Source organism: Furipterus horrens, unplaced genomic scaffold (genome assembly GCF_987537825.1).
Source record: "Furipterus horrens unplaced genomic scaffold, mFurHor1.1.pri manual_scaffold_3, whole genome shotgun sequence".
Lineage (NCBI taxonomy): Eukaryota > Metazoa > Chordata > Mammalia > Chiroptera > Furipteridae > Furipterus > Furipterus horrens.
Genome location: NW_028327173.1, coordinates 95,436,664 through 95,508,752, shown reverse-complemented (window position 1 = coordinate 95,508,752; position 72,089 = coordinate 95,436,664). Strand labels below are relative to the sequence as shown.

The 72,089-nt window shown below is 39.6% G+C and overlaps 1 protein-coding gene and 1 pseudogene across 4 annotated transcripts; one reads left to right on the top strand and one right to left on the bottom strand.

The window, feature by feature from the left end:
* Positions 1–37,364: 37,364 nt before the first annotated feature.
* Positions 37,365–45,698, bottom strand: SERPINB9 (serpin family B member 9). Of its 4 annotated transcripts, none has more exons than XM_090269907.1 (7): positions 45,581–45,698; positions 43,860–44,063; positions 42,727–42,861; positions 42,258–42,375; positions 40,794–40,936; positions 39,325–39,480; positions 37,365–38,192 (listed from the first exon to the last, which is right to left on the bottom strand). In XM_090269907.1, the coding sequence occupies exons 2-7, from the start codon at positions 44,025–44,027 to the stop codon at positions 37,788–37,790; spliced, it is 1,125 nt and encodes a 374-aa protein (XP_090126033.1). In that variant the 5' UTR covers positions 44,028–44,063; positions 45,581–45,698; the 3' UTR covers positions 37,365–37,787. The 4 variants fall into 4 exon arrangements, with proteins under 4 accessions (XP_090126033.1, XP_090126030.1, XP_090126031.1 ...); XM_090269904.1 differs by having other exon boundaries at positions 43,860–44,037; positions 45,581–45,645; XM_090269905.1 differs by lacking the exons at positions 40,794–40,936; positions 42,258–42,375 and having other exon boundaries at positions 43,860–44,037; positions 45,581–45,645.
* A 3,168-nt stretch (positions 45,699–48,866) lies between these two features.
* Positions 48,867–71,641, top strand: LOC150015545 (nucleolin pseudogene; annotated as a pseudogene).
* Positions 71,642–72,089: the final 448 nt, after the last annotated feature.

Sequence of the window (72,089 nt, the reverse complement as noted above, 5' to 3'; positions counted from 1 at the left end):
AGATGTAAGGGAATTACAGGATAGCATTAGAAAAATAATTTTAGGATCATAGGAATAAGAGAGGGAGAAGAAAAGGAGCACGGACTTGAAAAACTGATAGGAGAAATAGTGACAGAAAATTTTACAAACCCGATGAGAGAAAAAGTTATGCAAGTCCAAGAAGCACTGAGAGTTCCAATAAAGAGGAACGCCCAAAAATCCACTCCAAGGCACATCATAGTTAAAATGGCAACATTCCAAGACAAAGAGAGAATCCTAAAAGCAGCAAGAGAAAAACAGCAAATAACTTACAAGGGAGCTCCAATAAGGCTATCAACTGATTTCTCAACAGAAACGTTACAAGCCAGAAGGGAATGGTCAAAAATATTTTAAGCAATGAAAAACAAAGGCCTACAACCAAGAATACTCTACCCAGCAAGGCTCTCATTCAAAATAGAAGGTGAAATAAGGAGTTTCTCAGACAAAGGAAGACTAAAAGAATACATCTCCACAAAACCAGCATTGCAAGAGATGCTAAAGGGAATATTCTAAGAAAAAGGAAGAGAAAAAACAAAAAAAGAGTAGAGGAACAGAGATACAAAAGGGAAATGAATAAATACATGTCAATAATAACCTTAAATGTAAATGGATTAAATGCTCCCATTAAAAGACATAGGGTAACAGAATGGATAAGAAAACAGGACCCACATATTTGCTGTCTACAAGAAACACACCTCAAAACAAAAGATTTACATACACTGAAAGTAAAGGGATATAAAAAAATCTTCCAAGCAAATGGACCTGAAAAAAAAGCTGTGGTAGCAGTCTTCATAGCAGACAAAACAGATTTCAAAGCCAGGGCAATAAAAAGAGACAAAGAAGGACATTTCATAATACTTAAAGGAACGATACATCAAGAAGATATAACACTGATAAACATATATTCACCCAACATAGGAGCACCCAAATACATAAAGCAAATACTAGAAGACCACAAGAAGGATATTAACAACAACACACTCATAGTAGGGGACTTCAACACTCCATTATCAACAATAGACAGATCATCCAAGCAAAGTAACACCAAGGATATACAGGCATTGAACAACACACTAAACCACATGGACTTAACTGATATCTATAGAACTTTTCACCCCAAACAAGCAAAATATACATTCTTTTCGAAGGCACATGGGACATTTTCAAAGATAGACCACATAATAGGACACAAAACAAGCCTCAACAAATTCAAGAGAATTGAAATCCTATCAAGCATCTTTTCAGACGACAATGCCTTAAAACTAAAAATCAACCTCAGGGAAAAAAATCAAAGACACCCAAACTCATGGAGAATGAATAACATGCTCTTAAATAACGAATGGGTTAACAATGACATCAAAGAGGAAATCAAGAAATTTCTAGAAACTAATGACAATGAACACACAACAGCCCAAAACCTATGGGACACAGCAAAAGCAGTCCTAAGAGGGAAGTTCATAGCAATACAGGCATATCTGAAAAGGCTAGAAGAATCTCAAATAAAAAACCTAACCATAAAGCTACAAGAACTAGAAGAGCAACAACAAACAAAGCCTAGGGCAAAAAGAAGACAGGAAATCATCAAGATCAAAGCAGAATTAAACGACATAGAAACGAAACGAACAATCCAAAAAATCAACAAAACTAGGAGCTGATTCTTTGAAAAAATAAACAAAATTGACAAGCCTCTAGCCAGGCTCATTAAGAAAAAAAGAGAGAAGACCCAAATAAACAAAATCAGAAATGAAAGAGGAGAAATCACGACTGATACCTCAGAAATACAAACAATTATAAGAAATTACTACAAACAACTCTATGGCAAGAAATTTGACAACCTAGTAGAAATGGACAGATTTCTAGAAACATATAACCTTCCAGAACTGAATCAAGAAGAAGTAGAAAGTCTCAACAGACCAATAACAAAGAAGGAAATTGAAACAGTAATCCAAAATCTCCCTGCACACAAAAGCCCTGGACCGGATGGTTTCACAGGTGAATTTTACAAAACATTTAGGGAAGAACTAACTCCTACCCTCCTCAAACTATTCCAGAAAATCCAAGAAGAGGGAAAAATCCCAAACTCTTTCTATGAAGCCAGTATTACCCTAATCCCAAAACCACGTCAGGACACAGCAAAGAAAGAAAACTACAGGCCAATATCACTGATGAACATAGATGCTAAAATCCTCAATAAAATTTTGGCAAACAGGATCCAACAATACATCAAAAAGATCATACACCATGATCAAGTGGGATTCATCCCAGGGATGCAAGGATGGTTTAATATTCGCAAATCAATAAATATAATACATCACCTAAACAAAATGAAAGATAAAAATCACATGATCATATCGATAGATGCAGAAAAAGCATTTGATAAAGTACAACACCCATTTATGTTGAAAACACTCAGCAAAATGGGAATAGAGGGAGCATACCTTAACATCATTAAGGCTATATATGAGAAGCCTGAAGCCAACATCATACTCAATGGACAAAAGCTGAAAGCATTCCCCCTGAAATCAGGAACTAGACAAGGCTGTCCACTCTCCCCACTTCTATTCAACATAGTGTTGGAAGTCCTAGCCACAGCAATCAGACAAGACAAAGAAATAAAAGGTATCCAAATTGGGAAAGAAGAAATAAAACTGTCACTATTTGCAGATGACATGATAGTATACCTAGAAAACCCTATAAACTCCACTAAAAGACTACTCGATATAATAAGTGAATTTGGCAAAATAGCAGGGTACAAAATAAATATACAGAAATCTAAGGCATTTCTGTACACCAACAATAAAATCTCAGAGACAGAAGCAAAAAAGAAAATACCATTTACTACAGCAACAAGAAAAATAAAGTACCTAGGAGTAAACTTAACCAAAGAGATAAAAGACCTGTACACTGAAAATTATGCAACATTGAAGAAAGAAATTAAGGAAGATACAAATAAATGGAGGCAAATACCATGTTCTTAGATGGGAAGAATCAACATCATCAAAATGGCCATACTACCCAAAGCAATTTACAAATTCAATGGAATCCCTATTAAAATACCAATGACATATTTCACTGACCTAGAACAAATCCTCCAAAAATTCATATGGAACCAAAAAAGACCCTGAATAGCAAAAGCAATCTTGAGACAGAAGAACACAGCAGGAGGAATCACGATACCAGACATCAAACAATACTACAAAGCCACTGTGATCAAAACAGTCTGGTACTGGCATAAGAACAGACATATAGATCAGTGGAACAGAATTGAAAGCCCAGAAATAAACCCAGGCCTCTATGGTCAACTAATCTTTGATAAAGGCGAAAGGAACATAAAATGGAGTGAGAAGAGCCTCTTTAACAAATGGTGCTTGGAGAACTGGACAGCGACGTGCAAAAAAATCAAACTAGACCACCAACTTACACCACACACGAGAATAAACTCAAGATGGATTAAAGACTTAAATGTAAGCCGTGATACCATAAAAGTCCTAGAGGAAAACATAGGCAGGAAAACTTCAGATATCACACGTAACAATATCTTCACGGATACATCTCCCAAGGCAAGAGAAATAAAGGAAAAAATAAACAAATGGGACTACATCAAACTAAAAAGTTTCTGCTCATCAAAAGAAAACATCAGCAAGATGAAAAGGAAACCAACCATATGGGAAAACATATTTGCCAATGATATCACAGACAGGGGACTGATCTCCAAAATATATAAAGAGCTTATACGACTCAACAGCAAGAAAACAAACAATCCAATTAAAAAATGGGCAAAGGACCTGAACAAACACTTCTCCGGACGACATACAGAAGGTCCATAGGCACATGAAAAAATGCTGAACATCATTGGCAAGTAAAAACCACAATGAGATACCACCTTACGGCTGTCAGAATGGCCATCATCAACAAATCAACAAACAACAAATGCTGGTGAGGATGTGGAGAAACAGGAACCCTACTGCACTGTTGGTGGGAATGCAGACTGGTGCAGCCACTGTGGAAAACAGTATGGAATTACCTCAAAAAACTAAAAATGGAACTGCCATTTGAACCAGTGATTCCACTGCTAGGGTTATACCCGAAAAATCCTGAAACCCTAATTCAAGAGATCTTATGCACCCCTATGTTCATAGCAGCCCTGTTTACAATAGCTAAGTGCTGGAAACAGCCAGGTGCCCGTCTGTGGATGAGTGGATCAAAAAACTGTGGAACATCTACACAATGGAATACTATGTCGCAGAAAGAAAGAAGGAACTCCTGTCATTTGCGACAACATGGATGGAATTAGAGAGAATTATGCTTAGTAAAATAAGCCAGGCAAAGAAAGGAAAATACCATATGATATCACCCAATACAGGAAACTAAAGAGCAACACAAACAAACGAACTAAATAGGCAAACACTAGAATAGTAATCAGTAGGGGGGAGGGGGGAGGGAGAGAAGGGAGATAAGTAAGGGAAGGGTCAGGTCAAGGAACGTATATGAATGACTCATGGACATGGACAACGGGGAGGGATTTAATTGTGGGAGAAGAGAAGGGCTGGGAGGGGGGAGCAATGGGGGAAAAATGGGACAACTGTAATTGAATAACAAAAAATAAAATAAAATAAAATAAAAAAGAAACACCAATGTGCAAGAGAAACATCAATCAGTTGCCTCTCACACACTCCCAACCAGGGACCTGTTCCACAACCCAAGCATGTGCCCTGACTGGGAATCAAACCTACCACCCTTCAGTTCACAGGTCGACACTCAATTTGCTGAGCCATACCACCCAGGGCAAAAAAACAATTTTAATGACTATCTCTGAATTAAAGAAGGTTTCAATGCCAACACCCTATATTTCCCTTTTCTCCAACTTCCCCATTGTACTCTTTATTTGCTATAGAGACTTAATGTTCCTTTGTTGCCCTCCTTCTCCTTCTCATCTCTTCACTGCAGTTTCATACTTACTTAGGGGGCACTCAGAATAAAGAAAATAAACCAAGATAAATTAGGAAAAACATTCTGGCCCCTCTCTTTGGAGAAAAACTTGTCTCAGGAAGAGGGAAACCAAAGATTGTATACATTCCTTGGACTTGCACAGAATTAAGGAATCTACTGAAAGTTTTCCCTGATCTGTTTCAGGTCTCTGATATATCTACAAAAGAGTTTGATTTCACTGTTAGGATATATTTCTGGCTATTCTAACCTATTTCAATTAATATATCTACTGTTTTTTCAGAGCAAAGCAACAGAACGGATAAATGAGGTTAGCTGGAAACTCCTGTAAAGGAATCTGTTTTTATTGTAAAAAGCCAGGTCATCTTAAGAAGGGTTGTAGAAAATTGAAATGGAATTTGGTTAAAAAAAAAAAAAAGCAGAAGCAAGCATAGGTCTGCTTCAAGACTATGAGAGGGCATTTGTCCTTTTTACTAATGTGAGAAATGCTCACAATAAAACACCAGGACACAGGACTTGAGCAGCAAAGTGAGGTGTTTATTCATGAGTCTGCAGAGTCAGGCACACTGCCAGCCAGGAACATGCGTGCATGAAGTTGACAAAGTAAACTGGTTTTATATTAATGCGATTAGCTCCCCCTCCCCTCTCCTTCTCACTCATTTCTCCATTACTGGTTAATCAAGGTTCACAATCTAATGCAATTAACTACTTAACTCAGGGTAATCTAGTTATACGTCTATCTCCAACTTATTTGCAAAGTTATTTAGCTACATATTCCCATTTCTCTGTGTTTGGTGACAACAATCTTCCTCCGTTTGATCCCAGAGATATGTGTGAGAAGCTGCGGAATGTCATTTCATTGCCCCTTTTCCATGATTCATCTGTTAATTATCTTGTACTGGTTTGAGAGTCACTGGCTTGCTTCTTTACCCCTAACACTAATAGTTTAGGAGAAATTAAAATTACAATAAAAGAAGAAATTAGTAAGGTCCTTATAGATACTGGAGCTACTTTATCTATTCTTCACCCTACTCAGCTAGGTTGCTCTATCCCTCAGAATCATGCTATTATAGAACCCCAGCCTATGCTGCTCTGGAACAGCTGTGGGGTCTGATTGCCCATTGCCAAAAAAACATTGACTCCAAGTTAAAAAGTTTAGTGGAAAGGAAAATGAAATTTATTTAAGAGTTTTATAAATTCAGAATAACAGTGGGTTTCTACCATTATGTCCCATTCCCAAAAAACACTTAGTACTGCCTCCCCCTGCCAAATCAGGCCAGTTTCAGAATACACCTGTCAGAGGTATAGTCTTTCAGAGAAACACAAGTCCACAGCTCTGTACTCCCAGTCACAGTTCAGCATTTCAGGCATCTCCCACTAATCTGTGTTTGGTTAGGCAGGTCCTCACAATTCCAGCCTCATCAGCTGTGCCGCTATGTCCCCCAGGCAGGTTTCCCAGTGGGTCTCCCCTTTATTACTCCAGACCTCATGGCAGACTCTCTCTACAAACCACGTGGCTTACTCCTTACACTCCAGATGTCCTACCTGATTCCCATCTACACCCTTTTAGACCCTGTGGTTCCTCTTCTTTTGTAGCTGCCTGCCCTTATTTTATATGCGGACTCAGAGCACCATACATCATTGTTATGAAAAGTATTTTAACATATCATTCACCCTTTTACCTGGGGGCAGCATAGCTTCCCTTCAGAAAAGGCTAGTATCTTAAGCCTATCATCTGACCTTTTGTGCTATGCTACAGTACAGCTATTATCTAGTTACCAACTTTCCATAGATAAGCAAAGTACCTGAGAAGCTGTACTATATTATATAAGACATGATGGGAGGAGTGACTCTTAGTCAGCTAGCTGGAGGGAAAGACCTAACAAGGAGCAACACAACAACAGCCAAAACCAAGTACAACCAGACATCCCAAACAAACAGCATAAAGGCATCCCAAGAGCATCAAGTTCATGAGATCAAGGAAACTATACCATTAAATCCCACAGGTCTCCTACCACAGAAAGTCACAACATGAAGACAAGAAGTCAAAGCCAATTGATCTAAGAAGCAGAAACAAAAAGAAGAATCACAAAAATGGGGAGGCAAAGAAACAATCTCCAGTCAAAAGGAAAGGAGAAATCCCCAGAAAGTGATAAATGAAATAGAGGTAAGCAAATTATCAGACAAGAAATTCAAAATAATGATTATATGGGAGATCAATGAACTCAAGGAGCTCAAATAAAACTACAAAGAACTCCAGGGGAACTATGAAGAAATCTAAGGAAGCTACAAGAAACTTACTGAAAAGTACACCAGCATTTAAAAAGACATAGAAACTATCAATAAGAGCCAGGAGGAAATGAAGAATACAATTGCTGAATTGAAGAACATGGTAGAAGGAACCAAAAGCAGGCTAGATGAAGCAGAGGATCAAATCAGTGAGATAGGGAAAACATAGAAAAAAAATCCCAGACAGTGCAACAAAGTAAAAAAAGACTAAAAAAGAATGAACAGGTTTTAAGAGAGCTACAGGACAATATGAAACATAGTAATATCGGTATCATAGGAATTCCAGAAGGAGAAGAAGAGGAGCAAGGGATAGAAAACCTGTGTGAAAAAGTAATGACAGAAATCTTCCCTAACTAGATGAGAGAAAGTCACACAAATCAGGAAGCACAGAAGGTCCCAATGAACATGAACCCAAACAAGCCCACTCCAAGACACATCATAATTAAAATGGCAAAACTCAAAGACAAAGAGAAAATGCTAAAAGCAGCAAGAGAGAAACACCTAATAACATACAACAGAGGTGTGATAAAGCTATCAGCTAATTTTTCAACAGAAATACAAGCCAAAACGGAAGGGCAAAAAATATTCCAAGCAATGAAAAGCAAAAACCTACAACCAAGACTACTCTACCAAAAAGGCTGTCATTCAAAATGGAAGGTGAAATAAGGAGTTTCCCAGACAAAAGAAGGATGGAAGAATACATGTCTACCAAATGAGCATAGCAAGAGATGCTAAAGGATCTGCTTTAAGCAGATGAAGAAACAGCAAGAGACAGAGAGGAACACAGGTACAAAGAGGAAAAAGTCACAATGAATAGGTACCTATTAAAAATAGCCTTGAATATAAATAGATTAAATGCTCCAATCAAAAGATATAGGATACCTGAATGGATAAGAAAACATGACCTGCGTATATACTTATTACAAGAGACCCACCTCAGAACAGAAGAATTATACAGACTGAAAATGAAGGGAAGAAAAAAGAATTTTTTCAGCAAATGGATATGGAAACAAAATCTGGGGTAGCAATATTTATATCAGACAAAATATATTTCACAACAAAAGCCATAAAAAGAGACAAAGAAGGACATTTCACAATACTTAAGGAACCAACCTATCATAAAGATATAACCCAACAACTAAAAAGGAATACAACTACCTCAAAACTTGAAACAACCAGGAGTTCCAGAAAATCGAGCTGCATGAAAGTCCAACAGAGATATAAAAAAGAAATACTCATCCAGACATGTAGGAGGGGCAGAGCTGGGGTGGAGAGGATACAGTGTGGACGCAGCAGTGGTGGCAACAGTGGCTGTAGTCAGCTGGAGGAAAGTATAGTCACATATTATAAAAGTCAGGAGGTACACCTGAGGAGCGCTCCCAGCACCAGACCAGACTGGGCATCTCACAGTTCCAGTGCAGCTTAAGGTTCCAGCACCAGGGGAAATAAAGCCTCATTGCTTCTGACTGTGAAAACCAGTGGGGGTTGGGGTGGAGGAAGAAACTGCTCATTTCTGTTTGTTTAGAGGACCCCACAGTCCTAGATCATTTGAAGAGCCACACACTCTAAGAACCACAGCCAGGGCAATGACTAGAGAGGCGCCGGTGCCATGTGGGAAGTAGGAGAAGTGCCTAGAAAAGGGGCCAGTGATGGGCAAGTGGTATTGTTCCCTCTAAGACCCCTCCCCCACATACAGCTCCACAATATGGTGAAATGGGTTGCTCTGTATTGATGAAGACCTAAGACTCCGCCCCTTACAATATAACAGGTGCAACAGCTCTACCTAAGATGCAGGAGTAAACACAGGAGTAAACAGAGGAGTCTTTCAAGTTGAGGAGACACAGGAGTATGGTCCAAAAGATGAACATATTAAGGCTCCAGTGGCAGAACCAAGTGATGAGGAGATAGCCAACCTAACAGATGTAGAGTTCAAAAACTGGTGATAAAGATGCTCAGAAAATTGACAGATATGCTTGAGTATGGTAAATGCAGAAGGAACGAAGTGAAGGCTGTGTTAAGTGAAACAAAGGAAAATTCACATGAAACCAATGGTTAAGGGAAGGAAACCTCGGTTCAATCAATGATTTGGAACATAAGGAAGAAAAAAACAATCGACCAGTACAGAATGAAGAAACAATAATTGAAAAAAACTGAGGAGAGGCTTAGGAACTTCTGGGACAGCTTTAAGTGTGTCAACATATGAATCATAGGGGTGCCAGAGGAGAAAAGGAAGAGCAAAATATTGAAAGCTTATGTGAACAAATAATAAAGGAAAACTACCTGAATTTGGTGAAGGAAATAGACATGCAAGTCCAGGAAGCACAGAGAGTCCCAAGCAAGCTAGACCCAAAGAGGACCACACCAAGACACATCAAAATTAAAATTCCAAAGGTTAAAGATAAAGAGAGAATCTTAAAAACAGCAAAAGAAAATAAGTTACTTACAAAGGGGTTTCTATAAGGCTATCAGCTGATTTCTCAAAAGAAAATGCAGGCAAGAAGGGACTGGAAAGAAGTATTCAATGTGAGGAAAAGCAAGGACCTACAATCAAGATTACTGTATCCAACAAATCTGTCATTTAGAATGGAAGGGCAGATAAAGTGCTTCCCAGAAAAGGTAAAGCTAAAGGACTTCATCATCACCAAGCTCTTATTATATGAAATGTTAAAGGGAATTATTTAATAAAAAGAGGATCAAAACTATGAATATTAAAATAACAACAAACTCAGAACTATCAACAACAGAACCTAAAAAAATAATAACAAATCAACAAAGCGAACAAGAATAGGAACAGAATCACAGGTAAGGGAATCATTTGGAGAGTATCAGCTGGAAAGGGGAAGGGGAAGAAAAGAGGAAAGATGCAGAAATCAAGCATAATTGGTAGGTACAAAATAGATGTGGGAGCATTAGTAATAATATTGGAAAAGATGAAGCCAAAGAACTTATATGCAGGATCCATGGACATGAACTAAGCGGAGTGGAATTGCTGCAGGGAATAGTGGTACTGGGTGGATGCGAGCAAAGGAAAAGAAATTGGGACCATTGTAACAGCATAATCGATATATTTTTTAAATTCTGCCTGTAGATTTAAGGCAGCAAAAGTGTGTGTTAAAAATAGCCAAAACCTTGTAAATATTGAACAAGACAATATGGCAGGTGAGTAATAAAGAATGAAAGACTTCTTTCTGCATGAAAACCAAAAAGATGAGAGCAGCCTTTAGGAGCCGCCCTAAACAAGGGATTCTGTACACAGACTCCGGGCCCATCATAATCGAGTAGCCAAGCTTTGCTTTCCAGGTATAACAGTGCAAAATGTCATGTTGGGAGCACGAAATGTGGCAGTCGATGGCCTAGGAAAAAACCTCTTGCCTAATTTAAGAAAACTCAATATGAATCTATTCTTCCAGCCAGAGCTCTATGCTGCAAAAGTTGCACATGGTATTCACTATGTTTACTAGATCAGCACCACAAAATAAAGATTACTTAGAGAAAAAAAACCCATGTAAACATATATGCACCCAACATAGTAGCACTCAAATATATAAGGAAAATCTTGGAGGACTTCAAGAAGGGTATTGACAGCAACACACTCATAGTAGGGAATTATAATACCCCACTGTCAACAGATCTTCCAAGGAAAGAAACAACAAGGAAATTGTGGAATTGAAAAACACTCTAGATCAAATGGACTTAATTGACATATACAGAACCTTTTACCCCAAAGAAGCAAAATATACATTTTTTTTTCAAATGCACATGGAACTTTTTCAAAGATAGACCACATGGTACAACACTAAATAAGCCCCAACAAATTCAAGAAAATTGAAATTATATCAATAATCCGCTCAAATCACAACAGCTTGAAACTAGAAATGAACCTCAAGAAAATAATGAAAATCATTCGAATTCATGGAGACTGAATAGCATACTTTTAAAAATGAATGGATTAACAGTGAGATCAAGGAAGAAATCAAAACATTTCTGGAAACAAATGAAAGTGAACACACAACTGTCCAAAACCTATGGGACACAGCTAAGGCAGTCCTGAGAGGGAATTTCATAACAGTACTGGCCTACCTAAAAAAGGATAGAAGAATTTCAAATAAACAACCTAACCCTACATCTACAAGAACTAGAGAAAGAACAAAAAACAAAGCTCAGAGTGAGTAGAAGGAAGGAAATAATGAAGACCAGATCAGAATGAAATGACAAGGACTTAAAGAACAATTCAAAGGTCAATAAATGCAGTAGCTGGTTCTTTGAAAAGATAAACAAAATCACAAGCCTTTAACCAGACTCATCAAGAAAAAGAGAGAGGACCCAAATAAATAAAAATAGAAATGAAATAGGAAAGATCACAACTGATACCACAGCAATACAAAGGATTGTAAAAAAATTGCTACAAACAATTGTAAGACAAGAAACTTGAAAACCTTCATGAAATGTACAATTTTCTGGACTTCCGGCCAAGATGGAGGCCGAGGCTGACATGCTCCTCCATCTCCCTTCACAACTAAGAAGAAATACAACTACTGCAAAACCAGAAATAACCAGAAGTTCCAGAAAATAAAGCTACATGGAAGTCCAACATATGAAGTTATAAACAAGTGGTGCTCGTCCAGACGAGTAGGAAGGGCGAAGCTGGGGTGGAGGGGTAAAGCTGTGCTGGTGGTGGCAGCAACGGTGACGGCGGTGGGACGGCGGTAAGCACAGACATCCGTATTTGAGGGGAGGCAAGAAGTGCCTGGGAGCACCCCTACCTGCAGACCAAACCCGTCAGCTTGCAATTCCAATGCTAGGGAAGGCAGACCCCCATTGCCTTGGACTGTGAGGCCAAGAGGGCATAGGGACAGAGGAGGAAGCTCCAAGTCTCTCAGCGAAGAGTGAATGGCAGGAATCCATCTTGGACCCCCGCCCACACACAAAGTGCCACAGTGTGGTGAGAAGGGTTGCCCAGTAGCGACCAGTGCACAGGGCTCTACCCCCAATAGCATAGGAGGTGTGACAGCCCCGCCCAAGAAGAAACAGTAAACAAACCTGTCAGCATGGCAGAGATCATGATAGAGATTCCCATCACCCAGCTGACCAGACAGCAAATACATGATTTATTGGACCAGCAGATAGATAATCTTTCTGAGGCTCAGTTCATAGCTACAGTTATAAGACAGCTTACACAACTAAGAGTGGATCTTAATCAAGATGGGGAGGAATGAAGGCTAGTCCTGCTGAAATGAACAAAAACACATAAGAAACTAGTGGTGAGGGAAGGAAAACCAGGGATCAAATCAACAAATCGGAATATAGGGAAGGAACAAACAGTCAACCAGTGCAGAAACAGGAAACAAAAAGTGAGAAATATGATGAGAGGCTCAGAAGCATATGACACAGCTATAAGCAAGCCAACATCCAAATTATAGTGTTGCCAGAAGGTGAAGAAGAAGAACTAAAAATTGAAAAATTATGTGAAAAAATAACGAAGCAGAACTTCCCGAACTTGGGGAAGGAAACACACTTACAGGTCCAGGAAGAACAGAGAGTACCAAATAAACTGGACCCAGGGAGAACCACTCTAAGACACATTATAATCAAAATGTCAAAAATTAAGGATAAAGAGAGAATCTTAAAAGCAGCAAGGGAGAAGAAGAGAATCATGTACAAAGGGGTCCCAAGTAGACTATCAGCTGATTTCTCAAAGGAGACTCTGCAGGCAAGAAGGGACTGGCAAGAAATATTCAAAGGAATGAAAATCAAAAACCTATAGCCACGATTACTCTATCCAGTGAAGCTCTCATCAGAATAGAAGGGCAAAGAAAGTGCTTCCAGGACAAAGTAAAACTGAAGGAGTTCATCAGATCCAAACCACTGTTATATGAAATGTTAAAGGGACTTGTTTAGGAGAAGGAGAATCAAAACTATGAATATTAAAATGAAAACTGTATCACAACAACCAACAACAGAAACTAGGAAATCAAAACAAAGGCAAACTAAGTAGGCAATGAGAGTGGAAAAAGAACTATAGGTATGGGGAACATATAGGGGGGAGGTCAGTGGGGAGAGGGAAGGGGGGAAAGGGAGGGAGATGGTACAGGAATTAAGAAGCATAGTAGGAGGGAGTGGAGTAGATAGGAAGATGTTGAGAAGAACTATATGCACAACCCATGGGCATGGACTAAGAAGGGGGGACAACAGGAGGGGGTGTCGCTGGGTGGAGGGGAACAGAGGGAAAATAAATTAGGACAACTGTAACAGCATAATCAATAAAACATATATTTTTTAAAGTGAACAAATTTCTGGAAACATATAACCTTCCAAAACTGAATCAAGAAGAAGCAGAACACCTGGATAAATCGATAACAACTTGTGGAATTAAAGCAATAACAAAAATACTTCCAGCACACAAAAGCCCTGCACTGGATGATTTCACAGGCAAATTTTCTAAACATTTAGGGAATAACTAATTTCTAGCCTTCTCAAACTATTCCAAAAAATGCATGAGGAGAGAAGAATCCCAAATTTATTCTATGAGGCAAGTATTATTCTAATTCCAAAACCAGGTCAAGATACAACAAAAAAAGAAAACTACAGGTCAATATCGCTGATGGACATAAATGCTAAAGTCCTCAACAATATACTGGCAAACCAGATCCAGCAATACATTAAAAAGATTATACACCATGATCAAGTGGGATTCATTCCAAAGATGCAAGGATAGTATAATATTTGCAAATTAATAAATATAATACATCACATAAACAAAATGAAAGAAAAAAATTACATGATAACATCAATAGATGTTGAAAAAGCTTTTGATAAACCACAGCATCCATTTATGATAAAAAGGCTCAGCAAAGTGGGAATAGAGGGAGCATAACTCAACATAATAAAGACCATATATCAGAAACCTGCAGCCAACATCATACTCAATAGAAAAAAAAACGAAAGCTATCCCCCTAAGATCAGGGACAAGGCAAGGATGTCCAGTCTCTCCACCTCTATTCAACATAGTTTTGGAAGTTCTAGCCATAGCAATCAGACAAGAAAAAGAAATAAGAGACATCCAAATTGAAAAAGAGGAAGTAAAACTGTCATTATTTGCAGACGACATGATAATATACATAGAAAACTCTGTAGACTCCACCAAGAAACTACTCAACCTAATAAGTGAATTTGCCGAAATAGCAGAGTACAAAGTCAATATTCAGAAATCAAAGGCATTTCTATACACCAACAATGAAATGTCAGAGATAGAAAATAGAAAAAAAATCCCATTTACTATAGCAACAAGAAAAATAAAGTAATTAGGAATCGTCGTCGGCAGCCGTCCGTCTCGAGAGACGATGGTGTAGCCTCTTAAGAGTCTATCTGCACCGCCGAGAATGGCTGTGCAGTCCGACTCGGGAGTGACACGGTATCTGTCTCCTCCCGTGTTGAATCAACATCTTGCGATGACGCTGGAGTGTCCTCTCCAGTGAAGCTGAAGATACAGAGCCTGGGCAGGGTAATATGGAGGGTCTGCTGTTGTCCATGCAGCAGACCCCCCCTCTCTTCGCAGCTGAAGGGTCCAAGGGAAAGACGGAGTCGATACAGCTTGGGTTCAGGTGCGCCGCAGGAGTTGCCGGTGTTGACTACAACGTCAAACCGTCTTAGGGACTCCGGCTCCGGATTTTCTGTCGGGGTTTACTCCCTTAGCCTTTCCCCTGAAGAGGTATGCCGCAAGGCAGCGGAGGTTTTTTGGAGTCAGAGTTTTCCTTCTCTGATGTGCCCTGACTGGAAGATCGAACCAGCGACACTTAGCTCGCAGGCCGACGCTCAATCCACTGAGCTAAACCAGCCAGGGCCAATTAGGAATAAACTTAATTAAGGAGGTAAAAAGATATGTACTCAGAAAACTACAGAACACTGAAGAAAGAAATTAAGAAAAATACAAAAAAATGGAAGCATATACCATGTTCATTTTAATAAATCAACATCATTAAAATGTCCATATGACCCAAAGCAATTTATAGATTCAATGCAATTCCTATTAAATTACCAATGACATATTTCACAGACCTAGAACAAATACTTTAAAAATTTATATGGAACCAAAGTACCCTGAATAGCCTCAGCAATCTTCATAAAAAAGAACAAAGTAGGAGGAGACCTGATATCAAACTATATTACAAGGCCATGGTAATCGAAACAGTCAAGTACTGGCATAAGAACAGACATATAGATCAATGGAATAGAATAGAGAACCCAAAAATTAACCCATGTTTCCATGGTCAATCAATATTTGACAAAGGGGACAGGAGCATAAAATGTAGTAAAAATAGGCTCTTCAACAAATGGTGCTGGGAAAACTGGACAGGGACATGCAAAAAAAATAAAACTAGACCACCACCTTAAACCATATACCAGAATAAACTTAAGATGGATAAAAGCCATGACACCATAAAAGTCCTAGAGGAAAACATAGGCAGAATATTTTCAGATATCCAATGCAGTGATATTTTTGCCAATAAATTCCCTAGAGCAAGGAAAATAAAGGAAAGAATAAACAAATGGGACTACATCAAACTAAAAGCTTTCTGCTCAATGAAAGAAAACATCAGCAAGATGAAAGGGCAACCAACCACATGGGAAAACATATTTGCCAATGGTACTTAAGACAAGGGTTTGATCTCCAAAATATATAAAGAATTTATATGGCTCAACACCAGAAACACAGACAATCCAATTAAAAAATGGGCAAAGGACTTGAACAGACACTTCTCAAAGGAGACCTATAGAGGGCCCACAGGCATATGAAAAGATGCTCAACATCACTAGCCATCAGAGAGATGCAAATTAAAACCACAATGAGATACCACCTCACACCAGTCAGAATGGCCATCATCAACGAATCAACAAACGACAAGTGCTGGCGATCATGTGGAGAAGCGGGAACCCTAGTGCACCGTTAATAGGAACGCAGACTGGTCCAGCCACTGTGAAAAACAGTATGGAATTTCCTCAAAAACTAAAAATGAAATTGCCTTTTGATCCATCGATTCCACCACTGGGATTATACCCAGAGCATCCTGAAACATCAATTCAAAAGAACCTATGCACCCCTATGTTTATAGAAATGTTATTTACAATAGCCAGGTGGTGGAAAACAGCCTAAGTGCCCATCAGTGGATGAGTGAATAAAAAAACCGCGGTACATTTACACAATGGAGTACTATACAGAGGAAAGAAAGAAGGTAGGACAGAAGGGTCAGGGGCTAGTCAAGGAACTAGTATAAATGACCCAGGGACATGGACAATAGGGTGGGGATTGACTTGGGAGAAGGTGGGGGTGGGACAGGGGAGAACAACTGGGAAAAAATGGAACAAGTGTAATAGAGCAATAAAAAAATGAAAAAATAAATAAATAACCAGTTGCAGAATTATAAATATCATACAGTAACCAAAACAATTGGTAATAATCAAAATTCCAGGACATTTTAAAGCTACCACCATGGAAGCAAAAGAAAATAATTTAGCTGATGCTGCAGCTAGACATGCAGCAATAAGCAGCCAAATCATCCAGATGCAAGAATGTTTCTTCTCCCTATTAAACCAATGTAAGACTTTCTTTTACAGTCCTAAGGGATAGCTGCAGAAAAAGAAAAAAGGACATTGCATGAAAAATAAGAGAAACTTCAACCAAGGCAAACAGATATCACTTGGACCTAATCAGAAATCAATTTTGCCTGTAGGGGCTTAATTATGTAATCTTCAACATGTACATGAGCTAATACATTGCAGTCCTGAAAATATAATTTCATAGTGTGAGCAATATTGCTGGAAACTTTCTCCTATTGTTGCTCATAAAGTGTATAGCAGATGTTCTATCCAAAATATAACTATAGAAAATTATTCCACAAGTTCCAAGTACATTTCCCACTTCCTTTAGGTCAATTTGTGGTATGGTAATTAGATTTTATCCAAATGTCACTATTTCAAAGATACAAATATATATTAGTCATGATTTGTATGTTTTCTGACTGGGTTAAGGCATTCCCTTGCAGGAGAGCAAAAATCTTCATGATAGGTAAATTATTATTGGAATTTTGTTTTTATTATTTGGGGAATTTCTCTGAGTTACATAATGACAAAGGGACTCATTTCACTGGGCAAATAATGCAATCCATTTTTACCATTTGGCCTATTCTATAGCAGTTTCATTGTACTTACTACCTGCATTCCTCTGGATTGGTAGAAAGGACAAATGATAAAATTAAAACTCAACTGGGTAAATTTTTAGAAACATTTAATCCCCCTTGGCCATAAGTTCTCCCTATGCTCTTTCTCAACCTGAGATCTACATATTTTGGCAAACATACCCTTTTTCCTCATTAGTCACCTAAACCAACCTTACTAAGACATTCTGCATTGTTATCAAGGATTTATTAATTAGCTCAAAGTTTGATAGATTAGTAACTGAGTTATTGCCCAGTGTGCTCCCAGGAGACAAAGACTTTAAAGAACATGAGTTAAAACCAGAAGATCTGTCCACTGCAAAAGACATCAATTAAAAACTCTCTCCAATATCTTCTGAACAGACCTTATCAGTGGACATTAAAGACTCATCAAGGATGAGAAGCTATTAACATTGAAGGCAGACAGCTATCCTAAGACATTGAGAAAGCTCAATGCTCACAAATTGTAGCTGAATTTAAAAAATATATTGTTTGATCATCTTTACTTGTCTCCATACAATATTAAATATACTAATTATTATACTTGTTCTTTGGGCTTTTCTCAAATACTGTTCTTATATAGCCTAACTATTAATAACTGATAAAGGTGTATAAGATAACTTTTATATTATCAATAGTACATTTTTTATAGTTTCTCTTTTGAAATTTAAAAGGAATGATATTACAGAAGGACGGAAAAGGATGTGTGTCTTAGAGAGAAGTTAAAAAAAGTAGTTTGTCTTAATGAGTTAGTTGCTCTGAATGAGTAAAAAAGACACAAACTAAGAAGGACAAGGGAAGTTGTAGAAGGTTAGTAGAAAAGGAATATTGAGAAAAAAAAATATGTTTAAATGCTAGAACCCAAGTATGGTAATGTGATTTAGGAGCAGACAGTTGCTGTATTACAAGGAAAACAGAAGAGTAAAAATTTCACATTGAGGGGTTAATTTTGCAAAAACAAAGTGAACTTTATCTGTTTATGCCATGATCCAATACTGAGGTTTAATTATTTAAGTATGTTCCTCCATTTTGATAAAAGACATCTTATGTTAGGTCATCTCAGATTTATAACTACTTCACATATACTTCTTGAACATTTATAACATATACCTATGCAAATGCAACACAATTATTAGTTCTTTATTTGAAAAACCTTCCAGTAATTTTGATACATCAAATAGGCCTAATTAGTTTAATATTTCTCTTTTGTAAGAAGAGAACTAATCTTTTCTTAAGACTTTATTTTTAGAGGGGGAAGTGGGAAGGGGAAGGAGAAAGAGAGGGAGAGAAACATCCCACATCAATCAGTTGCCTTTAGAAGGCCACCAATGGGGACCTGGCCTGCAACCCAGGCATGTGACCCGACCTGGAGCCAAACCAGCAACGTTTTGGCTTTCAAGGATGTTGCTTAACACACTGATCCACACCAGTAAGGGCATGAGAAAAACTAATCTTTGGAAGTGTTTCTCTGGAACACCTCGAAGTTATTTCCAGGTAAAGACTTTATTTATAATTTAAATTTTGGGAAGTTTATCAACATATACAAGAGGTTTGGACATTTGACTAAATTGAGTCATCAGTCATTATGAAGCAATACTTAATTATCTATTTAACCAAAGTGGAAATAGAATATTTAAAACACAAATACAGAGGTTAACATACTTGTTATCAGATGAGATATCACCTCACATTAGTCAGAATGGCCATAATTAATAAATGAACAACAAGAAGTGCTGGAGAGGATGTGGAGAAAAGGGAACCCTAGTGTATTGTTAATAGGAATGCAGACTGGTGCAGCCACTATGGAAAACAGTATGGAATTTTCTCAAACAATCGAAAATGGAACTGCCTTTTGACCTAGAAATTCCACTGCTGGGATTATACCCAAAGAATCTCAAAACACCAATTCAAAAGAATTTATGCACCCCTGTGTTCATAGCAGCATTATTTATAATAGCCAAGTGCTGGAAACAGCCTAAGTACCAATCAGTGGATGAACAGATCAAAAAACTGTGGTACATTTACACAATGGAATACTGTGCAGCAGAAAGAAAGAAGTCCTACTTTCTGAGACATCATGGATGGAATTGGAGAATATTATGCTAAGTGAAATAAGCCAGATGGTGAAAGATAAATACCATATAATCTCACCTATAAAAGGAACCTACTGAACTAAATAAACTGAGAAATACAGAACCAGAGACATGGAAACAAGAAACAGACTGACAGCAATCAGAGGGACGTGGGGAGGGGAACAATGGTGGAAAGAAAGGGAATGGACTAGTCAAGGAACATGTATGAATGACCTATGGACATGGACAGAGGGTGGGAATGACTGTGGAAGTGGGGATGAAATGGGTGGAGGAGGGTAAAGGGGGAAAAAACTGGGACAACTGTAATAGAATAACAATAAAATATTTAAAATTAAATAAAAATAAAAGAAGTGTGCGGAGAACTATCACAGTATTAAATTTTTTCTGCACAGATTCTTAACTTATAAATGAATTAAATACTTCTCCAATTGAGAGAAAAATATTGGATTAATTCCACTTTCCCCATTGTTTTAATTTTCTTAGCTCACCCTACCTGCCCCTTCTTTTATTTTTGGCATTCTTTCTTTTCCTTTTCTCTTTGGCTATCAAAAAATAATACCAAGGGATCTGATCTTGATGGTAGTGTAGGCAGACATGGCTCACTTCTTCACACAATCACACCAAAACTACAACTAAAATATAAAACAACCATCACTCAGAACAGCCAGAAATCAAGTGGAATGAAAGTCTGACAACTACAGAATTAAAGAGACCACATCAATCCAGACTGGTATGAGGGGCACAGATACAGAACAGGCTGGTCTTTCACCCACATCTGAGGGATAAATATTTAGGAGGGATATCTCAGGAGTGAAGAATCCCAGCCCCAACCAGTTTCCACAGTTCAGGGTTCCAATGCCAGGAAAATAAGTCCCCACAATTTCTGCCTGCAAAATCCAGCAGGGATTGAGGCAGTGGAAGAAACTTTGGAGTCCCAAGTTCCCATGCAGTTCCTCTTAAAGAACCGAAGAATGAACTCACTTACTCAGACTCACTCTCTGTGAGTAGCAGCTTGAAAGGCACCAGTGGTATACAGGGAGGAACTGAAGTGTCTGGCATCTAGCTGAGCAGAGGCCATTATCTCTTTGCTAAACCCTCTCCACACAAAGCCAACAAGCTGGTGTCATATCTGAGACTCCATCAACCTGGCTAACATTGTTTAACCTGCCTTGGAGAACCCTAGAGACTCTGTCTGCCTCACCCAATTTACAAGCCCACCAAAGCTGCTTTTCCCTATGAATGGCTGGTCTTGGCTCACGCTTCACAACTTCCTAAATCCTCTCAAACAAGTAAGGACTGGCCTCAGTGACTTGCAGGCCTGGCATTAGCAGCCAGCAGACAGCTCAGATTCACAGTTTGGCTTCACCTGGGAATTTCCAAGCCAAGTACAAGCAGCAGCCATCTCAGATTGCTTTATAGCTCAGGCAGTGTGGTCCCAGGCAAAACACAGGTGGGTGCTGACCTTGACCTCCACCACCCAGGAAACCTAAGGGCCAGTGCACCCAGTGGAGAGCTGCAGACCATGTCAGAGCACCACAACCCTGCCCACACACAGCTGATCGTCCACGGAGGGCAGAGTTTGGTGGTCAGTGGTCACAGCCAGTCCTTGCAGCTGAGTGGCCTGGGCAAATCCCTCCCATTGATCTGCCAATAACAACCAAGGCTCAACTACAAAAGGAGTGCCCGCACAAGGGGTGTACCTCAACTACCCAGCTTGGGTGATAGTGGAGGCTGTGCAACTGGGTCCTACAGGACACCTACTACTTTAGGCCATACTACTAAGACATGGAGTCAAAGCAGGTCTACCCAATACCCAAAAACAAACATAGAGAGGATGCCAAATTGAGGAGGCAAAGAAATACGGCCCAGATGAAAGAACAAACAAAACCCAGAAAAAGGACTAAAGAAAACAGAGATAGCCAACCTATCAGATGCAGAATTCAAAACACTGGTGATCAGGATGCTCAGAGAAATGATTGAGTATGGCCATAAAATAAAGGAAGAAATGAAGGTTGTACAAAGTGAAATAAAGACAAATATACAGGGAACCAACAGTGATGAGAAGGAAGCCAAGGTCAAATCAATGATTTGGAACAAAAGAAAGAAATAAACATTCACGTGGAACATAAAGAAGAAACAAAAATGCAAAAAAAAAAAAAATGAGGGTAGGCTTAAGAACGTCTGGGACAACTTTAAAAGTACTAACATCCGAATCATAGGGGTGCCAGAAGGAGAAGAGAAAGAGCAAGAAATTGAAAACTTAGTTGAAAAAATAATAAAAGGAAACTTTCCTAATTCTGCAAAGGATATAGACTTATAAGTCCAGGAAGGCCAGAGAGCCCTAATAAGTTGGACTCAAAGAGGACCATCCCAAGACACATCAAAATTAAAATCCCAAAGGTTAAAGATAAGAGAGAATCTTAAGAGCAGCAAGAAAAAAGAAGAGAGTTACCTACAAAGGGGTTCCCATAAGACTATCAGCTGATTTCTCAAAAGAAACTTTGCAGGCAAGAAGGGACTGGCAAGAAGTATTCAAAGTGGTGAAAAACAAGGACCTACAACCAAGATTACTCTATCCAGAAAAGCTATTATTTAGAATGGAAGGGCAGATAAAGTGCTTCCTAGAGAAGGTATATCTAAAGGAATTCATCACCACTAAGCTACTATTACATGAAATGTTAAAGGGACTTATTTAAGATAAAGAAGATCAAAACTATGAGCATTACAATGACAACAAACTCACAACTATCAACAACTAAATCTAAAAAATAAAAACAAACTAAGCAAACAACCACAACAGGAACAGAATCAGAGGTATGAGGATCATTTGGAGGGTTATCCTCTGGGAAGGGGAAGAGGAAGAAAGAGTGAAATGGTGCAGAGATTAAGAAGCATAACTGGTAGGAACAAAACGACAGGGGGATGTTAAGAATAGTATAGGAAAGGGTGAAACCAAAGAACTTATATGCACAACCCATGGACCTGAACTAAGGTGGGGTAGGATTGCTGGAGGGTAGGAGGTACTGGGTGGAAGAGGGCAAAGGGAAAAGAAATTGGGACAACTATAACAGCATAATCAATGAAATATACTTTAAAAATAATGCGAACTGTACATTTAAAATTATTAACATAATACATTTTATCTTATGTGTGCGAGTTTTACCACAAATAGAAATAATAATTAAAATTCTTGTGTAAGTGAATTATTTTTTATGCAAAACAATGCTGAAAAGAAAAGCATGGAACATTTCTGTAGAAAAGACACCTAAAGGTGAAAATTCTGATCCAAAAATAAAAAAATTCACTTAAACTTGAAAGATGTTGTTATATTCCCTCCTAAAACCTTAATTCATACTTCTACACACAGTATATAGGAGTGCTCATTTTCTCATAGTCTCGCTGTTATCAGGAGATCCAAGTTAATGGGATCCCCCTTCTCAGTTCTTGCCTTGCTCACAAAAGAAGAATTCAGATGAGACAACACATAAAATGGAAATAAAATAGTAAGTTTATTTATGAAATACATTCAAGCACAAAGCTGCAAGCAGCCACCCAGCTCATCTGAGTGCCCTGACTAGGGGTTTTTAGGGGGTCTTATGCTTGTAGCCAGCTTCTAGTTTCCCTTGCCTCCTTCCCCTTCCAGACCTTGGCATTAATACTCAGTTTCAAAGGCTTTCTTTCCCAGCTAGTGGAAAGGATAAATGCAGAATTTCAAGGGCTCCTCCTTCTGCGCTATCATGGTTTTTCTTGTGATTTTCGGAACACCTGGCAATCTTATTGAACCAGGCTCAAGACTGCTGAGTTAATGAGTAAGACATGTCTCCCTCCTCCTCCCTGCTTTGGTTTACTTTCTGTCCTGCCTAACATCACCAATATTGGATAATATTAATATCAACCTCTAAATTATAACAAAGAGCAGCACAAGAATTCTCATGATTATTAAATAATGCAAAAAAAATGACAAAACCAAAATAAAAAGGGGGTGTAATAATGAGAATATGCTCCATATTACACAAATATATGGTAGAAAACCTAAGAGAATGTATTGAAACCTCTTAAATTGCTGATAGACATCATGAAATTGGCCATATTCACGATAAAAATATATATACTTAATTTTTGACCCAGTTCCTGAGACATAAAATCTGTTTAATTTTCTAGGTGGTAGAAGTAATAGGAGCATATATTATTCTAATATTTGGTCTTTAACACTGACTGGTGCCTGACACAGGGCAACTAAGTTCCTTGGAATTTCCTGAGTGATATGCATGATATGAGAATCTTTGTTCTAATGAGGCCGCTCTTGGTGGGCTTCTAGATAGCTTCAGGATGGGGGCTGGTCACCAGAAAAACCTAACCATGATTAGAAGCTTAGAACTTTCAGTCCCATCCACAGGCAAAAGAGGAGAGATAGAGATTGAGTTAACAATCAATTATGCCTGCATAATTAAGCCTTCATATAAACTCCTAAATGACAGGGTTTGGAGAGCTTCCAGGTTGGTGAACACATCAAGGTGCTGGTAGTGTAGTGCCCCTAGAGAGGGGTGGAAGTGAAGCAGGAGATAGCATAGGAAGAACTCTGAGACTGCGCAGCTGTTTCTGACCAGCATCTAGCATCCTGGTTACTAAGAAGTGCCTTTTAGCACTTAGGATGAATAGTAAACCAAGGCAAGGAAGAGGAGGTAGACATGTCTCACCCACAAACTCAGCAGTCCTGAGCCTGGTCTGATAATATTGCCAGGTGTCTCAACATCACAGGAAACACCATGCTAACAGGGAGGAGGGAAGTCCTTGAAACTCTATGTTTTATTTCTACTATCTGGGAAAGCCTTTGAAACTGTGTATTCATCCGAAGGTCTGAAAGTGGGAAAGGGCCATGGTACTCAAAGGAAGAAGCCCATAATATAACGTTGGTTAATTGCCTGCCTCTGGTCACTATCTGTTTTATGCTTACAGAAAGACCCATAAATAATTTTGGGTTACTGCCCCAACTTTAATTAACTGCCTCTGGTCACGTATCTGTTTTACAACAAGAACAAATGGGATTCAAGTTAACAAACCCTTATGCATACCTAAGTTTGGGTAGTCATGTCCCTCATTGAAAGCTGGCACCACCTTTACCTGTCGATCAATATGTAACTTTTCACCCCACCCCACCAGTTATATAAGCCCTCAGAACAAAGGATTCACTCTCTTGGCTCTCTCTGACCACCCAGCCTCAGGTCACGCTGGCTGGCGTGATTGTCAGCCTAGCCTTTGGCTGCCCTTACTTTCTCCACCCTTACCCTGCTTTGCCTATGCCTTAGCTAGACCTGTTCTCTTCTATGAGAACAGATTACCAATAAACGCTGCTTGCACACTAATAGTCGCTGATCCATAATTCTTTATTGTATCAGTAAGAAGAATCGAATTTCTGGGAGTTTTTCCCATAACAGAAGTTCCATGCAACCTTCCGACTTGTCCTATGTGTCTATCATCTGGCTCTTTGTGAGATAATCATTTATAACACTGGGGAACACAATTTTTGTTGAGTTAGACCTGACACTTGTTTTTAACTAACTTTTGGCAGTTTCTATCACGTCAGCTTTTTAAGGTACAGAATACTCTCTCTTTGTCCCAAAAATTATACAAAATGTACATACAAAGGAAAATAAAGAGAAAATTATCTGAATATACTGTTTATTTAGAATTATTTTATTCATACAAAGGCTAGATATTGTTACTGTAAGTCAAATTGTATACAAGTAGTAAAGTTCTGCTACCAAACATACATACTAAGGTATTTTATCTTTTCAAATAACAGGCTAGGAAATGCCAAAATGAGATACTTGAAACAGTCTCCTTCAGTTGGCAAAGCTTTAACAAACTGCTTCATGAGACCCAGTTTTTTGTGCAGAGGTGGGAATATAATGTTCTTTCTGTCAACAAGGTGGCTCATGTAGCATGTTTGGATCACCAGGTTTGAGGTCAGATCTTGGAGGCCAATTTGACTCCACGGAATGCTTCTCATGAGCTCTGCTGTCCCACATACACAGAAAACAGGGATACTTGGTGTAGCTGCATTGCTGACCAAGAAGGAAGCAGACCATTTTAAGGTCAACACAGATGCTCCAATTGTGCTTCCCTCAATCCAGGCTTGATCCAGCCTAGAGTGGTCACATTATGATAAGTTGTACAGAAAACAACTTGACGTTTTAGAAGAAAACTAACTGCAGTTTTGAAACCAGCATGCCTATTTAAGTCTAAAACTCAACAGGAATTATGTTAAAAATTGTTCTCCTGTGTAATAAGCTAATAATAGAAAGTATAGAGTGTTTTCCTGAGTTATCAGAAACATTCTAGCAAATTATTGAACCTGTGGAGGAGGTTGCAGGAATCCCATTTATAGCTGGGACTTGCAATTGGCATCTGAATTGGGGTAATATCAGGAGACTGAGCCCATAATTTGTGGGGTCTGAGCTAACTCCAGGCAGTTAGTGTCAAAAGTGAGTAAAGTTGTAGAACAGCCAGTTGATGTGCTGTGAACTAGAACATTACTTGGCATGGAAAAACCCACACAGAGGTGCCAGAAGTGTTTAGTGGTGTAGAAAGAAACAGTGTTTCTTTTGGTATGTATAAATTTCAGTTATTTACTTACATGCCATTTAGAGTGTAGAGGAAAAAGTATCTACATACTAGACTTGACAAACTCAGGTGAGGCCAGCATGGTGAGTCCAACAAACTCAGAGACCAGAAGTAACCACATAAGATGCTCTGAATATAAAAATTCCTAACTAGAAGCTGGTCATGGCCAGTAGTCACATCCTGGGCCTGTAGCTTACTTGACAAAGCTCAATATTTAATTAAGCCTGTCTATTGTCTTTTTGCATCTAAGATAACATACTTTTGAAATGTCAGACTAACCTCTTTTTCTAGACCACTCAAGGCACAACCACTGCACATGATACAATACCACAGAACCCTTCATTGTTATCTTATTCCCAGAATAGCATCCCTGTGTGCTGCAAAGGTTAACTATCCCATACCCACAATGTAAAACAAGTATGTGTCTCTACATTTTACTCTCTATCCAATCCCAGAGATTTCCCCACTTTTCTTCTCAAGTTTCCTTAATCTACCACCCATAGATCTTCTGTAAACTCCTTTAAATAAATTCCTTTGATTTTAATGTATAAAATAAGCTTAAAAACTGCTATTGTCCAGACTATTTTTCTCAATATGTTGAGATTTTGCTTCCAAGAAATTGCTACCAGTTTGGCTGAAATACACTCATGAAAATTCTCTACAGCATTGGACATTTATTTTCATCAGCTATAACCAGGTAAGGAAAAATGTTCTTGTTAAAAATTGTTAAAATTTTAGAAATAGCCACAACAGCAACAACAAAAACAAATAATTGTGTGGGACTTATGTTTTTTTAAAAAGCTATGCTGATATATACAAAAAGGAAATTGATTTAAGGAACACTCCCTTCATTTTTCTGAAAAAAATGAAATATTGTAGGTAGATTAATTTATCCAAATAATTTATATGTGTAATGTAAAAGTAATCCCCCATAATTCCAAAGTTAAAAAAGTTACTCTGAATATTGAGAAATTATTCTAAAATTTACCTGGAAGAATAAAGATGAAAAATAGATCTAAACACTAGGAAATACTATTTTACAAATAATGATAAGAAATTGGTTATTTTTAAATGAATCATATTATAATGTGTGTTGAATCTCAACAGCACAAAAACAAATTCCAGTTGGATTAAACAGTTAAATTGATTAAAAATAAAAGCTTTGAAGAAAAAATAGGTGACTAACTGATTTCTCAATGAAAAACTACTTCTAAGAATAAAAGCAGTGACAAGAATGATTAAGGAAGAAGCAAAAGGAAAGGAAGAAAGAAAACAAAGAAAGGAAGGAAGAACCCAGATTTGACTTTAGGGGTGGAAAACCTGTTCCTTAATAAACATCATAAAATTTTATGGAAAAATTCTCACTGATAAAAGAAATGCAATATGTGTGTATCCTTCAATAATATATAATGTTAGGATCGGAGAAGATGGAGGTGGAGTAGGTAGCAGTGTTGTCTGCTTGCTCCCATCATGGAAAAACTTGAGAGTACAAACATGGAGAGGAGTGAGTGAGCACAGATTTCAGATAGCGTGAACAGGGAAGGGAGTGTGGGAGCAGCGTGAAAGAGGGCAGAAAGCTCACCCGCACTCTCAAAAGGAGTCCCTGGGCTCCCCAGCTTGGTGCTGCTGCCACACCACACCCCACCCCAAAGGGGCAACTGCAGACTGGCTCATTAGCTGGGATCTGTTTAGAAACTGCCACCTGCCGTAGGCGCTGGGACCAGCAAAGTCCTAGAGTGAGTCAATGAAGGGTTTCCTTAAAACAGCCGAAGGTGTGGGAAGACAGCGAACAGCCTGGACTGTGGGAAACTGTATGAACTGAGTCTAGGTGGGGACTCCCTGGGCTGGCTACTCTGGGCTGGCAACCCTGCACCCCAGGCACGTGCATTGTGGCGCCAGCAAACAAGGAAGCGGAAATGAGCCGGAAAGAGGGGCCCATACAGGAAAGCTGAGGCGGAAATGCAGACTCAGTAGGGACCCCAGGCAGGCAAGCAGTACACACAGGAGAACAATAAGAGGCTGCCAGCCAGGGAAGGATGCAGCCAGATGCTGCGGCTTGGAGCACAGAGACTTTTGGGGAGGAAGAGCAAAGACAGGACCCAAGGCTGGGTGGGAACTAGGGACGTGCGCACTGGCTTGCCAGGAGAACATTGTTAGACTAGCCTGAGGATTGCTGGAGGGTGCTGCAGGACAAGTGGGGAGAGACCCAACTCAGTGCAGCTCACAGCAGAAAGCTGTAGCAGCCCACGAGTGAGAGAAAAACAGCCACAGAAACGAGCCAGATCTCCTCATAGCCAGCCAGCCAGAAAAGATTTGAGACCCATGGAATTTTGACCAGGGGTGGATCTAGAAAAAGAAGACTGCGCCCAAAGGTTGAACTCAGTAAAAACTCTTTTTATTTTATTTTCTTACCTTTTTTTCCTTTTCTTCCCTTTCCTTTCTTTTTTCTCTCCCCCTTTTTCTTCCCTTTTTAAAAAATGCTTCCTTTAATCTGTTTCTTACCTTCTCTCCCTCCTATCCTTCTTTAATTTTTGCTTGTTTGTTTGTCTATTTTGTTCATCCTCCCTTTCACACTAAACATATAGCATATAATGCTATATAAACTTAATACTATACACTTCCACTTTCTCACTTCATTCTGCATTCTTCCCTCTTTTTTAACATACAATGTAAATATTACTGGCTCGCATACCCTTGACCCTACTTGCTACTATTATTATTCTATCATCTTCCCTCTCAAAAGTCATCTTTTTTTCATTTAAAACTATTCTTATCTGTTTCTCCTATAGTATAATAGACTTAACCTCTCTACATTTATATTAATACTGCCTCATTTGCTGCTGATAGTGGGGTTGTGGATGGGGGATATTTTTGAGGGTGTAGTTTTCTTGCCTGGGTTGTGTGTTTATGTTTTAACAGCATCTTCACAAAAGAACTCAAGACAAGGTGGGAAGAATGACCCTCAATCAACTATCCAGAGGGAAGGTTCCACCAAAGAGTAACTGAAATACAACCAGACAGCTTAATCAAACAGCATAGAGGGCATCCCGAGAGCATCAGGTTCAGGAGATCAAAGAGACTGCACCACTGAATTCCCCAGGTCTCCTATAAAGAATCTCATACCACAAAGACGGGAAACCAAAGCAGACAAATTTAATAAACAAAAACAAACAAGAAGAATCCAACATGGGGAGACACAAAAACAACCTCCCAATAAAGGAAAAGAGGAATCCCCAGAAAAAGAGATAGATGGAATAGACATAAGCCAACTATCAGACATGGAATTCAAAAGAATGGTGATAAAGAAGCTCTATGTACTTGACAATCTCAAAGAAAACTATGACAAACTCCAGGGAAAGTACAAGGAACTCCAAGGAAACTACAAAGAATTGCAGGTAAGTGACAAGGAACTTACAGAGAACTACGCCAGTATAAAAAAGGACATAGAAACTATTAATAAGAACCAAAAAGAAATGAAGAATACGATTTCTGAACTGAAGAACACAGTAGAATCAATCAAAAGCAGGCTAAATGAAGCAGAGGATCGGATTAGTGAATTAATTAGAGGACAATATAGAAAAAAAATCCCAGACAATACAACAAAATGAAAAACTATTTTTAAAAAAATGAAGAGGGTTTAAGAGAACAGCAGGACAACATGAGACTAAACAACACTAGAATCACAGGGATACAAGAAGGAGAAGAGGAGGAGCAAGGGATAGAAAACCTGATTGAGAAAGTAATGACAGAAAATTTTCCTAACCTGATGAGAGAAAAAGTCATGCAAGTCCAGGGAGCACAGAGGGTCCCACTGAAGATGAATCCAATAAGGCCCACTCCAAGGCACATCATAATTAAAATGGCAACATTCAAAGAAAAAGCAAGAATCCTAAAAGCAGCAAGAGAAAAACAGCAAATAACATACAAGGGAGCTCTGATAAGGCTATCAACTGATTTCTCAACAGAAACACTATAAGCCAGAAGGGAATGGCAAAAACTATTCCAAGCAATGAAAAAGAAAGGCCTACAACCAAGACTACTCTACTTGGCAAGGCTCTCACTCAAAATCAAGTGAAATAAGGAGTTTCTCAGACAAAGGAAGACTAAAAGAATGCATCTCCATGAACCAGCATTGCAAGAGATGCTAAAGGGAATGCTTTAAGAAAAAAAAGAAGATAAGAGAGGCACAGGTACAAAGGGAAATGAATAAATATATCTGTCAACAATAACCTTAAATGTAAATGGATTAAATGTTCCAATTAAAAGATATAGGGTAGCAGGATGGATATAAAAACATGATCTACATATATGCTGTCTACAAGAGACACACCTCAAAACAAAAGAGTTACACAAACTAAAAGTGAAGGGATGGAAAAAAGTATTCCAAGCAAATAGACTTGAAAAAAAAAAAAAACTGGGATAGCAATACTTATATCAAACAAAACGGATTTCACAGCAAGGACCATAAAAAGAGACAAAGAAGGACATTTCATAAAACTTAAGGGAACAATCCATCAAGAGGATGTAACCATGGTAAACATATATGCTCCCAACACAGGAGCACCCAAATACATAAGGAAAATAAGAGAAGACTATAAGAAGGATATCAACAGCAACACACTTATAGTAGGGGATCTTAACACCCCATTATCAACATTAGACAGATATTCAAAGCAAAGAAACACCAAGGACATACAGGCATTGAACAACACACTAAACCACATGAACTTAACTGATATATATAGAACTTTTCACCCCCAAAGAAGCAAAATATACATTCTTTTCAAATGCACATGGGACATTTTCAAAGAGAGACCACATGGTAGGACACAAAACAATCCTCAACAAAGTCAAGAAAATTGAAATCATATCAAGCATCTTTTCAGATCACAATGCCTTGTAACTAAAAATCAACCTCAGAGAAAAAAATCAAAGACATCCAAACTCATGGAGAATGAATAACATGCTATTAAATAATGAATGGGTTAACAATGACATCAAGGAAGAAATCAAAAAGTTTCTGGAAAAAAATGATAATGAACACACAACAGCCTAAAACCGATGGGACACAGCAAACACAGTCCTGGGAGGAAAGTTCATAGCAATACCGGCCTACCTGAAAAGAATAGAAGAATCTCAAATAAAAAATCTAACCCTACACCTACAAGAACTAGAGAACAACAACAAAGCCCAGAGCGAGTAAAAGGATGGAAATCATCAAGATCAGAGCAGAATTAAATGACATAGAGATTAAACAAACAATTTAAAAGATAAACAAAAGTAGGAGCTGGTTCTTTAAAAAATAAGCAAAATTGATAAGCCTTTAGCCAGACTCACCAAGTAAAAGAGAGGACCCAAATAAACAAAATCAGAAATGAAAGATGAGAAATCACCACTGATATTACAGAAATACAAAGGATTGTAATAAATTACTACAAACAACTGTATGGCAAGAAACTTGACAACCTAGATAAAAGTGACAAATTTCTAGAAATATATGATCTTCCAAAACTGAATCAAGAAAAAGTATAAAGCCTTAACAGACCAATAACAAAGAGTAAAATTGAAAGTAATCAAAAATCTCCCGACACACAAAAGCCCTAGACCGGATGGCTTCACAGGTGAATTTTACAAAACATCTAGGGAAGAACTAACTCCTACCCTTCTCAAAGAATTCCAAAAAATCCAAGAAGAGGGAAAAATCCCAAACCCTTTCTATGAAACCAGTATTACCCTAACTCCAAAACCAGGTCAAGACACAACAAAGAAAGAAAACTACAGGCCCATATCAGTGATGAACATAGATGTTAATATCCTCAACAAAATATTGGCAAACTGAATCCAGCAAAACATTAAAAAGATCATACACCACAATCAACTGGGATTCATCCCAGGGATGCAAGGATGGTTTACTATTCAAAAATCAATAAATGTAATACACCACCTAAACAAAATGAAAGACAAAAATCACTTGATCATATCAATAAATGCAAAAAAAGCATTTGATAAAGAACAATACCCATTTATGATGAAAACACTCAGCAAAATTGGAATAGAGGGAGCATACTTCAACATAATTAAGGCTATATATGAGAAATATGAAGCCAACATCATACTCAATGGACAAAAACTGAAAGCATTCCCAATGAGGACAGGAACAAGACAAGGATGTCCACTATCTACACTCCTCTTCAACAGTGTTGGAAGTTCTAGTCACAGCAATCAGACAAGAAAAAGAAATAAAAGGCATCCAAATTGGAAAAGAGGAAGTAAAACTGTCATTATTTGCAGATGACATGGTAGTATACATAGAAAAACCTATAGACTTCATGAAAAAACTACTCGACATAATAAGCAAATTTGGCAAAATAGCAGGGTACAAAATAAATATACAGAAATCTAAGGCATTTCTGTACACCAACAATAAAATATCAGAGACAGAGGCAAAAAAGTAAATACCATTTACTATAGCAACAAGAAAAATAAAGTACCTAGGAATAAACTTAACCAAAGAGATAAAAGACTTGTACTCTGAAAATTATGTAACATTGAAGAAAGAAATTAAGGAAGATACAAATAAATGGAAGCAAATACCATGTTCTTGGATGGGAAGAATCAACATCATTAAAATGTTCATATTACCCAAAGCAATTTACAGATTCAACGCAATCCTTATTAAAATACCAATGACATATTTCACAGACCTAGAACAAGTACTTCAAAAATTCATATAGAACCAAAAAGACCCCGAATAGCCAAAGCAATCTTGAGACAGAAGAACACAGCAGGAGGAATCACAATACCAGACATCAAACAATACTACAAAGCCACTGTGATCAAAACAGTCTGGTACTGGCATAAGAACAGACATATAGATCAATGGAACAGAATAGAGAGCCCAGAAATAAACCCAGAACTATATGGTCAATTAATATTTGACAAAGTGGGAAGGAGCATAAAATGGAGAAGAGCCTCTTCAACAAATGGTGCTGGGAGAACTGGACAGGGACCTGCAAAAAAAAATGAAACTAGACCACCAACTTACACCACACACCAGAATAAACTCAAGATGGATCAAAGACTTAAGTGTAAGACGTGACACCATCAAAGTCCTAGAGAAAAACATAGGCAGGAAAATTTCAGATATCCCACGTAGCAACATTTTCACCGATACATCTCCTGAGGCAAGGGAAATAAAGGAAAGAATAAACAAATGAGACTACATCAAACTAAAGAGTTTCTGCTCAGCAAAAGAAAACATCAGCAAGATGAAAAGGAAACCAACCATATGCAAAAACATATTTGCCAATGATACCTCAGACAAGGGGTTGACCTCTAAAATGTATAAAGAACTTACATATCTCAACACCAAGAAGAGAGACAGCCCAATTAAGAAATGAGCAAAAGACCTGAACAAACACTTCTCCAAGGAGGATACACAGAGGGTCCTTAGACACATGAAAGAATGCTCAACATCACTAACCATCAGTGTTGCAGGAACACAGATCTCTGGGCAGGGGCATTCTCATGCTCCTCCATCCAGGTGTCGTCCCATGACCCAGGAGATGATGAGCTAATCTTGTCTCCGCCTGTGGCCTTAAGCCATTCAGGCCACTGGGTCATGGAATCCTGGGAACAGAGAGTTCTGTTGTGTACTCCATCTGCCTCCTTGTTAATAAAGTCTTAAAATGGAGCTGGCCTTGAGGATCAGTGGGTCTGCTTTGCTTCCGATAGGTGCTAGCTAAACCATAAGTTACCCTGGCTGTATTTTACATATTAATGATACTTTGTAAGAATTCTTTCACTTGTAAAATTCTTCTATTGTTGGCTGGAATGTCACACCCCCTGTTCTAGTAACTTTTGAAATCCCAATAAAAGAACGATGAGGCTTCCCGCGCTTTGCTGTTGTATAAAAGCAAGCCATTGTCCTCCGTTCATTTCTGGCCAGTCATCCTGCTTGCTGAATTTATCTCAGCGCCCATGATCATATTCAACACTACACATTAGAGAGATGAAAAGAAAAAACCACAATGAGATACCACTTTACACCAGTCAGAATGGCCATCATCAACAAATCAACAAACAACTGCTGGAGAGGATGTGGAGATTCGGGAACCCTATTGCACTGTTGGTGGGAATGCAGACTGGTGCAGCCACTATGGAAAACAGTATGGAATTACCTCAAAAAACTAAAAATGGAACTGCGTTTGGAACCAGTGATTCCATGCTAGGATTATACAGGAAAAATCCTGAAACCCCAATTCAAAAGAACTTATGCACCCCTATGTTCATAGCAGCGCTGTTTACAATAGCTAAGTGCTGGAAACAGCCTAAGTGCCTATCTGTAGATGAGTGGAATAAAAAACTGTGGTACATTTACACAATGGAGTACTATGCCTCAGAAAGAAAAAAGGAACTCCTGCCATTTGTGACAACATGGATGGAACTAGAGAGAATTATGCTTAGTGAAATTAGCCAGGCAATGAAAGAAAAATACCATATGATATCACCTAATACAGGAGACCAATGAACAACAAAAACAAATGAACTATATGAGCAAGGAACAGAATAACAGTTATCAGGGGGGAAGGGGGAGGGAGAGAAGGGGGATAAGTAAGGGAAGGGTTTAGTCAAAGAACATGTATAAATGACTCATGGACATGGACAACAGGGTGGCATATGACTGTGGTAGAGGGGTGGGCTGGGTGGTGAGGTAGCAATGGGGGGAAAATGGGACAACTGTAATCGAAAAACAATAATAAAATATATATGTAATGTTGAAGATGTTTTTAAGTTATATAATAGATATTGCACTATGTGCCTCTTTCTATTTCTTTTGTTGTTGGTGGAGATTTTTATAATACTTTCTTCCAATCACCTTATGGTGTTCTTCATGGAATGGATTTTATACATGTAGATTAATCTTTCACCTGTTCTTATTTAGATATTACCTTTTCTTTCTATTATCAACATTTTATTTAATGCAAAAGAAGTACAGGTGTTGGGACAACTGGATATTTCATACATAAACAATTAATTTGGACCCTCTACCTCACATCATATACATCAAAATACATTAACATTCTAAATATGAGAGTTATAATCATAACAAAAACCATAACTGTTAATCTTTATGACTTTGCATTTGGCAATGTATTCTCAGATATAAACCAAAAGTATGAGCAACAAAAAAATAAACAGATAAATTAAACTTTGTTGACATTAAAAACTGGATCAAGAAAGTGAAAAGACAACCTAAAGCATGAAAGAGAGTATTTGCACATCATATCTCTGATGAGTCTAGTATCCAGAGTATATAAAGATGAACAACCTAATGAAAAAAGATGCACCAAAAAGATGAAAAGCTCAATGAAAGAAGTGGACATATTACTTGGAAACACTTTCTCCAAAGAACATACACAATGGCCAATCAGCAAAGAAGTTCAACATTATTAGTCATTAGGGAAAGACCTAAAAAACATAATGAGATACCACTTTCCACTCACTAGGATGGCCATAAATTAAAAAGAAAAAGGAAAATAACAAATATTAGAAATATTGTGGAGATATTGGAATGCTCATACATTGCCAGTGGGATGTAAAATGGGTAAGTCACTGTGGAAAGTGGCTGGATGGTTCCTCAAAAAGTTAAACATATAGTGACTATACGACCCAGCTATTCTCTCCTAGGTATATACCCAAAAGAGAAAACATATATTCAAACAAATATATGTACAAGCATGGTCATACAAATAGGCAAAAGGTAGAAACAAACCAAATATCCATCAATGAATGAGTGGATAAACACATTGTGCTATATCTATACAATGGATTATTATTCAGTCATAAAAAGGGATAAATTCCTGACACATAGTACAACATGAATGAACCTTGAACACATTATGCTAAGTGAAAAAACCCAGACTCAAAAAGTCATAGATGATGATTTAATTTATATATACTATCCAGAATAGGTAAATCCAGAGGCAGAAAGCAGATTGCCAGGGGTTAGATGAAGGCAAGAATGGGAAGAAACTGCCTAGTGGGTACAAGGTATTGCTTTGGAGTGATAAAATTTGGGGGACAATTAGATAAAAGTGATGGTTTCACAACATAGTTAATGTTTTAATTGACACTGAATTATTTATTTAGTTTTTTAAACACAAAGGTTTTATTATAGTTCCCAGGGAAAAATGCAAATCATAAACTGTAATACACCGTTTTAAAATTTTTTAAAATTATTTATTTGTTTATTTGTTTGTTTATTTATTTTTAGAGAGAGGGGAAAGGAGAAAGAGAGGGAGAGAAACATCACTGTGTGGTTGCCTTTCACTCACGCCCCCAACTGAGGACCTGATGTGCAACCTAGTCATGTGCCCTGACTGGGAATCGAACCAGCGACACTTGGTTCGCAGGCTGACGCTCAATCAACTGAGCCACAGCAGCCAGGGCTTTAAATTTATTCCTATTGTTTCTTTTTTCCATTATGGTACTGAATTCTTTATTTTTCAATGGTTAATTTTGATATGTGAATTTCACCTCAGTAAAAAAATTTAAAAAACACAATAAATTTATTGATATATAATCATTAAAAAAAATTTACAAAGCCCATCTATGATCAAATTACTTATCATTGCACTATAAGTGGTACACAAAATATAAAATATAGTCCCAAACCTTTAAGACCTTAAAGTCTAGAGAACAGAGATGATCAATAAGTAAAGCAACCACCATAATAGAAATGCCCCCTCTCAGAGTCTGATGAGAGTTCAAAGATGTGTATCGGTTTATACAGAAAAGGAATAATTTCTCGCAGATGACATTGGAAATGAGCTTTTAGTTTAATATAATTTTTACTGTTAGAATTGTCATTGGAGAAATACAGTGCAATGAAGAAAGGTGTTAAATTACATGAGGATCACATGAGAATTTTAATAACATTAGCTTCTCCAACTAGGTTGATATAAAAGCTACATAACTGGAGCACTGGCATGAAAGACCAGGTATCAAAGGACACCACTGCTTTATAGCCCCAAAACTAATGTGATGTTGGGCACATACTTGGTGAACACTGAATGTCAAAGAAAAAGATAAAATAAAAATGTGCATTAAAGAAACTTCCTAAGAAGTCCAAGTACTATATATATGTGTGTGTGTGTGTGTGTGTATATATATATATATATATATGTAATAACAATAGCAAATGCTAGCAGCATTTATTACTATTAAAATATTCAGGCTAAGGCAAGTATGTGCAAGATGAGAGGTACAAGGCACAGCACAATGTGTCAAGAATGAATTGCAAGTGAAATGAGTGGGAAATAAGCCTGCGGTCATAGAGGAAAACTTCGCATGTCGTCCTATGGAGTTTGGACTGTATCATAAATACAACAGGAATTATGGAGGTCTATTGTCCCTTGATCTCAATTAAGTGGCATAAATGAGTGGTCAATATGGGGACAGTTGAGTGTGCAGAAGCAAGACCAACCATTTAGCCAAGTGAGGAATCTGCCCTCACCTTTGTCTTCTGGCTTTGATTGAGCTGTAGAGAGAGATTTGAAGACACAGAAAGGGAAATGCTCATAGGCACAGTAAGTGCACCCCCTTACGGAGAGGAAAACCTGCCACAGAACAGAATGCAGTTGGCTTTGTTGTGCCTGATGAAGAAAAGGAAGGGATGGTCTGCACAGAACGTTGGCACATCTTTCAGGGCACAGTCAAAAGTCTCCACATCTGAGGCAGCTGCGGCCTCAGTGCCTTCCTCATTCATCTCCACAAAAGCCTTGTGCACAAACTTGGACAGACACAGGTCTGTCTCAGCTGACATTGCCGAAAAGTCAGCCTTGCCCTCTTGAAAGGCATCAACTATTCCCAAATATTGAAGCACAGATTCCATGTCATAATCCTCTTCCAGTTTAAATCTTGGAAGGAAAACTTCAACTTCTGTACCCATCATACGATATGGCTTGGTCCAGGCTATGAATTTCTCAAAAGTGAGCTTTTTTTCCACCTGAAAGGCCAATTAGCCATTAGGATTCATACATCAACACATATAAATATGCACACAGACACACTCAAGTAATTCAAGTACCTGTTCTTCTCTTAGGAATGAGTGTTGATTATCGCACAAAACTGGAGGCACCTTTATCTGCCAGGAAATGTGTGAGATTTTGCACTCATGCTGTTACACACGTGGCTTCTTTGCCAAGCCGGGGAAACTTCAAACCGCCTAGAGGCACAAAGACCTGGCTGCTTCTTTCCTTGCCCGTAACTTCTGAGAGCCATTCTCTATCCTGGCAATTGTCAATGCCCAGCTGACTGCACCTTTTTTTCTTTTAACTATGCTTTATTTTTTTTAAGACAACAAGACTTTACTGCTAAGCAAGATGACTTGCAAAGAAAGGGCTCCAAGGGGCAATCTGCCCAGCGGGGGAAATTCCACATGCTTTCTGGAGTAGAAACTTCACAGGGAAATGGATGCAGGGAGAGCGGAGGGATGCAGGTCCCATCACATAGGCCCCTTAGGACCTGGGAGCACCGGCTGTGCCCGGCGCCAGGCCAGAACCTACAGGGCAATGGTTAGCCTCTCGCCCTAAGGACACATGCTCAGAAAAAACAAGTTGGGTGGCAACTGCCATTTGGGACTGTTTCTGGCACTGTGCCCTGAGTGATGGCTCCTACCCTCCTCACCTCCCCCTTGTTAGGTCAATGTGTTAAGATATTTTTCATCTACTGTTTCAGGTTCTGGATAAAGACAACAGTTCTTACTTTTCAAAATACAATGCTAATAACAATTATGAAAATAATAAGTCTCATTTACAGAGAGCTCATATGTACCAATGACCTGAGCTTGTTTCCTGGCTTACCACCAATTTTATCCTCATAAAAACCGTTATCAGAAAGCTATTATTACCCCCACTAAGAGATGAGAAAACAGAAACCAACGAGAGCTAACTAATTTGGTGAGGTCGCATAGATAATAATGCAGAAGTAAGTCTTGAGTAACAGTTTGATTCCAAAGCCCACATGCTGAATACCACTGCCTGGTCACCCACACCACCAATGTGAAAGGCAAACACAACAGGAAAAAGTTCTATCCCGTAAGAAAAGATGAAGGGTGTCAGTCACTGGACTCATCTCACCAAGCTTAGATCCACTTTGTGGTTAGGCAACAGGATGAGCATGCTCAGCTCCTTGTCCTCATAGGGCAGCTCCAGCACCTGGGCCTTCAGCTCTTCTATGTAGGCAAGGTTAAACGTAGCCTCCTGGAACATCATCTGCACTGGCCTTTGCTCCTTCTGATAGGAATAAGCAGATGAGCATGGAATGAAAAGTGGATTGTTGAAAGAGGAAAAGTTTCAAGAAGAAATGCAATTGACTCTAAGAGTGTTTTTAGCAGCCGTGGTGAAAACAATATTCATGCTTTAGTTAGCACTTATGAAATGGCTCCCCACTCCTTCCATCACCATGACAAGGCATCTGCTGTGAGCAGGTGTGACTAGCACCAGATGTTTTACTCAGCAAGATAAATGTGATACTCTGCATTTACTACAAGAACTAGTCCTATATTCTCCATATAAAATATGCTCTGCAAATGTATTTAAGAAAACAATGTAATCACAAATTTCTTTTTTTTTACAATAGGTTTTATGAAAAAGTGGGATGAAATGTGTAGTTCCACAGCAGTGTGATTGAAAGTATAGATGCCCTATCAGAAAGCAGTCTCTCAGCAAGTACAATACCAAGAACCAGATGTATCTTCAAGCATTTAAACTCAACTTTCCCAATTCTGATACTCTAATTTAGGGAAATAATTTTTTAATTATTAAAAAGTATATACATGCAGAAGTTAAGTGAAGTATTATATTTATTAAATTGATTTTTTAAAGTTGATACAAGCTATCCATTATAAAAATTAAAATAGTTTCTAAAGTCAATGCTACAAAAGTTCTCCTCTCTTCACTTTGCAACAAGAGAACTGATTATTTAAGTACACCTTATCAAAAAAGAAAAAAAAGGGGGTGGGTGGGCATTACCTGTATCCGTTTCCAATTAATTGAAATGGTATTTTTTAAAGGTTGGAGAATTTGGCAAACTATTTTAATGTCTGCCTAAACTAAAGTTATACCTCAATGTCAAGACTAAGGTCTTAGTTGTTTTAATATTAGCAACTTAGAAATAATTTATTAGTAAGAATAAATTGTCAGCAATTCATGTTTATACTTATTTTGTTTTAAAACACCTGATTAAATAAATGTTTTCACATTTGTTCTCTCTCTTCCCCCAGTGCACATAAGTATCACACTTCCTTAACACCTGTTTTTTTTTTTTTGCTTCTTATCTAAACAACTTGTGCTTAAAGAAATATCTTCAGTTTCCTGAAACAGGTGGCAGCAATGAGTGTATGAGAAATTAAGAAGCAATAAGAGAAGTAATAAAGTGCAAAAATATATATTTTTTTCTTCTTTTAGTTCTTTTCTGCTGAGTTTAAAATTTCATTTCAAAATGTGTTGTTACAAATTATTTTTACCTATTTTTTAATTCTTTCAAAGTTACTTTTTCCATTCAATTTTTTCATCAAACTAGCAGGATTTTTTAAAGCTTCCCCCACCTGGCTTATTTTAAAAGGCATTTCCTTTGTGCATGTTTTCTCGAAGGGTACATTCCATCTTCCTTTGAAGTAGATAGCATTGACAAGAACCAGCCTTGTCTGTTCATCAATAGTGTTATCTGGCAACAAGTCTTGAATTTTACCTTTCCAGAAAAGTAGAGAAATTATTCAGTTGATTGTTATAAAGGAATGATGAGTAAAAAGTGATAAGATTTATTGGCAGGTCCTTGATTATCAGTCAAGAACCAAGCATTCTTTTTGCACATTTGCACAGTTTGGATTGTTACATACAGAAATAACAACATATACGAGTGGCATTCATGATGACCAATGCTTTAGGAACATCCACAAAGTTGGCAGTTGATGACAGTGAAAGACTTCTATACCACTCAAGAGAAAACATTGCACCAGGTTGGAAAACAAGGCTAGTAATAACTGAGAGATGGGCTGGAGGGGTCTTGACTGTATCACTTGGTTAAATAAAGGGTTTTATCTAATGCTCCAAGAAGCCCAGTCCTGCAGTTCCACAGGTACATGTGGGCATGGCAGAGGAAGCCAGAATGAATGGCTCAAATAGGAAATGACTGACAATGGGCAGTGTGGGCACATTGAAAAACTTATGGAAGCCTCTAAATAAGTAGAGTTCACTATCTGATCCTTTAAACAAAACACAAAATATTTCTGGAAAAGTTAAGGTGGAAAAAAAAGATACTCCCTTTTTCCCTTCAACATCAAGTTGTACACTCTGAAATACAAAGAAATAAGGTTCAACCCTAAACAAAGTATGATGTCAGACTACAAAAGTGGTCAGTCGTGACAAAGGGTTTGCACTTGGCCTATCATGTATGTCTAAGTTTATCAAGTCCATTTAAGGGAGGGGAAGTGGAAGACATGGAAAAAACAACAGAGTAAGTAAGATGAACATGAAGAAAGAACGCAGTGGTGATGGAGGGCCACATAGAATCTGGAAAGAGGAGGCCCAAGTGTATGGTTCATGGGAGACTTGACCATCAGTCTTCTTCCTACAGAGATGATGGATTCACCCAGCATGTGAACATCACTGGCCAAGTAAGTTTTAGTACAAGTTATTAAATAGAAACTTGGGTCAATGGGTTTCTTCGATTATTTATATCAGTCAAATTAAGTCCTAGGAGAATGGACAAAATTAAGTCTCTGTTGTTGAAAACCAGAGCATCTGACTGGAACCTCTGTGAGTAGATTAAGGTTCAAATATGCCATGAGGTCCAGCCCAGTAACATCACTCTAACCATCTGCGACACTAGTAAAATCAGAGAGTAAGAAGGTAGAAGAGGAGGAGAGAGAGGAGAAGAGCAGAAGTGGGAAAAGGTGAGAGAGAAGGAGGTGGAGGAAGAGGAAGAGGTCAAGGAAGAAGAGAAGGAAGACGAGAAAAAAGAGGAGATGGGAAAGGGGATGGAGGTACAACATGGCCCACTGGATGCTGACCTTCAGTCATTTTTGAGACCCAAGTGTTGATATGTTTCCTGGACTTCTCTGCATCTTTGGCAAAGGAAAGCTGCTCCAGCTCAGCATGATAGAACTGAAGACAGGATTCCTTAAAGGTCTTTGGAGAGACAAGTATGCAGTGAGGCTACATTCCTAAGCAAAATATCAGCAAGTCTTCAAAAAAATCGGAATATTACATATGTTTTATGAAAAACAACATACATTTCTTTAAAGTGACCACAACTTAGTCTACAAGATATTAAAATATCAGAGTTTATTAATAGGTGAGTAGTAACCCATGAATAACCAGAAAAAAGATAAACTAATTTTAGAAGTAGTAAAATTTTAAATAATTCAGGGTACTGTTATAGAATTATGATTTTTTAAAACAACATTTACCATAAGTTTCAGTTCTCCAGGATCTCTATATTTTGAATACAACTTTTTTTGTTTTGCTTATTCAACTTACTGATAGGAATTCACAAGTCTTTTCTCCAAAGAGCCTGTTGGCCGATCTGAGCAAGTACTGAGTGCCAGGTTTGTTCACTTCAGCAAGAAGAGACTGGAAACCCACATGAATGTCCTCTGTGTTTAAAGAAAACACCTGTTGACAAAAATGACTTAAAACTATCAGTATTGTTCTTTGATCTCAAAATCCTCCACAGAATTTTCATTTAAAGGCATTGCTTTTATTTTAATTGCCTATTTAATACATACTAGAGAAACATGTTGGGGTAAAGGGCAGATACAGAGGAAAAAAGAGTAAAAGAGAGGGAAGGCAGAAGGGAAGAAGAGAGAACAAAGAAAAAGGGGGACTGAAGAAGTTGGTTTTTCTGCCTAAATTGAACTCTTTTGTTGGAACATGAGCAAAAGAAGAAAAAAAAAAAAAATGAAAAAGATGAGAGGTGTCCAGAAAGTTTTTTTGTTTTTTTTTTAAGTCTTGCATCCTGCCCTGCCCAGGTATCTCAGTTGGTTGGAACATCGTCATGTACACCACAAGTTTGCAGTTTCCATCCCAGTCAGGGTACATACCTAAGTTGCGGGTTCAATCCCCAGTCTTATCTCCTGATCACTCTATAAAACGTCTTGGAAACAAACAGGGAACCCTCATCGTTTTCAGGTGTTTACTGAATACTTGTCAAATCCATCTAACTAGCACATACAAAGTCTGTACATGTAATACATATATGCCTTTTCACCCTTTTTTGCATATTTCTGTTTATGTTTTTTCTGAGTTAAAAGGTAAGTTGGTATATCAATAACTAGAAATAGATGTTAATCTATCCTTCTTTAACAAAGGCCAATTATGGTTATAAAGTCTTTTATTCCAAGAATGAGATTAGATTTTAGCAACTTAGATTTCAAATAATTTCAGTATCATTTTCTAAAGAAAAACAGTGCTAAGACAAAGACAAAGTTTTGGTATTTATATTTAGGTTATTAATTGAAGATATTTTTCCCAAAAGCCTCAAGGAAGGAGAGCCTCCAACCCTGCCCTTGCCATCTTTTTAATGAGGTATAAAGCTGGGTGATGATAGAGCAGACCAATCTAGAAGGCAAAAAGGTGGCCCCTTTCCTGGGGCAACAGGTGGGCAGATTTACCTGTGATATCTGAGCAGCAGTGTTTCCTTTCACCCCCAGGAAGACCATGGCCAGGGCAGAGGAGATGCTCACAGGAGAAAAAAAGACATTGTGAGAAGCGTTATCTTCACATAGCATCTTTAAAAGGCAGAGGGCAAAGGTGTCATTTGCTTCAGGAAGAGCATCCATGATGCAGGGTCTGGAGCCAGAGAATAAAGACAAAGGCTGTTTTAATACACCCCTCAGTGTTGCTGCCCCAATACAGGACAATTTTGGAATTGTACTTCTTGTTTTTTAATCTTTAAGCTCATACATATTTTCGTTTGAAGAACATCTGTTTACTCTTTCTCTCTATTGAAAAAATTAGTCCAAATTTTAAGGAAATTGGCTAACTGTGGTAGTGGCAGCAGATTAAACTGGTAAGCTCAAAGTTCACTTTACTGCAATGGCTTTTCCTCCCACTGAACCTCTTCTCCTGCTCCAGCCTCCACCTCCAGCCATCCTCAACTCCTTCTTCCCCCACAGAGTCATCTCTGAGCCTTTGAAAACACTTCATCTGACACCCCATCCCTTTCACCAGATTAATGCCTCAACCATCACATCCTCTGGATGCTTCTGATTGCTCCCCTAGACCAAGTTTCCCTTCGCTCCCTTCACCCACTCCCCAGCATAACTCCCCAGTCTTGAACATAATTTCTTCTTCCACTGATCCCAGTCCCACTAGGTGGAAGCTCTGGAGAAAAGGGCTGTTTGGCAACTCTTAGAGCTCAGAAAAACAGAAGCCTGGCTAAATTTGTGTTGAATTAATGAAAGAATTAAGATGGATATGAAGTATTTGGATTTGCAAGTGGAGACTGGTAATTTTAGCAGGAGAGCGAAGAGGTAGGGCTGACGTCCTTATGTGGATCCCAGACACAAAGGAGAGGTGAGGTGAGGAAAAAGGGGGCAGGAGAGAACAGGGTTATATACAGGGGACCCAAAAAAACAGAACTTATTTATAAAAAATTGTGTATTTATTATTACATGTTTAAACTTCAGTCATCTTCAAAGTACTCTCCATTTGATGCAATACACCTATTGAGACTTTTTTCCACTGCTCAAAACAGTTTTTGAACTCATGGATTTTGAAGCCTTTTAGTGCTTCTGCTATTTTTTGTTTCACTTCTTCCACATCGGCAAAATATTTCCCTTTGAGGACTTTTTCATTCCGAGGGTGGAGAATAAAGTAGCTCAGGGCAAGATCCACTTAACAGGAAAGGTGGGGCAAGGGGGGCCATGACATTTTTGGTCAAAAACGGCTGAACACTCAGTGTAGTGTGGGCAGGTGTGCTGGTAAATCACCCATCATGAAATGGGCAGACGCATTGAAAGTTCCAAAAAAAATTCACTGAAGCTGAAGGCAGCCTCTCACAAGTCCAGCTAGTACACAGATACAGATGCGTTCCTAGAACACTCACCTAGCAGGGAAACCCGCACTACAAGGGGCCCGCCCTCCAGAAGATAACTCTGGTTTTTTGGGTCCGAGCCGCAGGTCCGGGACCAGCCACAGTGAAAACCCAGAGACGCCACTGACCACCCACCACACAAAGAGCCTGGATTTCTGCAAACAAGGAGAGGGCCCCGCCCTCTCGGGTTCGCCCGTACCCAGATAGCTCTCTGGCTGTTGTCCCGGTCTCTAAGTGGCATTCTGGGGATCCATCTCCTCCTCCAACCCCGCCCTGCCCCTCGATACCCTCACCTACCCCCTTCAGCACAGCCTCGCTCCTGTCGCCGCCCTCAGAGCCTGGATCCCATGAGCGGAAGCACAGACTTGCCAGCAGCAGCCCGGAAACCAGCGTCCCTTTTCCGTTTCTGTCACTCGCGGACAGGTCCTGTGAGAACTTCGACACACCCCCCTCTCGTCGCGGGGCCGGAGCGGGGCCGGAAGTCTCTGGACCTCCTTTCTTAAGCAAGGAATGTGCTTAAGCCGTATCTCAGCATGTATGATAAATCAGAGGGTCATTGTTCCCAGGAGTTTTTAAGTGTTTGAGGGTTCATTTAAGGGTTTTAGGAGAACTAGGCAGGGTACTAAGTTGCTTGAGGGAAGGGAGACAGAGAGAAGGGATGGAGAGAGGTCTGCAGGTATCTGTTGTAGAGTTCTGTCTCCTAACCCAGTCCTAAATCTCATTGCTAAGCCTCTGGCCAAGGATCTGAGGCTAAAGGAATGAGGAGCTGAAGAAGGTGTATTGCAGACCATGGTGGCTGCGGTGTTAACATGTTGAGATCTTTGGCTTTGTGAACCAAACGGCCTGGGCACTGGCATCTCCTGATGAGCCTGGTAGTGGTGTAACGGAGAGCTCTGTGTTGATCCCAAGACAGAAACACAGAGGGCTAGTCCTTAAATACGTGAGATGCCCCAAACACACCCAAAAGTCATGGGCATAGCCTGGGAGGGGAGCTGTCCCAGGGCATGCAGGGAGAGCAGAAATACTAAGAGGCACCCCAAACACTCCAAATCAAGCATACTCTTCTCAGTCCCAAACTGCATATATCATAAGCTTCAATTATTCCCAGCAGTAGGTGCAAATGCTTTCTTTCCATTCGAACCTCTGCAGAATTTGGCCCTTCAAGTTTTAAATTAAGGCAAGTTAGGCAGAAGGGAAAGGGATACACAGACAGCAACTGTACCTCTTAATGGAGAAAAGCACTTGCCACAGAACAAAGCGCTGCTGGTTTTACAGTGCCTGGTGAAGAGAAGGAAAGGGTGGTTTGCAAAGTCTTGGTAGTGTTGTGCTGCGCCAGGCAGTCCTGAGCACTATGGCCACCTCCATGCCTTCTTCACTGGCCTCTGCAAAGTGCTTGTGCTTGATCCTGGATGCATACATTTTAGTCAACATTCCAGAAAAGCTGGCCTTTGCTTTCTTAAATACACTCATTTTTTCTAGACTTCACAGAACCAACTCTAAGCCATAGCTCTCAGCCAGCTTAAATCTGGGGAGAAAAGCCTGAACTTTACTGAGTTGGCTTTTCTGGATATTTTCAGGCTCTGAACTTTTCATATGTAAGTGCTTTTTCCACCTGGAGAAACAGAGTCAAATCTTACAATTTAAATACAGCTTCACATGCCCACCCGCACATTTATTACCTCACTATCTGCTTCCCATCCCCACACTCCTGATCAACTAAGTGGTAAGTTTTGGTCCAAGACAATCCACAGATTTGTTTTCTTCTTATAAATCACACCAAATTGTCTAGATTTCTCTGTTCTGTGACACAAGATGAAAACACCCAGAAAACACCTGAGACAAGCATAATTTTATGAAACAACTATGTGCCCTAAACTCATTTATAAAGTTTTTTAATTTGAAAATTCTCATAATGAATTGGTATATTTGTGCAATACACATACTGCTCATCAGAAGATGGTCTGACAAAGGAAAAAACAAAGATAAAGGCTCAGAACTCTGACTGCAAGAACAGGAGGGAATCAGGGATCATCTGCGCAGGAAGAGTGGTGTGCATGGAAAAGGCGAAAACAGAAATGAAAATTACAGAATTGTTGCTTTGGAATCCCTGTTTACCCTCACACACCAAGCTAGCTGCCTGCCCTGGAGTTAGCTTCTAGTCCTCTAGGAGCCAGCACTCTCTCTGTGTGTCCATAAGGAAGAAAGAAAGGCAGGTGGGAGAGGGGACTTCCACTTCCACCTGCTCTTCTCCTTACCGCCGGGAGTCCAGGTGTGTGATAGCTGTTTGGGCATTTGCTCTATCCCCAGCTCTCCCAATTTTCTTCTTAAGTAGCTATAACAGATTTCATTCGTGATTCCACGAGGAAAGCTCCTTCTGATCCCATGAGCAAAGAGAGGAAATCAGGCAGGTCCACCACAGCATTCTGTGAAGGTGAGCTGGAGTAGGCTCTACCTGCAGTGAGAGTCCTTCCTTCAGCTTCCAAGACTTTGCAAACCAGTTGTTGAAGTCCTGGTAACCTACAGTCAGTTGTGAGAGTATTTATGCCAGGATGCCAGAAAATGGCATGAATCAGGTCTTCCTCTTTTCTACCCCAAACACATACCACCAGCCACCACCTCTGGGTTTGCTAAGCCAGTTTGCCAGCAACACTGATCCTACTCCACCCACCTAGATATTTACTTTCTTCTGTCCTGTACTCTCTACTCTTGTGTTGTAGGAAGAGGTTTCTCTCCTGTCTAAGATAAATTCCTCACCTGTACTTTAGATCCTTGCTATTGAAAGTCTGGTCCACAGTCCAGCAGCATGTGCATTATGTGGAATCTTGTTGGAAATAAAAACTCTCAGGCCACAACCGCACCTACTGTACAGAGTCTCCATTTAAAAAGATCCCAGGAAATTGTTTAAACTGCCATTACAAGGAGCAGAGATTAAGTGATTTAAACAACAAATTTATTTTCTCACAATTCTGGAGACTAGAAATCCAAGATCAAGGTGTCAGCAGTGTTGCTTTCTTCTGAGGCCTCTCTCTTTTGCTTGTAGGTGTCAATTGCCTTAGTCCTCACATGGTCCTTCCACTGTATGTGTTCAAATTTCCTCTCTTATAAGAACACCAGTCATATTGGATCAGGGTTCACCCTAATTTTTTACTTAATAACCTCTTTAAACACCCTGTCTTCAAGTGCATTCACATTATGAGTTACTGGGGTTATGACTTCAACATATGCATTTGGGGGGAACAGAATTTAGCCCACAACAATTTACACATTACCGTTTGAGAAACACTTCCTAAATGAATCCTTACTGCATAGTTCAAGACTCCTGTTTGAGAAATATTAAGCCTTCAAATATGCCTTTCATTTAAATAATGAATAGTGTCCTTACAATTTGGGGCATCAAATTTTGTCCTTACAAGCAATCTCACTCTTGGATACCCAATAGAAATGGGTATGTATGTCCACCAGAAAACACGCAATAGTGTTCATTTAGCATGACTTACAATAACCCAAAGTTGGAAACTTCTCAAATGTTATCTAGTCAATGGATTTAGAGAAATGAGCTCAGACTCATTGCCCAGGGCTCACCATGGCCAGGTGAGTGTTGTCACTGAAAAGCAGATTGACAATGCCCAGGTTCTCCACAAACAGGTACTGAGTGTGTACCAGTATATACACCCTATTTTAAACTTAGATTGTTTAAGTATCATATGTACTGTCTTTTTCTCTTAATTAAATTGGGAAATTAAAATTAGATTACTGAAAAATGACCTCAGTTTACCAAAAAATGATACTTCTAACTGGAAGAACCCATAAGGTACAGATAAGGGAGATTTTATGTCTCTATGTTGGTAAATACAAAATCTTCATTAGTACATCCTAGTGTTCAGTACATGTTATTGTTCCCGCTGATAAAATAATATCAGATGAAAGAAAATGAGTTGGAAAAAAAAGACACAAAATCTCTATGCTAGTTTTTGGAGAACTTGTGGGGTGGGAGGCAGTTCTTTGGAGACGTTGCATAGAGAAACACTCCTATGGTCCTTATCATTATTGCTCCAAGTTTAAAAGAGCATCAACTAATATTCAGGTCTTTGGATGGAAGGCTCTTGTTAGAAAAAATATTATAGGACAAAGGGAGTTATACTTTTATCCTATTGCCCAGGTATATCATTGATTTTACATCTTTGGTTTTGGGGGGAAGGAACCTGTACAAGATGTGTAGGATAAGCAATTTTGAAAGCTTGCATCAAATATAATTTATACTTTTATATATTTGAGCAATGTGCTGTTATTAGGTTGATGGAGCCCAAATCCATGCTATCGATCACTACCATAATCACATTCAAAAGGAAGTATGAAAAGTGTTTACAGTTAGACTTCACAGCCAGTAACACTTTTTTCTTGTATTCAGAATTGTAGAGCCATAAATTTTAAAGCAACATATAGGCCTAGTTGATACTGAAATTGTGAAGGTATATGAGTGAATGAAGATGATGCATGATGGAATAACAAATGTGCAGGCTGCACTGTACTCCAAAGCTTAGTGGAAACCTCCCTCCAATCCACATATCACCAGGGGTGAAAGATGTGTTTGACCAAGGATGAAAAAACAGAGCTCTCATTATGAAAATGGTTGTAGCGCTTTTCCCTCCTACCTTCAATGAAAAATACACATGGCCAAATGGAAAGATTCTAAAAAAGGTTATCTGTTTCTCCCATCCAAATCTTCCCCATATTAGTTAATTTTTTAAGGTTTTATTTATTTATTTTTAAAGAAGAGGAAAGGGAGGGAGAAAGAGAGGGAGAGAAACCTCAATGTGTGAGAGAGACATGAATTGGTTGCCTCTCGCATGCCCTCAACTGGGGACCTGGCCTGCAACCCAGGCATGTACCCTGTCTGGGAATTGAACCAGTGACCTTTCGGTTCACAGACCAGCACTCAGTCACTGAGCCACACCAGCCAGGGCTCTTTCCCATATTATTTTATTAAGTAGCATATATCTAAAAAAATATTTCTATACATTGTTGATATTTAAGGGTCCTTTTTGATAAAAAATGCTCCAAAGAGGAAGTATTTTTTCCAGCAAAGTTTAGAGGAAGGAGATTTAAGTATTTTTCAAAAATTACAATTTCATGACTCAGCCGTAAAAAAGAATGAAATCTTTCCCTGGCTGATGTGGCTCAGTGGATTGAGCACCAGCCTGTAAACTGAAGGGTCGCTGGTACAATTCCCAGTCAGGGCACATGACTAGGTTGCAGGCCAGGTCCCTAGTTGGGAAGCATGCGAGAGGCCACACATTGATTTTTCTCTTCCTCTCTTTTTCCCTCCCTTCCCTGCTCCCTAAAAATAAATAAAAATAAAAAATATTTTTTAAAAAAGTTAAATGTTTTTAAAAAAAGAATGAAATCTTGTCATTTGCAACAACATAGATGAACCTAAAGGGTAGTGTGCTGAATGAAATAAGTCAGAGAGAAAAAACAAGTGCCATATAATTTCACTTATATGTGGAAACTAAAAAAACAAAATAAACAAGCAGAATAGAAACAGACTCACAGATACAGAGAATATTTTGATAGTTGCCAGACTGGAGGGGGCTTGGTGGGATGGCAAAAGAGATAAAGAAATTAACAAGTACAAAGTAGTAGTTATAGAACAGTATAGTATGGGGATGAGGTAAAGTAGGTTTACAGTTGTGAGTATGCAAAACACAGCTTATTCTTATATTATTATTTATAAATTATTGTGTTATTTCAATACAAACAACTGTTATCCTACTTTTACTGACCTTTCTCTACAGGATGTAAAATATACCATAAGGAATATGGTCAATAATTTTGTAATATCTACATATGATTTCAAGAGGGTACTAGTTTTATTAGAGTAATCACTTCATATTTATATATTGATAAATGTGAAATTGCTGGGTTGTACATCTGAGACTAATATAACCTCTATGTCAACTGTAATTAAAAAATTAGAAAGTATTTTTTAAAAATTACTATTTCATAATCTGATGAGCACAAAAGAAAAACCAGAATTGTGTCTCTGGCCAAAAAACCTGGCAAGCACACACACAAAGAGACCTCAGGTAACCAGGTCACACCACCTACCCTAAAAAGACAACACTGTAGCCAAGCTCAGCCTTTCTTTCCATCTTAACTTGAAGTCTACTGAGGCTAACATCTCACACCATCAATCCTTTCTGTGACCCAGTTATTTAGCAAAAGACGCATCCTTTAGCTCTGCCTGAGGGAATTCTGACAGGATTCATAGAGGCCTACCCAAAGCAAATACTTACTTTTGGTCCCATTCTTCAAAGGATTCCACAATTTAAACAATTTTTTTTTCTCTCAAAATATTTCTACCATAAATGCTTATGTAGGTCATGCTGCATTTTAAGATTCAATAACTAACTTAACTATGTGCCTTGCACTGTGCTAAGTGCTTGGCACTGAGCTTAGTGCTTGGCACCAACTGGAGATGGAATAGCCAACCAGAATTTGCTCAGTCTGATGAAATATACCAAAATACACAGAGATACTGTCAAGTTTTTATGAGAAAACAGTTGGTGGCAGCCACACACCTACATTCAAAGAATATCCCTGTCGGACACTTAATATCTACTCAGATTTTCTGTTGAATCTTCTGTCTTCAACTAGATATGTAGCCTTAACAGTCTAACTCTACTAATTTTTGTCTTAGTGGCATCAACCAGAGTATATGAAACATAGTTGTTGAATTATTGAGAGGTTTCGTAGTGGGATATGATTATTAAAAAATAGCATAGCTCTCCAATCTGACAAAGATGGAAAGAGCATTTTAGACCTGGATCATGATGATAACTTAAGAGAACAAGAAATATGAAAGGTCCACTGGGAATGGACCGGGATAGGTCTAAAGAGTGGTGTGTGTATGTGTGTGTGTATGTGTGTGTGTGTGTACACACAGGACAGAAAATGAAGGTTTAGGGAGAACACAGAGGCAGAGCATAGCTTTGAAATGTAAGTTGAAGCCAAATCAGGAAGGGCCTGTACTCAATACACTAAAACCCAGTTATAACTCCCCCATGATTACTTGGATTTAAATATGAAGTGCTTGGCAATTAGTTCACATTTTCTGTATATCTCCTATTTTTAAATATTTCAGCTTCTCTAAATGAAAGAAGAAGTACAGGGGACAAGAAGCCTAGCAACCAAGAAGAGTGGCAGGTGGTTCTGTGTTCTCAATATTCTACAATATTGGAAGATCAGGCTAATGTTCAGAATGAACACCAATTGACCAGAAGTTTCCTGGAATCACCAACCAGGAAGACCCAACCTACCAAAGGACTCAGAATCATCCCGAATGAGATGCAAGCTCAGAGCGGGCATCTCCATGGGTTGCAACAAGAGTGGTGATGATGATGATATATTGAGTTTTACTGAAGAGCGTTCAGCACTGACAACCAGTCAAATGGCCAGGATCACTCCATCAGTTCATTCATATCACAGTAACATCACTCTGAATACTACTTGATAGAATATTTTTGGACTTCACTTAGTGCACTATGGACGGTTTTTCTGGACTAAAATATTTTGTAAAACCTGTTCCAATTTAAAGCCTGAGTTTCCCAAACTGAGTTTTATTTAAAAAAACTATTCTGTCAGTAGTGCAAACTTCTGAGACAAAGAGGGAAACCAGACTGGACTTGAAGAGAGCAGTTAAGAAGCAATTAAAGTAATATTGAAGAAAATATGGTGAGACGCTGAACCCAGGCAATTGAAGTATGACTCAGAAGACAAAAAAAAGTTAAGAGACCTTAAGAGAAAAGCAACCCCACAACCAGAGGTAAGACTGGAGAGAACACAGGATGGCTGAAACTCTGCTTCTATATCACAGTGGGAAATAGTGAATCAATGAAAGAAGCAAGTTAAGATGTAAGAGGGTGTACCTATTGAGATTGACACCATGAAGGGGCATGTCAGAAACAATAAAAAATACATAACTCAGAAGCTATATTAAAATTCAAAGTTAATTTCGTAAGTGTATTTCTAAGCCTGTTTTTAAGGCAGTAGAGTTATGCTTCACTGCCTGCATTTCTGTAGTTTCTTTTTTATTTCCTTTTTCATCAATGTGTGAACAAAACTTCCTGAAACTAAATTTGAATTTTTTCCTTCAAGGTGTTTGTCAGCACGTCTTAAGAACATGCTACATGCCATGTTTGTTGACTTCATTGAGAAGTGACTGGAAACCTTGGTGAACATCCCCATCTGTGTTTATAAAAGGTGTCTGTTAACAGCAAACACCACCACCAACTTGAAACATCACCTTCTACTACTCCAAAGAGTAACTTCCAAACAAGTGCTTGTATTAAATATTATGTGAGTTCTATATGAAAAAGGAGTTTAATTCTAGCACAGGGTTTGTCAACTGTAGCACTGCTGACATTTGGGGCCAGATGACCCTTCAATGAGGGGGCTGTGCTGGGCACTGTAGGATGAATAGTAGCATCCCTGGCCTCTGCTTTCTAGATGCCAGTAGCACTTCCTCAGTTACGACAACCACAAATCTGTCAACATTGCCAAATGTCTTTGGAGGGGCACAACTGCCCCAGCTAACAACCAATGTATCAGTCTTATTTATTCCAGGAAAACATGATGATAGAAGGCCAACAAAAAATAGTTATTCTTTTGGATTTTATCTAACATAGTCTCAAGGAATACAGGAAAAAGCAGAAATAACAATGTAAGTGTTTCATGTGCAATTTTACAATTCTCCAGACCAGACAGTGATTTAAATGTCAAGACAGAATGACATTAAGGTTGTTCCTGTATCTCCCTCCCACCCCCATACCACAGCCTTCCACTTCCTGTGGAAGAAAGAACCAGGGAAACCCAATTGGGGTCCATGGGTATACTTCACTGAGAGATCCATAAACTCCCTGATATTACATGCAAAATGTTGTGCATATGAAAATGTTTTGGAAACTTTTGCCAGATTGTCCAAGAGATCTGAAACACAATACTTCCTTAAAGTATTATCCACTACCTTATTTATATATAAGTTCACACATGACCGACCCATTTAAGAACAAACATTATATATTCCCACTAAATAAGTTCAGAAGATAGAAGTTCTCATTTGTGTTCTATTTTTCCTTCAATAAGCAATATCACACACTAAAAATTATCTATTTTATAGAAAGTTTATTTCAATAGCTGCATTTCAGTTTTAAATATACCTTTAGCAAAAGTTTAAAATAAAACAAATTTGAAATCATTTGACATTTTGTGAAATAGTATTATAATTTTACTTTACTTATCAAAGATATAATTTTACCATAATATATTGATGTTTTTGTACTGAGAAAATAACCTCATTACCTGATCTCTACCACAAACACTATGGATAATTCCCTGGCCTAAAAAGTCACCTTTCTACCCATGTATGCCCTTTCTCTGTCACCACAGTGCCACTTGTGCTACTTAGGGGCTGCTTTGACTTTCATCAGCTGGTGTGAAGGTGTGAAAAGATCAGCTCTATGGAATAAGAGAAGAAAACATGCCATTGTTTTTTCTGTGTGACAGTCATGCATATCTGGGTCATCTGGGCAGCAGTGTTTTCTTTGTTCCCATGAAAACCATGGCCAGGACAGAGGAGAGGCTCAAGGTCAAGAAAAATACATTTCCTGCTACACAAGCAAGTCTGTGGCATAAAGAATCATCAGAGAGAGTTTGGATCTAAAGCTTAACGCAGAAGCTCATCAACCAAGCCCTCTTTTAGTCACCTAATTGTCAATGCCCCTGTCAGTAGACATTGGATGTGGTCAACAGAATAACGGCCCTGCAAAGACGTCTACATCCTAATCCCTAAACCCTGAGACTGTTAAATGGCAAAAGAGACTTTACAAATGTCCTGGCTGGTGTGGCTCAGTGGATTGAGCACCAGCCTACACACTTAAAGGTTGCCAATTCAATTCCCAGTTAGGGTATATGCCTGGGTGGCAGGGCAGGTCCCCAGTTGTGCAAGAGGCACCTGATCTATGATTCTCTCACACATCAATGTTTCTCTTCCTTTCTTTCTCCCTTCCTTTTCCTCTCTCTAAAAATAAATAAATAAAAATATTTAAAAATAAAAGAGAGAGAGACTTTACAAATTAGATCAAGTTTAGGATCTTGGGGGAGATTTTCATGGACTATCTCGGTGGGCTCAATGTAATTATAAGGTTTTTATAAGATAGACACATGAGGGTCAGAATCAGAGAAAAAGATGAATGACAGCAGAAAAGTTAAGAGCGATACAGGGCCACAAGCCAAGGAATTCATGTGGCCTCTAAGTTGATAAAGGCAAGAAAATGAATGTTCCCCCAGAGCCTCCACAGAGAACCAGCCCTCCTACTTGTCCTGGACTTCTGACCTTCAGAATTGTAAGATACTGGACTTCAGTTGTTTTCAGCCACTATCTGTTTGGTAATTTGTTATAGCCACAATGAAAAACTAATATACTGATTTATTCACAAAGCAACCAGTCCTGGCTGCCTGGGCTCATGGTTGGTGACCCTGAGCAACACTGCCATAGCAGGTGCACAGACATGCTCCAAAACTAGCCTCCTGTAACCCCCTTTGTGTAACAATGGCCAGCACTTCTCTCTGCCAGGCACTGCTTGCCACAATTCACACACATTATTTCATGTAACCCTTACAACCATATACTGGAGTCAGTGAGGTTATTACCTCATTTTAGAGAAGAGAAGACTGATCTTATTCCAGATCCAATAGGCAGTCATCAATGATGAAGTCAGGACTCGAACTGGCAGTTTGATTCCAGAACATAAATCATCACATAAAAACTCCCCTATTGCTGTTAGTTCCTTCTAAGAATTTCTTGTGTGTATAATATAATTTATAAACCATGCCCTACAAATAAAAAATGTAATTCTCTATAAATAAAACTACATTTTGGTCATCATTTTGTATGAAAAGAGCTGGACAGATTTCACCACACCTGGTGGATTGGTTTGAAAAAGTTTGTCTTAAAATGTGGGCTAAATGGAAAAGAAAAAATTTACTTTGAATTAGAGTGACTCCAAGAGGATACACTGACTGAGACCAGGCTGGAGAGCCACCAAGAAGGCCCATGGCACAGACAGCAAATACAAAGCTGAAGTCTACAGCCATCAGATAGGTACTTTGCATCACAGGTGTTGATCTGGGTCTGGCCTCTGAATCTCTCACAGCTGCTCTAAGACACATGGCCCCAGAAAAGGAGCAGCAGGGGTCATCCATATGTGCCCTGGAGAGCAGGAGAAGATAAGAAAAGATGCCCCTGGAAAAAGCTTTATGACTCAATCAAAACTTAGTGTTTACCATTGATTTTTTAAGTATATTTATTAATAATGTTACAGTAGTCCCAATTTTTTCCCATTTGCTCCCCTCTGCCCAGTACCCCCTTCCCCCCAGCAATCCCACCCCAATTAGTTCATGTCCATGGGTCGTGCATATAAGTTCTTTGGCTTCAATCTTTCCTATATTATTCTTAACTTCCCCCTGTCTATATTGTACCAAGCAATTATGCTTCTTAATCCCTGCACCAATTTCCCCATTTCTCTCCCTTCCCCCTCCCAGCTGATAACCCTCCAAATGATCCCTTTACCTATGATTCTGTTCCTATTCTGGTTTGCTTAGTTGGATTTTGTTTTTATTTTTTAGATTCAGTTGTTAATAGTTGTGAGTTTGTTGTCATTTTAGTGTTCATAGATTTGATCTTTTTCTTAAATAAGTCCCTTTAACATTTCATATGATAATGGTTTGGTGATAATGAACTCTTTTAACTTTACCTTGTCTGTGAAGCACGTCATCTGTCCTTCAATTCTAAATGATAGCTTTGCTGGATAGAGTAATCTTGGTTGTAGCTCCTTGTTTTTCATCGCATTGAATACCACTTACCAGTCCCTTTTTGCCTGCAAAGTTTCTTTTGAAAAATCAGCTGATAGTCTTATAGACACCCCTTGGTAGATAAGTCTCTGCTTTTCTCTTGCTGCTTTTAAGATTCTCTATTTATCTTTCACTTTTCATATTTTAATTACAATGTGTCTTGGTGTGTTCCTCTTTGGGTCTAGCTTCTTTGGGACTCTCTGTGCTTCCTGGACTTGTATGTCTATTTCCTTCACCAAATTAGGGAAGTTGTTCTTCATTATTTTTTCTCATAAGCTTTCAATTTCTTGCTCTTTCTCTTCTCCTTCTGGAACCCCTATGATTAGGATGTTGGCACATTTAAAGTTGTCACAGAAGTTCCTAAGCCTCTCCTCATTTTTTTCAGTTCTTGTTTCCTCATTCTGTATTTGTTGACTGTTTTTTTCTTCCTTATGTTCCAAATCATTGATCTGAACCCTGGTTTCCTTCCCTTCACTATTGGTTTTGTGTGGATTTTCCTTCGTTTCACTTAACATAGGCTTTACTTCTTCCCTTATGCATTTGCCATACTCAAGCATATCTGTCAAGCCCGTGAGCATCTTTATCACCAATGTTTTGAATTCTGTGTCTGTTAGGTTGGCTATCTCCTCGTCACTTAGTTCTCCCACTGGAACCTTGATCCTTTTCCCCTTTTGGGTCATATTTCTCTGTCTCCTCATCTTGACAGGCTCCTGTGTTTGCCTCTGAGTCTAGGTAGAGCTGTTGTTCCTGTTATGTTGTAAGGGGCGGAGTCTTAGGTATTCATCAGTACAGGGCGACCTGTTTCACCATGTTGTGGCACTGTATGTGGAAGAGGGGTTAGAGTGGGATCAATGCCATGTGCTTAGCACTTTCCCCTTTTCCAGGCACTTTTTCCACTTCCATATAGGCCTGGTGCCTCTTTAGCTATTGCACTGGCCGTGGTTCTTACAGTGGGTGGGTCTGCGAATGTTCTAGGACCATGGGGGCCATTTAAATAAGCAGACTCTGCTGAGAGACTGGCAGTTTCTTCCTCCACCCCAAACCCCACTGGTTTTCACAGTCAGAATCAATGAGGCTTGATTTCCCTGGCCCTGGGACCGTGAGCTGCATTGTCTGGTTAGGAGCTGGGGGCACTCCCCAGGTGTCCCTCTCAATTTTTTAAAACATGTGACTGTGCTTTCCACCAGTCTGCCACTGCCATCGCTGCCACTGCTGCTGCCACCAAACCATGTCTTTTCCTTCCCAGCTTTGCCCCTCCTACCTGTCTGAATGAGTATTTCTTCTTTATATCTTTGTTTGTTGGACTTCCATGCAGCTTGATTTTCTGGAAATTCTGTTGTCTCTAGTTTTGAGGTACTTATATTCCTGTTACAGAAACAGGAGAGTCCAAAAATCCCCGGAGTTTGTGGCTGGGGGATGAGGAGAAGGAAGCAGCTTTCAGAATGCCTCCACATGCCTGAGGCTGATGGCGGGTGTCTTTCATTATGTAAATTGCTTTAATGCATCCAAAGCCTCAGGTGGATGGGAGGAGTCTTGAACCAGGTGATGGTATGGAAAGCACACAGAGCCTACGTGGGGTTCTGTGAATGGTCAGAACTATTGGCAACACCCACTGCGTCAGAGGACACAGTCAGGGATATATAGGCAGCTGCGAACACTTTAGCGGGGGCACGCTCGGGGGGCACGCTCGGTGGGGGCACGCTCGGGGGCACGCTCTGGGGCTGTCTCCCTCTCTGGTGAGTGTTTGCAGAGGTGCTCTGGAGAAGGAGAGGAGATCCACGCAGTTTACAGGAAGAAGACAGTTCACAAGGAGGCTGAGAATCCAGGTGGTCCTGCATTGAGAGCTGAAGGGCACCACAGCACAGAAAGGACCTCGCCAATCAGATTGAGTGATTGGCAGCTGCTGGTAAAGCTGAACTATGCTTAGGAAGTAGGGAAATGGTGTTTCTGACCCCCCCTAAAACTGGTTAGGTAGAGGGGAGGCAAGGATGTGTGTAACTGTTAAATAAACAATTTTTCTTTTCACTCGAATATAATGTTCAGAGTTGTAATTTTGGCGACGGGCAATCGGACCCCTAACTAAAGAGCCCGTGGGTTTGTTTTCAATTGGAGCAGCCCAGGGGCTCTATAACGTTCCTTCTTAGTTGTGGAGGGAGATCCAGCATGTCTGTCTAGGCCTCCATGTTGGCTGGAAGTCCACCATTGATTCTTATAATTTTAGCAACTTATAAGTCTAGTATTAAGTGTTTTTTTTTTAAATCTTACTTAAAACTGAGGTTATTGTATTGACTGAGCTACTACCCAATAAAATATTGAAATTTGACGTGGAGAGCTTGCCAGATGGCAGAGGAGTAGGAGGATTTTTCTAGCACCTTCTTTGAGAACCATACTGGAAATAAAACTAAAGATTTGAACAGCTACACAAAATAACCAACCAAAGACTACCTGAAAGGAAACTTTTAATTAAGGACAAGCAGAAACCACCATGAGACTAGTAGGAAGGGTGGGAGCACAAAAGGAATTGACCCTGCTCCCATGGCAGCAGGCCAAGGTTTCAGCACAGCTGTGGAACCTTCCCCCTAGAGGAGTGAACACTGGAATCCAAACTGGGCTCCCAAGCACTGGGCACCAGTGCTGGGATCAGCCACCCACATAGCACCCAACAGTAAAAGGTAACAGGATTTCTGTCTGCCAGAGAGAGAAAGAGCCTGCTGGAGACACAGCCACTAATTTTTTTTTAAGGTTCCATGTAGGGAACTCCTCCTCATGGTTTAGGGAATTGTAGCCCCAGCCTGAGCATGACTGCCACCGGCATCCCAGCCATGCTTGTCTTTAAGTCTCAACATATGGCTGTGTGTGAAACATAACTGAAAGCCACTCAGAGGGTTTCCGTGGGAATTGGATTAAAAAAATGCTTATTATGCTTTAGAACTTGCTCTGCTTATCTTTTAATATAACATAAACAATCTGTAGCAAGTAATGTATGAAACTTTGCACCTAATGCCAGTGTGGCATCAGATGTTTGATAGACCCTGACACAGACTGGTCACTGTACCCTCTGTACTAGTACACGTAATCTGTTACTGTCTATTGTAATCCTAATGCCTCCAAACTATTGATGATTCATGAATCTTGACCTTATATCTCTCATGTGTATCTTCCTCCATAAAAGGCATGAGGGAAGAATGTCTAATTGCTGTTCTCCACTAGAGAAAGCAGTCACCTTCCTTCCCCCAGACATAATGAAATGTCCTAAGTAAAAGTTTGTTCCGCCGTGGTCACGAAGCCTCTGCTGGACAGATCAGCTTCTAACTGAGCCTAGGGTGTGTGAGGCACATCTGCCTCAGTTCCAAAGCATAGGTTTTTTTGTCCACAGCCATTTATCTTGGTCTCTGGCAAAGAAAGGGTGGGACTGGTTGAAGCTGCCTGAAAAGAGTCTGGATTTGGGAGAGATATGGTGGTGCAGCTACTGAAATCCCAGTGCTGGGACATCCCCTGATATGGCAGCAGCCATTTTTCCTGAGAAGAGCAAGCCCCTCCGAGGGGAAAAGCCCTTCCCTGTGAAATACTATTCACCCACCCTTTGTATCCTGCTCACACCACCCTGCATCTATTTTTCTTTCTTTCTTTTTTTTTTCTGCACCATGAGCCTTAACCCCTGCTGAGGAGACAGCAACATAGCAGTCAGGGGGTGTCAGAGACTGGCTTTAGGGCATGGCCATTTCACACATTTCTCCAGGAACTGAACTGGTGCTTCTACCTCACGGGAAAGCCATAGTAACACCATCCTCGTTTCTGGCAGACCCAAACTCTGGGCCCTGGAAGCCCCAACCACTTTCCTATTAGGGCCTCAACCCTGCCAAGTAAAGGGAAATAATCTGCAACAGATTCAGACACATGACTTGGGGAAGGGGGAACACACACATACCATCTGCCCTGATGTCTGAATGACACTTCCCCGCCAGGAGAGATGCAGGGATCTCATCCTCATGATTTTTTCAGAAGCCCTCTCAGAAACAGTTGGGTCAGCAACTAAGACTGACAGCAGGCCAGCGGACAGAGGCAGTTAGAGGCGGTTCCTGCAGTGCCTTGGGATGTTTGCTAACCCCCACCACTGGGCCATGTGCTCATAAAAGCCAGCCTTGCAGTGCAGCTTGGCCCATCCCATGCATAGCCAAGCCTGGAGGAAACAAACTGTTAATTACTGGTAGCTTTGAACATTCTGCATCTAACATTGGCTTACACCAGCTTCAGACAGCATCAGAGCTGTACTCAAAGGGGGGACCAAGCAGGCAGGCACTAAACTCTGCTGAGATTAATTCCACTTTGTTTGTTTTTCATTATTTTTTCTTTTTCATAATATTTTTATTATTGCTGTTTACTGTTTCATCTATTTTCCTTTACTTTTTCTTATGCATCTTTTTTTTAAGTATATTTTATTGATTATATTGTTACAATAGTTCCAATTTTTTCCCCTTTGCTCCCCTCCGCCCCGCACCCCCCTTCTCCAACAATCACCTCCCCAAGTCCATGCCCATGGGTCGTACATACAAGCTCTCCTGCCTCACCCTTTCATATATTCTTCTTCTTTTTTTTAAATAATTAATTAATTAGTTAAATACTTTAACAATAAAAAATAACAATCGCTCCCTCTCAGACTTAAGACCCTTTACAATCTTATAAAGGACAATGGACGAAGGTCTCAAGCTCCTCTAGCTGCTTCAAGCTGGACATGGTCGTCGTCCTACCTACCCTTGGGTCAAGAAATCCCAAATAAGAGTAAGGGTGTGGAGGGGAGGGTGGCCTTCCCACAAGGGGAAGGATCGTGCAGACTCCAGGTTGGTTGGCTGTCTCTGGACAACGGCATGCTTGGTTTAACAGGCTGACATCCTTGTTGTATTCTGGGGGCAACAAGGTTAAAGGACATCATTCAATCTGTAACCACTAGATGACAAAAGACAGGTATTAATTTTTCAATGTCCCACATTAGGGAAAAGAAGGGCTTCTTTGGAGGAAGGTATGCCAGGTACATCTCACCTGTCCAAAACCCTTTTGCCCATTATACTTAGTTTGGACTGAGGGAAATATTTTAGGTTTCCCCCCTCTCAGGCCTCTGGGCTCTTTCTGTCCAAGCCACTAGGATAGAAAAGAGAAACCAGTTTTAAAGTGAAGCCCACAGACCACCCCGTTCTTCACCAACCCAGCCACTTAGTTCAGCCAAACCATTGAGTCTCAGGAGGCAGTAATGCAGACAGGATTAAGTGAGGCCTATATGTACAGACAATCACTCAGGTAATGAGATCGTAGGCTTATGCCCTTTGAAAACAGAAAACACATGTTAATTTATGCAACATAACCCACATACAAGTCTCTAAATCTGTAGGACTGTCTTATCGGAAAGACCTCCAGTTGCAAGGCATTTGACATTCTTCTTGCCTCTGGTTCAATTTTGCTCATTTGTTTGTGTTGTTCATTAGTTTCCTGTAACAGGTGATAGCATAAGGTAATTTTTTTTTGTTGCCTGGCTTATTTCGCTAAGCATAATTCTCTCTAGTTCCAATCATGTTGTTGCAAATGGTAGAAGTTCCTTCTTTCTTTCAGTACTTATTCATTGTCATTTTCCCCCTTTGTACTCGTGTTCCTCTCTGTCTCTCTCTCTGTTTCTTCATCTTCTTAAAGCAGACACTTTAGCATCTCTTGCAATGCTGGTTTGGTGGAGATGTATTCTTTTAGCCTTCTTTTGTCTTGGAAACTCCTTATTTCACCTTCGATTTTGAATGAGAGCCTTGCTGGGTAGAGTATTCTTGGTTGTAGGCCTTTGTTTTTCATTACTTGGAATATATTTTGCCATTCCCTTCTGACTTGTAGTGTTTCTGCTGAGAAATCTGATGATAGCCTTATTGGAGCTCCCTTGTATGTTATTAGTTGTTTCTCTCTTGCTGCTTTTAGGATTCTCTCTTTGTCTTTGAATGTTGGCATTTTAATTATGATGTGTCTTGAAGTGGGCCTGTTGGGGTTCATCTTCATTGGGACCCTCTGTGCTTCCTGGACTTGCATGATTCTTTCTCTCTTCATGTTAGGGAAGTTTTCTGTCATTAGTTTTTCAAAGAGGTTTTCTATTCCTTGCTCTTCTTCTTCTCCTTCTGGAATTCCTATGATACGGATATTATTACGTTTCATGTTGTCCTGCAGCTGTCTTAGAACCTCTTCAGTCTTGTTCAGTCTTTTTTCATTTTGTTGCATTGTCTGGGAGTTTTTGTGTACGTTGTCCTCCAGCTCGCTGATCCGATTTTCTGCTTCCTCTAGCCTGCTTTTAATTCCTTCTACTGTGTTCTTCAATTCAGAGATCGTATTCTTCATTTCCTCCTGGCTCTTATTGATAGCTTCCATGTCCTTTTTGATGCTGGTATAATTCTCAGTAAGTTCCTTATAGCTCTTCTGGAGTTCACTGTAGTTTTTCTGGAGTTCTTTGTAGTTTCTGCTGAGCTCATTGAGCTTCTCCATAATCCATGCTTTCAATTCCATATCTGATAGTTTGCTCCCCTCTATTTCATTGAGCACTCTTTCTGGGGACTCTAACTTTCATTTCGATGGGGGGTTGTTTCTCTGTCTCCCCATTTTTGTGACTCCTATTGTTTGTTGGTGCTTCTTAGAATGATCTGCAGTTCCTGGATCTGCCCCTGGTGGCGTCAGATCCTGTACCAGTCTGGGCCTAGGCAGCCTGTTGGAGACTTCCAGGGATCTACTGCCTTTGTCTGACTCCTTTAGTTGTGAATCTATTCAATCTGTGATTAGCCGTCAGGCTTAAGGACTGTGGGTATGGCAGCTTAATTCCTGTAGGCTGGGCTTTTGCTTCCCCTCAGGCTGATGCCACTTTGCCGGGAATGGTCTGCCTGCAGTACTGGGGATGAGTCAGCACTGGGACCCAGCCAGCCGCTTCCCCAGCTCTCCCCTCAAAGTCAGCACACCAAGCTCTCCCCAAGCATTTCCTGTCCTCTTTGTCTTCCCTCTGCTTGTGCCCAGGGTAAGTGGGGGCAGAATATTTTCATATGTGATCCGCTTAAGAGCTCTTTTTCTCCAGCTGTTTCTCTCCGGCTAGCAAGAAACCCTGTGGCTTTTCGCTTTTCTCAGCTGATACTATTTTACTTTCCACTCTGTTGCTGTAGGCTGGGAAGCCCAGCTGGGGGTTTAGACCCTGCCCTTCTCAGGGGGAATCCCCAGTTGCTGAGCTGTTTCTCAGTCCCTTTGGCTGCCACCCGTGGGAGCCCAGCCAGCCCTTCCGGGTCTCCGCACTCCCTACCGGTCACGTTGTGATGTAGCGGCCTTTTTTGTCTCTCCGTGGTTATAAGACTTCTCTCCAGCTGGTGTTCGGTTGGTTATTCCAGATGATTTCTCCAAAATTACATTGTAAATCCAGACTAGTTCTGGGAGGAAGTTAGTGTAGCTTCCACTTACTCCTCCGCCATCTTGTTTCTCCCCTTTACTTTTTCTTTCATAGCTCTTAGTCTACCTTATCTTACTCTATTCTTTTTCTTTTTTCCTTGCCTTTTTAATTCTTTATCCTTCTTTGTTCTTTTTTGCCATTTTTGTCTTTTTATTCCGTACTCTTATTATTTCTCTTCCTTCTCTCATAATTATTTTTCTTTCTTTTTTATGGTCTTCTTGTATTCTTTTTTTCCATTTCACTGTTCTAGTTCACTTTTTTCTTATTCTTTGCTCTTTTGTCATTGATTTTGTTGTTTCTTTTGGAGGGGGGTGTTTGTTTTTGTTGTGTTTTTTGAGTTGTTTTGTTTTTTACTGTCAGCACCTGTACAACAGCATACAAGATATGGTTGGGGTTGAACCTCTCAGTAGGCCATACAGAGGAGAGATCCCATCAACAAATGGGCCAACAAAAATCAAGACACAAGTACAATAGGAGAGCCCATATAACCCACACAAGAGAAATTCTTAGAGCATCCCGCTTAGGAGTCCAAGAAGACTCCACCACAGGACTCCTACCACAAAAGGCCACCCCACAAAGACAGGGAGTTAGAGCAGATCTATCTAATACATAAACAAGAAAGGACAGCTAAAGTGCGGTCACAGCCCTGGCTGGTGTGGCTCAGTGGATTGAGCGCTGGTCTGTGAATCAAAGGTTCACTGGTTTAATTCCCACTCAGGGCACATGCCTGGATTGCATATCAGGTCCCCAGCTGGGAAGTGTATGAGAGGCAACCACACATTGACGTTTCTCTCCCTCTCTTTCTCCTCCCTTCCCCTCTATCTAAAAATAAATAAATAAAATCTTAAAATAAAATAAAATGGGGTCACAAAGAAACAAGTCTTAAATAAAAGAAGTGAAAAAAATCACCACAAAAAGGGCTAAGTGAATTGAGGCAAGCAATTTATCAGACATAGAATTCAAGGTAATGGTTTTAAAAATGTTCAAGGAACTTAGAACAATAAAGAACTTAGTGAAAGCTACATCAGCATGAAAAAGGACATAGAAACTATGAATAAGAACCAGTTTGAAATGGAGAATGCAATATCTGGAATGAAGAATACACTAGAAGGAATTAAAAGCAGGCTGGATAAACAGAGGATCAAATCAACAATTTGGAAGACAAGGTAGAAAAAAACACCCATTCAGATCAACAACAACAAAGAAAACTTTAAAGATTGAGGAGAGTTTAAGGGAACTTTTGGACAACATAAAAAATAACAATATCTGCATCACAAAGATACCACAAGGAGGAAAAAGAAAACAAATCTGTTTGAAGAATTATGACAGAAAACTTTCCTAGCTGGCAAAGGAAAGAGTCACACTAGTTTAGAAAGCATAGAGAGTCCCAATTAAGATGAACCCAGGGAGACCTACACCAAAACACATCATGATTAAATGGCAGGTTAAGGACAAAGAGAGAATCTTAAACTGAGCAAGAAAGAAACAGCTAGTTACATACAAGGGAGTTCCCATAAGACTATCAGCTAATTTCTCAACAAAAACACTTCATGCCAGAAGGTATTGGCATGAAGTATTTAGAGTAATGAAAAGCAAGGACTTCCAGTCAAGATGGCAGCATAGGCATACATGGCTCACCGCTTTGCACAACCACATCAAAATTACTACTAAAATATAGAACCATCACTCAGAACAGTCAGAAATCAAGTGGAATGGAAGTCTGACAACTATGGAATTAAAGAAACCACATCCATCTAGACTGATAGGAGGGGTGCAGATGTGTAACAGGCTGGTTCTCACCCACATGTCGAGGATAAAGATTCAGGAGGGATATTTCAGGAGTGAGGTGTCCCAGTTGCACACCAGGTCCCCCAGCCCAGGGATCCAGTGCCAGGAAGATAAGGCCCCACAACATCTGTGTGCAAAAACCAGTGAGGATTGAGTTGGTGGAAGAAATTGTTGGAGCCCCAAGCAGTCCCCCCCCCTTTTTTATTAAAGAATAACAAACACCCCATCTGTATTGCATGAAAACTCTGTGATTGTAGATTGCATGGTGTTTAAATTGCCTTTGTAAATAATAATAACATTATTAAAATGATATAATTATATAATATGTACAGCATATCAGTTAGAATGGTTTCAGTTGTAATAAGCTGAAAATAAAAACAAATGCTAATTGTCTTAAACAATAAGGAGAATTAGCTAGCTAACTACCTGGCAATTACAGTGATAGGGTGTATGTACTTCGTTTTCATTTTGATCCAATTATGTCAATAACGGCCCAGTTTCTTTCTTTCTTTCTGTTATATTTTATTAGTGGCATATTATTCTAGGGCTCACTCTTCATTTGTTTCCATAGCAACTACCTTCATCTTTGCTGTCTAAATCTGCAGAGAGCAAGCTTCTGTTCTTGAACCTTATAACAGAAATTTCAGTTTTCATCTATTTAGGAGCCTACAGATGAACTAGTCCATATAGTTGTGGCCTATCATGTACAAGCAGTTCCTCTTAAAGAACCCAAACATGGGCTCACTTTCTCAACTCACTCCCTATTGAGCTCCAGCACCAGGGTAGCAGCTTGAAAGTCATGAGCAGAACACAATGAGAAACTGAAGTGTATGACTTCAAAGCAAGCAGATGTCATTGTCCCATTTCAAGCACTCCCCCACAGAGCAGGCAAGCTGGTGCCATATCTGAGACTCCATCAACCTGACTAGTACTGTTTGACCAGCCTTAGAGATCCCTGGAGACTCTGCTCCACTGAATTTACTGGCCACCCAACCTGCTTTTCCATAAGAAAGGCTTGTCTTGGCTCTTGCTGTAAAACTTCCTGAATCCTCTCAAATAAGCAACAGCTGGCCTCATGAACCACAGATAAGGCACAAGCAGCAGCCAGCCTACATTCACATCTTGGCTTCACCTGGGAATCTCCAAACCCAGCACAAGTAGCAGCCATCTCAGGTTGCTTGTAGCTCAGGGAGGGTGGCCCTGAACAAAACACAGGCAGCGGCTGACCTTGGTCTTTACCACTGGGAAAAACCCAGCACCAGTGCACCCATTGGACAGCTACAGTCCACATAGGACCACCATCACCCCTGCACAGCTGATCATCCACAGAGGGCAGAGGTTAGTAAGTAGTGACAGCCAATCCTTGCAGCTGACTGGCCTGGGTAAATCCCTCCCATTGATCTGCCTACAGCCACCAAGACTCATCTACAAGAGGAGGGTGTACTCAACCCACACAAAGGGCACACCTCAAGTATCCAGTTTGGATGATAAGGAAAGCTGTGCCATGGGACCTACAGGACACCTACTATGTTAGACCACACTAATGGACAGGGAGCCAAAGCAGCTCTACCTAATACATAGAAATAAATGCAGGGAGGCTGCCAAAATGAGGAGTCAAAGAAACAGCCCGAATGAAAGAACAGATCAAAACTCCAGAAAAGGAGCTAAACAAAATGGAGATAAGCAATCTATTGGAGGCAGGGTTCAAAATACTGGTTATAAGGATGCTCAAGGAACTTAGTGAGGACCTCAGCAACATAAAAAAGATCCAGTCAGAAGCAAAGGATATGGTAATTGAAATAAAGAACAATTTATAGGGAAATAACAGTGAGTGCAAGAATCTGAGAATCAAATCAATGATTTGGAACATAAGGGGAAAAAAAAAAAAAGTCAATCAGTACACGAGGAAAAAAGAATCCAAAAAAATGAGGATAGTATAAACAGCCTCTGGAGCAACTTCAAGAGATCCAACATTCGCATCATAGGTTTGCCAGAAGGAGAGGAGAAAGAGCAAGAAGTTGGAAATCTATTTGAAAAAATAATAAAAGAAAACTTCCCTAATTTGGCAAAGGAAATAGACATGCAAGTCCAGGGAGCACAGAGTCCCAAACAAGATGGATGCAAAAAAGGCTCACTCCAACACACATCATAATTAAAATGCCAAAGGTTAAAGATAAAGAGAGAATCTTAAAAGCAGCAAGAGAAAGGAAGTTAGTTACCTACAAGGGAGTTCCCATAAGACTGTCAGCTGATTTTTCAAAAGAAACTTTGCAGGCTAGTAGGGATTGGCAAAAAGTATTCAAAGTCATGAAAAGCAGGGACCTACAGCCAAGGTTGATCTACCCAGCAAAGCTATCACTTAAAATTGAAGGGCAGGTAAAGAACTTCCCAGACAAGAAAAAAGCAAAAGAGTTCATCATCACCAAACTGTTATTGTATGGAATGTTAAAGGGGCTTATTTAAGAAAAAAAGATCAAAACTATGAACAATAAAATGATAAAAAATACATATCTATCAACAACTAAATCCAAAAAACAAACTAAGCAAACAAGAACAGAGACAGAATCATGGATGCAGAGAGTGTTTTGATGGTTTCCAGATGGGAGGGTGGTGTAGGGGAATGGGCAAAGAGGTGATAAGATTAAGAAGTACCAATACGTAGTTACAAAATAGCCATGGGGATGTAAAGTACAGTATAGGAAATGGAGTAGCCAAAGAACTTATATGCATGACCCATCGACATAAATAATGGTGGAGGAATTGCCTGAGGAAGTGGGACATGCTGGGTGGAAGGTGGCAAAGGGGAATAAAACAGGACAACTGTAACAGCATAATCAATAAAATACAATTTTAAAAAATTAATGGAAAAGCCTTCTGGCCAAGATGGAGGCATAGGTAGACATATTGCATCTCCCTTCACAACTAAGAAGGAAAACAACCACCTCGAAACTGGAGAAACCAGAAATTCCAGTAAATCGAGATCCATGGAAGTCCAACAAACAAAGATATAAAGAAGAAATACTCATCCAGACAAGTATGAAGGGCATAGCCGGGGTGGCAGTGGCAGCAGCAGCAGCAGTGGCAAGCTGGCAGAAAGCTCGGTAACATATTATTAAAAAGTAGGGAGTGCTCTGGATCTGCAGCACCAGCAGCCACCATCAACATTGTTAAGTTCCTTTGGGCTCATCTGCACCACTCACCTGCCGTACACTTGGCTGTCATAAGCCACCACCATGGTGAAGAAAAAGCTGGTAAAAATCAAGGTGACCCCAAGAAAATGGATCCTCCTCCAAAGGAGGTAGAAGATAGTGAAGATGAGGAAATGTCTGAAGATAAAGATGATGAAAGCAGTGAAGAAGAGGTTATCATTCTTCAGAAAAAAAGGCAAGATGGCTACCACAACTCCAGCAAAGAAGGTGATGGTTTCCCCAGCAAAAAAAAAGATTGCAGTTGCTACACCAGTCAAGAAGGTAGGTGTCACCCCTGGCAAAAAGGCAGTGGTTACATCAGCTCCTGGAAAAAAGGCAGCAGTTACGTCAGCCAAAGCAGTAGCCACACCTGGAAAGAAGATAGGCACACCAGCTAAAGCATTGGTAGCAGCCCCTGGTATGAAGGGAGCAGCCATCCCAGCCAAGGGAGCAAAGAACAGCAAAAATGCCAAGATAGTGATGAGGAAGATGATGATGACAGTGACGAGGAGGAGAAGGATGAAGATGAAGATGAGGATGAATTTGAGCCAGCAGTGAAGAAAGCTGCTGCTGTTGCTCCTGCCTCTGATGATGAGGATGATGATGAAGACGAGAATGAAGACAATGAGGGTGATGATGATGAGTAGGAGGAGGAGGAGGATGAAGAAGAACCTATGGAGGTTGCACCAGCCAAAGCTAAGAAAGTTGTGAAAGCTGTTCCTGTGAAGCCCAAGAACACAGCTGAGGATGAAGATGAGGAGGATGACAACGAAGAGGAGGATGGTGTAGAAGAGGATGAGGATGACAAAGATGAGGAAGAGGAGTATGAAGAGGATGAAGAGCCTGCCATGAAAGCAGCACCTGGAAAATGAAAGAAGGAAATGGCCAAATAGAAAGCTGCTCCTGAAGCTAAGAAGCAGAAGGTGGAAGCCACAGAACCAACTACAGCTGTCAATCTCTTTGTTGAAAACCTGAACTTCAGCAAATCTCCTCTGAATTAAAAACGGGTATCAGTGACGTTTTTGCTAAGAACAATCTTGCTATTGTAGATGTCAGAAGTGGTATGTCGAGGAAGTTTGGCTATGTGGATTTTGAATCTGCTGAAGACCTGGAAAAAGCCTTGGAACTCATGGGTTTAAAAGTCTTTGGTAATAAAATTAAACTAGAAAAACCAAAAGGAAAAGACAGTAAAAAAGATCGAGATGTGAGAACACCTTTGGCTAAAAATCTGCCTTATAACTTTACTCAGGACGAGTTAAAAGAAGTGTTTGAAGATGCTATGGAGATTAGATTAGTCAGCAAGGACAGAAAGCATAAAGGGATTGCTTATATTAAACTTAAGACAGAAGCTGATGCAGAGAAAACCTTGGAAGAAAAGCAGGAAACAGAAATAGATGGGTGATCCATTTCCCTTTACTACTTGACTTTGAAAGGTCAAAGTCAAGACTACAGAGGTGGAAAGAATAGCACGTGGGGTGGTGAATCAAAAACTCTGGTTTTAAGCAACCTTTCCTGCAATGCAACAGAAGAAACTCTTCAGGAAGTATTTGAGAAGGCAACTTCTATCAAAGTGGCCCAGAACCAGAATGGCAAATCTAAAGGGTATGCATTTATAGAATTTGCTTCATTCGAAGATGCTAAAGAAACTAAATTCCTGCAATAAGAGAGAAATTGAGGGCAGAGCAATCAGGCTGGAATTGCAAGGACCTGGGGATCACCTAATGCGAGAAGCCAGCCATCCAAAACTGTCAAATGTCTGTCTGAGGAGACTACAGAAGATACATTAAAGGAGTCATTTGATGGCTCTGTTTGGGCCAGAATAGTCACAGACCAAGAGACTGAATCTTCTAAAGGGTTTGTTTTTGTAGACTTCAACAGTGAGGAAGATGCCAAAACAGCCAAGGAGGTGGTGGAAGATGGTAAAATAGATGGAAACAAAGTTACTTTGGACTACGCTAAGCCTAAGGGTGAAGGTGACTTCAAGGGGGTTGTGGTGGAGGCTGAGGTGGCTTTGGAGGCCCTGGCTAGTGTGGCTCAGTATATTGAGCACTGGCCTGTGAACCAAAGGGTCACCAGTTTGATGACCAGCCAGGGCACATGCCTGGGTTACAGGCCAGGTCCTTAGTTGGGGGGGTGTGAGAGGCAACTAATTGATGTTTCTCTCCCTCTCTTTCTCTCTCCCTTTTCCTATCTCTAAAAATAAAAACAAAATCTTTTAAAAAGTAAATAAAAATAAGAAATTAATGGAAAAGAAAAACAAAGTAATGAAAAGCAAGGAACTGCGACCAAAAATCTCTTACAGCAAAGCTATCATTTAAAATGGAAAGTGAAATAAAGAGCTTCTTAGACAAAAAAAAAAAAAAAAAAGGCTAAAGGAGTTTATTACCACCAAACCAGCATTGCAAGAGATGTTGACAAGACTGCTTTAAGAAGAAGAAATAGAGAGAAAGGAACATAGGTATAAAAGGAAAAAATG

Bases quoted from the DNA above. Each gene is read 5' to 3' on its own strand.
- SERPINB9 (XM_090269907.1), bottom strand. From the start codon at position 44,027: ATGGATGCTCTTCCTGAAGCAAATGACACCTTTGCCCTCTGCCTTTTA. The intron at 42,376-42,726 runs GTAAGTTGAATA...GTCTCTCCAAAG, and splicing joins AGACTTGTGAATTCCTATCA to ACCTTTAAGGAATCCTGTCT. The intron at 40,937-42,257 runs GTCAGCATCCAG...TTTTCTGGAAAG, and splicing joins GGTCTCAAAAATGACTGAAG to GTAAAATTCAAGACTTGTTG.